The sequence below is a fragment of the Choloepus didactylus genome, chromosome 2 (assembly GCF_015220235.1).
Source record: "Choloepus didactylus isolate mChoDid1 chromosome 2, mChoDid1.pri, whole genome shotgun sequence".
In the NCBI taxonomy this organism is placed as follows: Eukaryota; Metazoa; Chordata; class Mammalia; order Pilosa; family Megalonychidae; genus Choloepus; species Choloepus didactylus.
In genome coordinates, this window is record NC_051308.1 from 130630045 (window position 1) to 130701371 (window position 71327).

General features: G+C 39.3%; 4 protein-coding genes and 1 long non-coding RNA gene across 11 annotated transcripts; 3 read left to right on the plus strand and 2 right to left on the minus strand.

Moving 5' to 3' along the window:
• Positions 1 to 11658: 11658 nt before the first annotated feature.
• LOC119526903 lies at positions 11659 to 16397 on the minus strand. The gene is made up of 3 exons (XR_005215283.1): positions 16020 to 16397; positions 12310 to 12490; positions 11659 to 11813 (listed from the first exon to the last, which is right to left on the minus strand). It is a non-coding gene; the product is annotated as an uncharacterized LOC119526903 (long non-coding RNA).
• On the plus strand, positions 16027 to 22098 carry LAMTOR5 (late endosomal/lysosomal adaptor, MAPK and MTOR activator 5). The gene is made up of 4 exons (XM_037826434.1): positions 16027 to 16297; positions 17180 to 17241; positions 19445 to 19562; positions 21778 to 22098. The coding sequence occupies exons 1-4, from the start codon at positions 16263 to 16265 to the stop codon at positions 21836 to 21838; spliced, it is 276 nt and encodes a 91-aa protein (XP_037682362.1). The 5' UTR covers positions 16027 to 16262; the 3' UTR covers positions 21839 to 22098.
• Positions 22099 to 22279: 181 nt separating this feature from the next.
• On the plus strand, positions 22280 to 49761 carry SLC16A4 (solute carrier family 16 member 4). Of its 6 annotated transcripts, XM_037826426.1 has the most exons (9): positions 22280 to 25635; positions 27029 to 27147; positions 34146 to 34278; positions 34973 to 35116; positions 35272 to 35433; positions 36757 to 37266; positions 40623 to 40834; positions 41932 to 42025; positions 49043 to 49761. In XM_037826426.1, the coding sequence occupies exons 2-9, from the start codon at positions 27061 to 27063 to the stop codon at positions 49207 to 49209; spliced, it is 1509 nt and encodes a 502-aa protein (XP_037682354.1). In that variant the 5' UTR covers positions 22280 to 25635; positions 27029 to 27060; the 3' UTR covers positions 49210 to 49761. The 6 variants fall into 6 exon arrangements, with proteins under 6 accessions (XP_037682354.1, XP_037682359.1, XP_037682355.1 ...); XM_037826431.1 differs by lacking the exon at positions 36757 to 37266; XM_037826427.1 differs by lacking the exon at positions 27029 to 27147.
• Positions 37281 to 40715, plus strand: LOC119526901 (coiled-coil domain-containing protein 126-like). The gene is made up of 2 exons (XM_037826433.1): positions 37281 to 39586; positions 40623 to 40715. Exon 1 carries the CDS (start codon positions 38581 to 38583, stop codon positions 39001 to 39003), a length of 423 nt encoding a protein of 140 aa, XP_037682361.1. The 5' UTR covers positions 37281 to 38580; the 3' UTR covers positions 39004 to 39586; positions 40623 to 40715.
• A 12594-nt stretch (positions 49762 to 62355) lies between the features above and the next one.
• Positions 62356 to 69701, minus strand: RBM15 (RNA binding motif protein 15). Of its 2 annotated transcripts, none has more exons than XM_037826424.1 (2): positions 66836 to 69701; positions 62356 to 62723 (listed from the first exon to the last, which is right to left on the minus strand). In XM_037826424.1, exons 1-2 carry the CDS (start codon positions 69699 to 69701, stop codon positions 62701 to 62703), a joined length of 2889 nt encoding a protein of 962 aa, XP_037682352.1. In that variant the 3' UTR covers positions 62356 to 62700. The 2 variants fall into 2 exon arrangements, with proteins under 2 accessions (XP_037682352.1, XP_037682353.1); XM_037826425.1 differs by having other exon boundaries at positions 66923 to 69658.
• Between the last annotated feature and the right edge of the window lie 1626 nt (positions 69702 to 71327).

Genomic DNA, 71327 nt, shown 5'->3' on the forward strand with positions numbered 1-71327 from the left:
GGGCCCAGAACAGGGGAGTTTTAGCTCCTAGTAGGAGGCCCCAGCTTTGTTTCTGTCTCCGATAACAGAAATGTGTCCTAGTTATGCATTTAGCCTCCTAATTCAGGTCACTCAGTTGGAATCGCAGTTCTTCCTTTGCAAGCTGTGGATTATTGGTTGTTGGAAATGCGTTTATGATGCACCAGTGCTTTTCTCATCCCTAGTGGTTCATGCAACAGGATGCTTTTTTTCTTTTTTACCCTTTGGCAAAAAGGGCAGGGCTAAGCCCTGGAAAGATTCCTCAGTAGCTCTGTCTTCTGCGATGCCAGTCACTTCAGGGAGGTCTCCCCACACAGGCCATCTGGGGCAGAACTCATGTTACACATGCCCTTTCTGGGCCAGGATGATTCCTGTAGGCTCAAAAAATGAAATACTTTTCATTTTCTCAATTAATGTGTTCTCTCTCAAAGGGGTTCCTCTTGGTTCTGAGCCAAATAAGATCTAGCACCTTAGGTGTCAGTCAGTGGTTCCCTCCAACACTCATGGAAGCTCACATTAAGAATTGTTTCCAGAGGCCAACAACTGATTCTCTTCAGGAGACAGGACAGGGGTGGCTGCAAGCGGTGAGCATCTGAATGGGGATGTGTCTCTTTCTCTGCACACCTCTCTGGTCTGGTTCTAAAGCAAAGTGGAGGGGAGGGGGCCACATCGCTTTAGGAAGGTCCTTCTGGGAGCCCTAGTTACATACGGGTGGTCTCTCCCTTCTCCCTCCCCCTCCCTTCTCCCTCCCCCTCCCCTCCCCCTCCCCCTCTCATCCTAGGATGGGAGGCCCATCTGGAATAGCATTTGGCAGATCCATGGAAAAAAGGAGTATTTGTCCCTTTCAAAGGTGGTCCCTCAAGTACAGACCAGGTCAATCTGCTGGAAAGGGCTCCAGTGTCCCCTGGGGCACAGCCCAGAAAAGAGACATGTGACTGGACACAGAAGAAAGCAAAGTTGGGCAGAAGTGCCTTGGATGACAAAGTTAATGAGCATGGGCTGAAGACCATTTCTTCATGTGGGGAAATACATTACATTATGAAGTGAAAAATGCTGGAAACAGAAATGAACATACAGTGTGATTCTGTTTTGCATCTGTGTGTGTGTGAGTGTGCGCAGAGAAAAAAGATTGAAAAGATAGGATCTAAAATGTTAATGTATCTGAGCAAGGTGGGATTGCCAATGACTCTTGGGTTTTTATTTTCTTCAAACGTTTCTACATTTTCTAAGTTTTCTGCTTAAGCATGCGTTCCTTTTATAATAGAAAACAATTAAATGTACTTTAAAATAGCTATAAAAGGGAGGAAGAAAGAAAATTAAAAAGAACATGGAGTCATTTAGAACTGAGTTCAAATCCCCATTCTGTCCCCATTGAGGTGGTGCCCTTAGACAAATTATTTACCTTCCCTGAGCCTATACCTCCTCCTCCTAAATCACCTAAATAATATAGAACACAGAAAGCAGACCCAATGTGGTTTCTACAATGGTTATTATTTTCAGAGCAGGGGTGCTTAATAGCAAGCAAAATAATGGCAAAAATGGGGGCGCTAGGAAGAGATTTGGTTTCTCCTGCTGAGACCAGACATTCTAGAGAGGAAGTGTGGCAGCCTGGGAGAACCCAGGAAGTGGTACAGCTGGGAGGCAACCAGTGTTTGTCATCCAAATGCCCAGTGGTACCTCCAAGCCAGGCACTGGGAGAGTAGAATACTAGAGACCTTTGGGACTCCAGCAGCAAGATGCCAGCCCCATCGATGGCCATAAGTACTGCGGCTGATGACGCTCAAGGGTCTCAGACACGTCTCCAAACCGCAGACAGCAGACACGTTCTTTCTGAAACACCGTGTAAGTGCTTACAAGTGGGGCACCAAGCTGGGGTGGCAGGGAGGGGGATGCAGGTGGATGGATTTGTCTGCATGCCAGTGAAACCCAGGTCAAGTAAAGTGCCTGGGCCTCCATGGCAGTGGCACAAGGGACACAGGGGGACACTAAGTTGGGGCTGGGAATGACCCCAAAGGCTGCTGGGGACATTGCACACCATGGGGAAAACAGTGTCAACATCCACAGCAGCAAAGAAGTGCCTGCCAAAAAGAGCAGCCCTGGCTCCACTCTGCCATGTGTCTTGCTCCAATGCACTCAAGTTCATTTTAGCAAGAGCCTTCCAGAGCTCCCAACTGGGCACATAATTTCTCTTCCTTAATGGATTACTTGGAGTCCCCTTATCCTAAGAAATGTAAGAAGAGAAACAGCCAGAGTTTGTCAAGAAATTAATGAAAAACAGCAATGAGAATATCACAAATACATAAGACAGTAATTTCCTCCTTTCCCAAAGGCAGACTCGGGTGCCAAGCTTCCTCCCCTTGGGGGTCCTGCTGACCAGGGCCCTAGTTTCTGGGAGGAGGCACTTTTTCTTGCCACCAGCAAACAGCAGCTGTTCCCTCTCTAGCAAAGCTACAAAACAACACATCCTCACCCACCTCCCAGCCCAGGAGCCAGGCCCACAGATATCACATGACATCAAGGGTGGCTCTTCCAAGAAGAGCAAGAAAAAAATGCCCCCAGGTGTTGCATATGCCTGAAAAGGTTCTTTCATTTATTCATTATATGTTTCATTTATGTGTTTGCACCAAGTAGCTCCTTTCTTGTGTGGATGATTAGACCAAACTACACTCCAAGCATTCTAGAGCTGGCAGGAAACTCAAAGAATAGGTCACATCCCTAGCACCCATCATAGTGCCCATAGGTTAGGTGCAATCTCCTCAATTGATGGATGAGAATATAGAAGCTCCTGGCTGGGTCAAAGTCACAGATACAATTAAAATGCAGGCCTGTTGCTCTCAGCCCATCACATTGCACTTCCTTCAGTTTTATTCAACAAACTAGAGCACATGGTAAGACAGTGAGGAGGCAAAGATGGATAAGACGTAGCCCTGCCCTCAAGGAACTAGTGGGAAAAACAAGGACATTAAAAAATGTGCTAAAAGATAATACTAATAACCCAAAACTTATAAATAACGCCAAGAGAGTACAACAATACCAAATCGGGCCAGGTTAGGGAAGTCACAGACACCTGTTAAGCGGCCAGCACCCAGACCTCGTCTACCCCCACCTCCTTTTCTGAGGAAGTCATGAACACACACTAAATGGCCGTCCTCTGACCTTTATCAACCATCCTTTTCTACTTCTTTCTGAAGTCTGGGGAGATGTTAAGTCTAATGAAAAAGCCCTGCCAGACCTGAAATCTGGAAACAAGGAACAGGCAGCCCCAGAAGCTAAACAAGCTGGGGACTTTCAGGGGCAGGGCCCCTCCCCCTGAGATGGAAAGAACCACACTTGAACAGTATAGATTTGTCTCTCTTCTCCAGCATAAAGTGGGGTGGGTGGAGCTACTATTCATCAACCCCGACCTGGAGCAGCAGTTTTTGGCAACCCAAGGAGACTGGCTGCGATAGGGCTGCTTCCCCTGCTCTTGTGGACTCTTTGTGCCATGTAAGCAACAAAGAAGTTATTTGCCCTTCTGGACTCTTTATGCTGTGCAAGTAATAAAGGGGCCATTTGCTGAAAGTTTTGGTCGTGTCCATGAGCCAGTGTTCCCTCAATGCAACGATGCACTGATGCACCGAGGCGCTGATGCACCAATGCACCGATGCACCAATGCACCGTTGTAGCAACTCGCTCCACAGGCACTCTTTCACAAGCCTGCCCATTACGTAATTACCCCAGGGCAATGGATCTCTTGTTTGACTTGGCTATTTACTATTAATTAAGGGCCTGACTCTGAAGTTACATGTTAACTTAGAGATCTTGTCTGGTAAAGATGTAAATGATTTCTATTCCTTTGGAAAAGATAATTCCAAAGATTATGGTTTTTTTAATAGTCTTTTAGGACATTAGGCAGTTTTGTTTTTAACACTTTGTTTTAAATGCCTATAAATACCCAGTTTCTCAAAACGCTCTTTGAACCAGCTTTACCATCTTATTGGTTCCCTCTTTAATGAGTTACTAAATCTTTGACATGTGTCCATTCTATATTTTTATGAGAGTCATGTTTTTAAATTTCTGGAAATTATGTAGTTGGTAATGCACAAAAGTGCTATGCGGGTCAGGACAAAGATCACATCTAGTTGAGGGGTTCAAAAATTTTTCACCATTAAGATCATCTGGGGCAGATATTTCAGACCCTGAGAATGACAGGAAGGATGCTTTCTTTCTTGTTTGCTTCCTTTCTTGGGTAGCTTACCTGGGAAAGTCTAAAGACCAACACAGATGTGATGTTTTTACACAGAAAGCCTAGAAAAAAGCTTCTCACCTTCTCTCCCGTGTCGTTTCTCTTCCCAGCCCATTCCTGATGAGAGGTCTGTGCTGGTTTGAATCTATTGGGTACCCCAGAAAAGCCATATTCTTTTAATTCAATCTTGTGAGTGCAGACTTATTGTGTGTGGGATCTTTTGATTAGGTTGTTTCCATGGAGATGTGACCCACCCAATTATGGGTGGGACCTTTTGATTAGATCATTTCCATGGAGGTGTGACCCCACCCATTCAAGGTGGGTCTTAATTACTTCACTGGCATCCTCTATGAGAGGATAAAAGGCAGAGATATTTTGAAGAGAGCAGAGAGATGCTTAGATAGAAAATGCCCAGAGACATTTTGGAGACAGCCATTGAAACCAGACGTTTGGAGATGCTAAGCTAAGAGATGAAGCCCAGAGTTTATTCCAGAGAAGCTAAGAAAGGACCCCCAGGCACTTAGAGAGAAATGCCCTGGGAAGACAAGCAAGGATGGACAGGAACTAAGAGAGACTGAGGCCCAGAGACATTTTGGAGAAAGCCATTTTGAAACCAGAAGCCAGGAGGCAAAGGACCAGCAGACACCAACCATGTACCTTCTCAGCTGACAGAGGTGTTCCAGATGCCATTGGCCTTTCTTCAGTGAAGGTATACTCTTGTTGATGCCTTAGTTTGGAAACTTTAATGGCCTTAGAACTGTAAATTTGTAACCTGATAAGTCCCTTTATAAAAACCAATCCATTTCTGGTATATTGCATAACAGCAGCTTTAGCAAACTGGAACACAGGTCCTTTCTGCATCTCCCAGTCCAACCCCTCCAGTCCCCCACCTCATTCCCTTCCCCCACCCTACAAGAAGCTGGAAAGGTCCTGGGCCTTTCCATCAATACTTCTGATTTATCTCAGACTCTGCCTTAACTAGGCATTCCTGGCTGTCTCCATCCTGCCACATGGGACATCAGTGAAATATCTCCCTGACAAACTCTAAATGTTCCCGTATCAATTACAAGGATAAACAGCAAACAACCCAGAGACAGAGCAGCGATCTCTGTCAGATCCAAAGTAGTATGAATTAGGAAACTTGCTTCTGGCCAAGGAGGAATAGAACTGCAGCCCTTGGCTGACCTTTGCCTGGACAGTATGAGTCCTCATTCAAGACTGCTGGCGAAGCCCCTCTCTTGGGGCTTTTTACTCTGTCTGGAGGGTGCTTCTGTCCCTGGTTGAAGGAAAAGGTCAGAACTGAACCCTAAGACTTATGTTTTCTGAGGATCTCAGTGTGTACATTCCTCCTAGTGTATTTGAAGTCACATTGTTGTAGTCCCCAGGCCTTCCTAATCCACAGCCATGGTATTTTCTAAGGCTCTCAGCAGTCACAGCAGATTGTCTTTGGACAGACACTCTGGACGTCCTGGTTTCTGACAGGCTAAGAGATTGTCACTGATTTCACTCCTCTTCCAAAGGAAATTCCTGCATGGCAGCAACCAAGGGGAGCCGCAGCTCTCAGAGCCCCAGGCCTGGAATACAAGGTCTTCCACTTATCTCCTGGAGCTGCCCAGACCCCCTGCTTAGCTGACTGTGGCCTCCAAGTGTCCCAGCCGCTCAGCCTCCGCTCAGCTTCTACAAGGAGAGGACACGGTCCCCTTGAGATCAGCAGGGTTCTCTAATGGGATGACCAAGGAAGGAGTAACTGAGGTGGACAAAAGGTATAGCGGTCTGGACTACATTTTGGGCTGAGTAAACTGCATGCACTGCGGAGGCTCTGAATCAGCCCGTCTGGATCTGATTTCACCCTTCATGAGCTGGGTAACCCTTGGCAAGTCTCTCAACTTCTCAGTTTCCTCATCTGTAAAATGGTGCTAATGGTAACACTTACCTAATTAAGCTGATGGACAATACTTGTAAACACTTAGTATGGTGCCTGACAGTAACAACCCTCAACAAATGTTAACTATTTCTTTGGGAGAAATGGGGGGAATGTTGTCCTATTTGTGTGGGTGTATGTACATAAAAAACATAAAGTCTCTGCAAAATGACAAGTGAGAAAAATGATCAGAGAACTTAATACTCATTTTCTGAGATGTCGTCTGGACAGATGGATGTTTTTCCAACTTATCAAGGAGGTCAGTCCTAATTTCTGATTTCTTGTCCCAAGAGTGATAAACTGTTTTTCCTTAAAGTAATCCTTGTTGCTTTCAGATAGGGCCTTTCCACCTTGACAGATAGGGTTATCTTCTTCTCACTTCCCCTTTGGCAACTGACAATATCAATGAGACATTAGTCTCCTTACCTCTGACTTTCTCCTGTGGGAAAGGGCTGATGGGTCCAGAATTAATGTGGCCGTTGATTTACTGTGTGGTGTCTGAAGGCATGAGGAGGGGGGATGGGACGCAGGCAGCCCTTAGCCACATTATGGCACTGACTCACAGGTTGTATTGGCTACACTGGTCGAGAACACAGAGCTGCGGAGGAGCTGACTCACCCTGGGGCCTGGAGGGCAGTTGGCACTAGCCTTGGAGTCTTCCAAGTTCTATGACAAATTATTAGTGGTCCTCTCCAGTTACTTCAACTACAAAATGAGGATGATTCTAAGAGACCTCTCACAGGATGACTGTAGGATAAAAATGAGATAATATCTGCAAGTGGATGTGCTTTGTAAATGTTCATTTTTTAATCTTTAAGTAAGAGAGTGAATGCAATGTCTTTGAGTGAGAAATTGACCAAGTTCACAGATGTTAAAACTGAGGCCTAGAGAGGCCACACTAGAAAGGTGAAATCTGCTGCAGTCAAGTAAGATTAGAAAAAAAGATTAGGGTGTATTCTGCCTTCTCTATGTGACCTCCTGGGTTTCACTGCTGCTAACAAATTAGGATTGTCCCGTTTCTACTGGTTCCAAGGGAGTTGAATAATTTACTGACAAGGGGTGGGAGAGGGTCAGTTTCTTACGAGATATACAAAGAGGATTCCATCATTAATAGAATAGATACTTTAACTGCACACCTCTTATGTGCCAGATGCTTTTCTAGGTACTGTGGAGGGTAAAGAGAACACACTCAAGTTTTGAAAAATCCTTGACCCCATAGGTTGGTGTTTCTCTTTTCATTCTTACCACCACCCACCCCTCTGCTTTCTCCCAGAAATAGCTCTGTCCCTGAAAGGCATGGAGAGAGACAGATGGCTTCCAGATCTGAAACCTCTCTTCAGAAATGGTGTCTGGAAATGACCATGCTGGCACCAGGCTCCTGGTAGGTTGTCAGCAGTACTGAAATAAAATTGGTCTGAAAAGTTTTTCTTACCTAAAAATCAACTTGGGGATATTTTTCAGTATTTCTAGCTTATTTCTCTTGTATCCTCCTAAAGTGAACAGAAGCTCCTTGAAAGAGGAAACCCTGCCTGGTTTAGTATTGCTCCCAGCATAGAATGTGGCAAACTGGGGAAGAGAAATCGATAAAGAAATCTATCTGTAGATCTGCAGTGAGGCCACAACATGAAGCTGATGGATGTTCAGACTCTGGGATGCATTTTTATGGCCCTTGTCTCTAAGAGCACAAAGCAAAATGACCAATGCTCTCGAATTCCCTATAAGACAGGACTATGCAGAGGAGAGAACAGAAAGCAATCCCTCCCCCTCTGCCAGGGGTTGTGGTGTTGCCAAAAAAAGTTGCTCTCCCAGTTGTGAAAGGGACTGCATGTGTCCTACTAATTCAAAAATGCTTTTTTGCTGACCAGCCCCACGTTTTTGCTATGTTCTGGGCACTTTCAAGACAGACATAGGAAACAGAACACTTGCACCCCAGCTTCCTTTGCAACCAAAGTCAGGCATTGGATCCATGCTCCCTTGCTTCAAATTACTTACCTACGATTTCAATTCAGAAGCAAGCAAATTGAAGACAGGGGCTTTGGGGAAAATCCACTTTGCCGGCAAGCGTAGCAGCAGAGGTGTATGGCTTCAGGGACAGCAGAAATCGCAGGGTTATGTTCCTGCCGCAGAAGTGGCATTGGTAAAGTGAGCATTTGTGGGTGTGGTCACTTCATCATTTGTGGTTTTGGGCTTTGTCACTGAACATTTAGCCTGAGCCTGGCTCTTCTCAACAATTCTACAATTTACCCAATATCCTTAAAAAAAGATTTTTTTTTCTCTTGTATGCTCCTGGCGGGGAACCCCTAGGAGAATGTAGGGGATTCGTTTTGAATATTGAGTGGTGGCTGAAGGATCAGAGGAGGTGTCGGGTGGAAGGGTGGCTGAGCTGGAGAGTTGCTGGGGCAGGGGGCTTGGGTCTGGGGTCCGCTTCTGTCTGTAGAGCAATAGAGGCGCTGGGCAAGTGCAGTGGTGGTTTGCAGTTGGGAGCAGAGCAGGCTGGATCTAGTTGAAATGCCTTGAGTGTGTGCGAGACCAAGAGGAATGAGCCGGGAGGGGGCGCCAAAAGGGGACAGTGTCTGCATAGGCTAGGAATCAAATTCTACCACTGAACCAGCCAAATGTCCCAATATCCTTTTAAACATCTCCTTTCCTACTCCATCAGCCAGAGTCAACTGGAACCCTGCATGATAGACAGTTGAATTCAAATTCATCTCGGCTATCGCTTCCTGAGATCCTAACAGCTTTCATTTATTCATTGCTTGCAATGGTTCCAGGGACTGTGCTAGAGGCTTCACATGAATTGTCTCGTTGCATTCTCACACCACAGCTATGACATAGGTACCCTTTCTTATCTTCACTTAAAGTTGGAAACAACCTGAGATATCAAAGCATGAGAAGATTTGTTCAAGGTCTTACTAGAGGGTAATTAAATGTTGTGATAGTAGATAAGCCCTTGAAGCTAAACATGGATTCTAACTTATACTGTGGCAGTCAACAAAAAAGCTTTCGTGGGATGGGCAGAACTAGGCAGGTCACCTTGTCTTCACAATATTTTCTTCTCTGAGGCAAAAACCAGTAACACCTTACTAAGTTCATAGATGGGGAAATAAAGATACAAAGATATTTCATTATCTAAGAAGGATTTTTTTCCAGGAAAATGGAAGAGATTGGTAACAATGGTACGTACTCTACCCCACAAGTGTGGTCTCTACTGGATTAAAGGGATCAGTATTGGGTAGACAGTAATTCATAGCAAAAGAAGCTGAAAGCCTGCATTTGACTAAAAAGCATCAGTGTGCAGGCCTGCATTGCAAGCACATTTTAATACAGGTAATTTCTTTTCCACTCATTTTGAAGCACTTATTTCATTTACACAATTCTGAGGCCAATAAATCTTGGCATTAAGGCTGATTTGATGTGTAATGCAGACAGTTTAATTAAGGAGAGGGTATTTTATCAGCTCCTCTAAATTTCCTCTTCTCTGGTCTATGATTTTTTTATACTGAGTTGATCTTTTTTTTTATTCATAAGGGCTTCATTCCCATTTGTCATGGCCACATTAAGTGGATAATGGAGACTGGGATATAAAAGTCTGCATCCCATTTATTCTCAGTAGCAACATTAATAAAGGAGCAGGAAAAAAGCTGCCTGCACTTGAAATTCTTTAGCTCACCCAGAGTTATCCAAAATACATTTTTGCCTATGTCTTCCAGAATTGGGGCTCAGCTCTAAAGGAGACTGTGCCAACTTCCAGACCCATGCATTGAGAGTCCCTCCCCTATAATCTTGCCCAACCCACTGCTTGGACAGGCTTGGATTAGAGTGGCCAGGAGTGCATTTCTCCATTCATTCCCTCAACACACACTTATTGAGCACGTCTATGATAGGCTCAGGGATATAAAAAAGAATGAGAAGTTCACAAACAAGTAGACCACCAATGTTTGGCCAATGTCCAGTGAGAGAAAACTACCTTAGTTAAGTATCATGGTCAGGAACAAGCTAGAAGGATCATCTGCTCTATCCTTTTGCCTTTGGGAGGGTGGCCTCCCAACCAGCCTTCTTTTAATCAAGATGTGCTAAATGTCAAAGATATCTCTGACTTGTAGACTTTATGTATGTGTCTCTGAAGTTGATCTAACTAAAGATCTAAGCCTCCAGCAGTACAATATAGGTGGAGCATGGGATGGAAAGTTAAGAATCCCAGATCCAAGTTCTAAATCAGCCACTTTCCCTCTCTGAGCATCAGATTTCTTTGCTATAGAATTAGGAGGTCTGGACTGGGCCTCTAAAACTCTCACATTCCTAGGACCGTGTTGCTGATGAAGCAACAGAAGTTTGGGCAGTATTGAAGGGAGGTTAATAGTGAAGTTTCACCACTTGGAAGCAGGGTGACCATGCCAGTTTGGATGTATTTTGTCCCCCTAAATGCCATTATCTTTGATGCAATCTTGTGGGGGCAGACATATTAGTGTTGATTAGGTTGGAACCTATTTATTGAGTGTTTCCATGGAGATGTGACTCAATCAACTGTGGGTAAGACTTTGATTGGATAATTTCCATAGAGGTGTTACCCCACCATTCAGGGTAGGTCTGAATTAAATCACTGGAGCCATATAAATGAGCTGACAAACAGAAGGAACTCAGTGCGGCCGTGAGTGACATTTTGGAGAACTGAGAGTGACATTTTGAAGAGGAGCTGCAGCTAAGAGAGGACAAAATGCCCCAAGAGCCACACTTTGGAGAACGCCATTTTGAAACACAACCAGGGAGCAGGCAGACACCAGCCGTGTGCCTTCCCAGCTAACAGAGATTTTCTGGATGCCAATGGCCTTTCTCCAATGAAGGTACCCTTTGCTGATGCCTTACTTTGGACACTCTATGGCCTTAAGACTGTAAATTTGTAACCAAATAAACCCCCTTTATAAAAGCCAATCCATTTCTGGTGTTTTGCAGAAGGGCAACATTAGCAAACCATAACAGTGAGCTTCAGCAAAGTATTGATCTTCTGAGCCTCATTTTTTTAACTGTAAAACAGGGATAATGGCAATAGCTCCTTCCAAAAGTTGTGAGAATTAATAAGGCCTGTGAGTTGCCTGGCAAGCAGTTGTCACTCCACATTTATGAGCTACTAATGGTATTACTACTATTACTATGAGAAGTCAGGCTTTGGCTCTAAGACTCAGCTCTCAGGTGGTAGCCACTATTAGAAGACTTGAAGTGTGGCCTCCCAGTATCCTGTTGCATAGCTCATGTGGAGTGAGATGCTTCAGCTGGCAAGACTCTTGTGATAATTCCAATGTGTGTTTTCCAATGTGCTTTTCCCCATCTCCCCCTTATCCAACTCCTGTCCCATCCTATTTACCTCATCACATTTATGTCACCAAGCTTAGCACTAGGATGGGATTTCAAGTGATTTTTCCTTTCTTCCCGATGTATTTTACGATGTTTATACCATAGAAAAGTGTAATAAAAATTAAAACACAGTTAATTATCTCATTTAACACAGCTTTATAGAGCAACTATACGAGTCCAGCCCTGTGATCTCCTCCCATGAACGCAAGACTGCTCGATGTCTGAAGCCATCATTTGGCTCCTACTTTCATTGCCCTTAGTTATCTCCTTGTATGTGTCCTCACCCAGATTATAAGCAACCTGAGGAAAGAAACAATGTCTTCTTACTCAGACTTAACAAAGCTTACTTATTGACTTACACTGTGTACCAGCCCCTATTAGATAAATTATCTTGTATAATCTTCCCCATAACCTGACGAGATGGGTAAAGGTACCCCCATTTCAAAGATGAGCCTTCTGAGGCTCAGTGTGGCGGAGCCAGAATTCAAATCTGCATCTGTCTGACTCCAAGGCCAGCATTTTCTCCTCTACACCACAACCTAACATACTGCCAGCTCGAAATCCTCACCATGATGTACCAGCTCAAGGGACTGGTGTTGATCCTCACCCTTGCCCCAGAACCCTCCAGTCTGAGCAGGGTTTTCTCTGGCTTGGTGCCCTCTGGTGGCAGCGGAGGACGCATTACCCTACCAGGCTTCGGGTTTACTCTACTTGCAAAAGTAATGCACATATCAAAAAAAAAGGCCCTTGGCATGGAGGGGAGAGCTAGACTCTTTACCAGGGGTGCACTTCTTACAGGAAGGTTCCGCTCCTGGATGGGTCAGGGAAGAGGGATTAGGATCTCTTGGCCCAATGGCAGAATTAGTCTTGAAGGTTTTAGCTCCCACACTCCGTCTCTTATTCCCTGCTTCCCAGTCTGGAGAGGTGGCCACGGGCATTCCCTGCTGGACCCTCCTGGTAGTTTCGGGTTCCAAGAGCTTGTTTATGGAAAAGGAGAGAAAGAAGAGGATAAACAGATTTAAAGGTTCTTACATTATAGTGTTCTTTTCCCCAAAAGACACCATCAAGACCCTGTAATAAATATTTATTGAATTCAAGGCGCTTGGGACGGAGAGATGGATAAGATGCTCTTCTTGTCTTTGAAAAGTAGATACATAAACGATTACAATACAACAAAGGAAGTACTCTTATATGGGTGCAGACTCTCTGTCACACCAGAAATGATTACTAGCACTCAAAAGGAAGAATAAAGAATCATCAAAATAGCCCACAAGCTGGGATGCGAAATGAGGCAAAGTGGGGCTTCAGTGGCTGGGAGATTTCAGGTGGTGTTGAGAGGTCACTCTGGTGGACATTCTTATGCACCATATAGATAACGCTTTTTAGGTTTTAATATATTGGAATGGCTAGGGGTAAATACCTAAAACTACCAAACTCCAACCCAATGGCCTTGACTCTTGAAGACGATTGTATGACAATGTGGAATGCAGGGGATGGCAGTGTGACTGTGAGAACCCTGTGGATCGCACTCCCTTTGTCCAGTGTGTGGATGGATGAGTAGATAAATGGGGACAAAGACTAAATGAAGGGTAGGGTGGGATGGGGGGGGATGATTTGGGTGTTCTTTTACTTTTTATTTTTTGTTCTCGTTCTGGTTCTTTCTGGTATAAGGAAGATGTTCAAAAATAGATTGGGGGTGATGAATGCACAACTATGTGATGGTACTGTGAACAGCTGGTTGTACACCATGGATGATTGTATGATGTGTGAATGTGTCTCAATAAAACTGAATTTAAAAAAAAAATAGCCCACAAGCTAAAGGAAGAAAAAATTAGGGGTAAAACAGATCCTCAAACCATAATCCCAGCCCCCAGCACTTTCCCAGCTTATATGAGCTATTCTACTCCCTCTGCCAACTTGCACAGGGAGGACAAGACAGCAGCAGGACAGAAAGAGGGGATGGTGTGGAGCAGCCTGCCCTCCTGCCTCCAACGTGGCAGGGATATGTGGACCAGCTGTTATCCTCTTCCTACATTCTCATTTTCCCTTCAAAGGCCTTCTCTACAGCTTAAAAAAAAAAGGTGATCATCAAGCTGAGAGTCCTTTAATCATTCATCTGGCTTTGAGATAATCAGGGATATCCTGGGCTGTGTTGGCCAATAAGGAAGCCACTATGGCTGTTAAGAACTTGAAAAGTGGCTAGTCTGAATTGAAATGTGCTATGTCAAAAATACACCAGATTTTGAAGACTTAGTTTGAAAACAAAATGTAAAATATCTCATGAATATTTTATATTAAATATATATTGATAATACTTTGGATATATTGGGTTAAATAAAATATATTACTAAAATTAATCTCACCTGCTTTTTTTAAAATTCAGTTTTACTGAGATATAGTCACATACCATACAATCATCCATGGTGTACAATCAGCTGTTCACAGTACCATCACACAGTTGTGCATTCATCACCCCAATCTATTTTTGAACATTTTCCTTATACCAGAAAGAATCAGAATAATAAAACACAAAAATAAAAAAGAACACCCAAATCATCCACCCCCATCCCACCCTATTTTTCATTTAGTTTTTGTCCCCATTTATCTACTCATCCATCCATAAACTGGATAAAGGGAGTGCAATCCACAAGGTTTTCACAATCACACTGTCACCCCTTGTAATCTACATTGTTATACAATCATCTTCAAGAGTCAAGGCTACTGGGTTGGAGTTTAGTAGTTTCAGGTATTTACTTCTAGCTATTCCAATACATTAAAACCTAAAAAGTGTTATTTATGTAGTGCGTAAAAATGTCCACCAGAGTGACCTCTTGACTCCATCTGAAATCTCTCAGCCACTGAAGCTTTATTTCATTTCATTTCGCATCTCCCGTTTGGTCAAGAAGATGTTCTCTATCCCACAATGCCAGGTCCACATTCATCCCTGGGAGTCATATCCTGCATTGCCAGGGAGATTTACACCCCTGGGAGTCAGGTCCCATGGAGTGAGAAGGGCAGTGATTTCACCTGCCAAGGTGGCTTAGTTAGAGAGAGAGGGCCACATCTGAGCAACAAAGAGGCACTCAGGGAGAGACTCTTAGGCACAATTATAAGCATCACCTGTTTTTTTTTTAAATGTGGCGACCAGAACAATTGAAATGACACATGTGGTGCCCGTTATATTTCTAAGGACTGTGCTACCCTGTAAGTTTAAAAAAAAAATCAAGAGCTGGGGAGCCCAGCCCAGCAAAGCTTTCCCACCAAATAGGACTACAAGGTGTTGCAGTGACAAGCCTCCCATGGTTAAGGTTTCCACAGGAAGCAAGCTGCCTCCTGGAGTTGAAATGGCACAAACCAATTGGTAGAAGCCAATTCAAGTGGTCAGTACTTATATTTTTCAATGCTATCTTGTAATGACATAAACTGCTTTTTTAAAAAATTAAAAAAACATTTCTCCAGAGCAGGAGTCCAAAAACACCCGAATTACAACATTCAAGACTGGAATTTCAAGGAAGTTGTAAGCTTCACTATCACACCTAAGGAAGGAAAGGGGACCCTGAATTCAAGCCTAGAGGATCCTTCAATCTGGCCCCCATATCAGAAGGTAGACAGTGAGTAAAACTGGAGGTAAGAGGGCTGGAGGAAAAGGAAAGCAAGGAGTGATGTGAGGAGGACCTTAAGTATCAGACATGAGTAGAGGCTTATTTATGAGGGATGGGAAAACCTATGCAAACACTCCTATTTTCATCAAAATGCAACCAATCTGATTGTAAATTGGCACCACCATCCGAAGGGCAATCTGTAAATGTTTCTCAAAAGCCTGAAATATATCATCTTTTGACTCAGTAATCCCATTTCTAGTAACTTAATAAGGAAATTTTTAAACCACAAATATTTAGCTACATGGATGCTGACAGAGCATTTGTAATAGCAAAAAAAAACCCACAAAGAAAAGAAGAAAGCTATAAGCAACCTAACTACATTAATAATTAATAAAGGGTTGGTTAAACAAATTAAGGTAAGCTTTATCATAGAATATTTTGCAACTATTAGAAATGAATACTAATTAATATGGAAAGACATCTAAGTTAAAATCTATTTAAAAGGCTAGCTACAGAAGTGTATGTTCAGTATATATGTCAATTTTGCTTTTAAAAAAATTACAAGTATACATTTATAAAGACAATCATTTGAAAGGATATTCTCCAAGAGATTAGCCATCTCTGGAAGTGGGGCTATGGATGATTTCCCTTTCTTATTTTTACAACTGTTTTTACAATTTTTAAAAGTTATTTACCAATGTCTTCGTCTCCGACACTTTACCAATCCAATACCCAGTTGGGGTTTTAACCTTATTCCATCTCGCCCTTTAGTCCCTGGTGTCTATCTTCTCCGTACCTGCCCCACCGCCTAGATCAGACCCTGCCTATGACTGGAATCCAAAGGTTAAAAATCACTGACGCAAAGCGACAGGCCAGAACCAAGACACCAAGGCCCGGCTCCCACCTTTCTCCCGAAAAAACTCGCGCTGCCGGGTTCCGGAGGGGAGCCCGGCGTGGGTCACTAAGGATATCACCCAACAGCTGCACGGCGTCTCCCAGTTAGGAACGCGAACGTTGCGCCTCGATGAATTTTGACCCTTTGGAGCTGCCGTCCCAGTCCGCGTACCGGGGTGTCTTGTGAGGGAGGAGCGCCTAAGGTCAGGGGGGAACTACGCGTCTCGCTGAGGGTTCGCGAACCTCGGGCGGAATGGAAGAGACTTTGGAGCAGCACTTGGAGGACACGTGAGTAGCGCAGGCCTCTTCGGCCTGTCGTGAGGTCGCGGCGTCGGGACTGAAGCGGAACAAAGGGCGTGAGCTGCGAGTGCCAGCCGCGGCGTCTGGGAATGCCGCGCAACTCTGAGGACGCGGAAGAGGCCGTGAGCTCTGCCCTGGGATTGCAGGGCTGGGCCGGTGACCCGGAATTAAAATTGGTCTGGGGTACTTTGCACACTCTCTCCCGGAGCAAGTCTGCGGGGTTCCAATGTGAGGCAAAACCCCACGAGGTCGTTTTTCAGGAGTTTTTAGGAAATGGGTTAAGTTTTGGGAAGGGTGTACCAGGTGTACAAAGTGGAGCCTTGCAGTGTAAACAAACAGACGCACGTATCGCCGCCATCTGTAACCAGTTACTTGGTGCTTAGGGAGATGAGCCATCTCTTAATTTTTTTTTCTAATGGGTGGTATCTTTGTAAGGTTGAAAATTGGAAAAGTATAAGAAGGCACACAGGGAAATACCTCTCCCGTCACTGTACCCCTGCCTCCCACTTCCCCTCCGGGAAAACCCGTGTTACTTATAATTTTTGAACAGTTGTTTTAAATGAGTTAGTATATTAAAGCATATATTTCCAACGAGGGAATAACCCTGGATATTACAATGTCTGTGGTCCTCCAAACCTCAGTTATACCTGACAGTCTTTTGTTGTGAGAATTTAATTATTTAAGTTAATTGATTTTAATTTACTTTTTCTGGAGGTGGGGAGGGATGATAATGGGGAAAAAAAGGTTAAGAAACACTGATTTAAAGCACAAGAGTATCTGGCATATAGAAAGCCTTTATGTTTTATGATTATGATTATGTTTTATGATCTCACATGGTGTGCTTCATCCCACCTGTGTTCCTGGAACTAGAATGAAGAATCCATCCATTGTTGGAGTCCTGTGCACAGATTCACAAGGACTTAATCTGGGCTGTAAGTATTTTACACCAAACCTTTGGTGTATTGCAAATATTTGATAGTGACTTGCAGCCCAGTGTATTAGTGCTATTCTCTAGCTTTTATTTCCTATAATCCTATAATACCAATCCTTAAATTGGTATTTAAGAAAGTAGAAATGTTTTCTGCAGTTCTAGCATTAAACATTTATCTCTACTAAAATAGTATTTGAATCATTTTAAATTGGTTCTACAAGGGTCTTCTGGTAATGACAGTAGTAACCCTTTATTGGATGTTTACCATTTGCTGGGACTGTGCTAGTCTTTATATACATTTTCTTTGGTTTTCACTATAACCTTGACAGATGGGTGGTGCTAATTTTTAGTCCAACTACAGTTAGCAATAAGTGAGTGGGTGGTAAAATGTAGTGCTTATGAAACAGGGGATTCAGAATCAGACACAGCTGGGTTCAACCTCCTGCTCTTCCACTTGCTAATAGTATGAATTTGGACCAAAAGGAACCTTTCTGGGCCTCCGTTTCTTCATTGGGTTGTTTAATAATGATAGTAATAATAGAATTACCTTTATTGAGCTCTGTCTGTGTGCCAGGTAGCATTCTAAGTGCTTTACATGTATTAATTCATATAGTCTTCATAAAACCCCATGAGGACTCCCCTTTGTCCAGTGAGTATATGGATAGATGAGTAGAAAAATGGGGGCAAAAAAAAAAAAGACACACAGTGTTCTTTTTTACTTTAATTGTTCTTTTTCACTTTAATTCTTATTTTTACTATTTGTGTGTGTGTAGTAATGAAAATTTTCAAAAATTAACTTTGGTGATGAACGCAGTTATATAATGGTACTGTGAACAACTGAATGTTCACTTTGTATGACTGCATAGTATGTGAATACGGATCAATAAAATTGAATTAAAAAAAAAAAAAAACCCATGAGGAAGATAACCATTTTCCCAGTTTCACTGAAGCAAAAAAGTAAAGTAACGTGCCCAAGTTCATATAGCTAGTATGTGGTTGAGCTAGGATTTGTATCTGGCTCCAAAGCCTCTTAATCACAACAGTATGAAATTATATATGTAAAAGGCTCAGCACAGAATCTGGACATAATGCTCAAAAAATGGTCGCAATTACAGATGAGGAAATAAATCCAGAAAGGTAAGTAAGCAAAGCATTCAGTTAATTAATGTCAGAACTAGTTAAGTCCAGGACTCCTTACTCCTAATGCAAGAATTTTTGAAGTTCTGAATTTTTGCTGCAAGGGTTACTGAAATGGGAATATGTTTAACAGTTATGGTCTTCATAGATAAGTCAGTTGGGAGACAAAAAAGGCAGATTTTTCTGAAGTGCTTGCCAGGCTTGCTAATGGAAAGGCTGAAATTCAAGTTTGGAAATTAAAGAATAATTGAGTTCCTTCAAGAAACCGTCAAGGCCCTAAAGGCTGCACTGTTGCCAGTTAATAGTAAACAGTAATAATAAATCTGTAAACAGTCCAATAGTGGCATGTCTGTTACCTGACTAAGTTTCAAGTACAGTTAGGCATGTGTTGCCTCTATATATGGAAATATATTTTAAAGTAAACTTAGTAATTACTTTTTGTCCTTGGAATCCAAGGTTAGTTATCTGCAGGCTAAAACAAACATTAATAAAAAGCTAATTCTCTTGACATTTGAAGATAGCCAGCTTATTCTAGCCAAATTAATTGTTCACAGAGTATTTACATGTGCTGTCAAGATGGTCTTATGGCTGAACTCCCAAGTAAAGAATCTGTTACCTTTTGAGGTTGAGCTCAGTGAAAGGAAATCAGATTTCCCAGGAAAAATTAATTAGTTTCAACAAGTCTCTTGTCCTTATTGACTGATTTTTTTGTCAGTCTCACCTCTGAATTTTTTGTTGGTTTCAGTAAGGTTCCTATAAAATGAATTTCTGACTTTTAGATTGATTTGAATTACAGCTTCTTTATGTCATTGGAAGGTGTTTAGATATAGTGATGGGAATGACAGAAAATTGAGTGTTGTCATCACTTTATTGATTTAAGAACTGTTGTTTTTCTTTCTCACAGATGTAACCAGCTGATTATCAGGGCAAAAGCGTTTTATGTCAGTACCTAACCTAGGAGGCAGGGAACTGAATCTTGTTTTTTTGTGACTAATTCAGTGGAGCTCCTACTACAATTCCGTACTTAGTTTTGGACAATCAGGTGACATGATATCTCTATCTTACAGGCCGTGGGACTTTGTCAGATGAGCATGCTGGAGTAATATCTGTTCTAGCCCAGCAAGCAGCTAAGCTAACCTCTGACCCCACTGATATTCCTGTGGTATGTCTAGAATCAGATAATGGGTGAGTAGATATCAGTAGATCCCTTCCTTTCCTTTTTGTTTAGAAAACTTCCTAGGTAACTTGAATTAAGTCTGCTGGAGATTGAATTATGCCCCCCACAGAAGGCACATTCAGGTCCCAACCCCTGGTTCTGTGGGTTCGAACTCATTTGTAAATAGGGCCTTTGAAGTTGTTACTAGTTAAGGTGTACCCAGACTGAATGAGGGTGGGCCTTCATCCCAGTCTAATACGGCTGAAGTTCCAAAGGAAATTGGACACCAAAAGAAAAGCCACGGGTTGCAGCCAGAAGCTGGAAATCAGCAGAACTCAGAAGAGAAAAGAGAAGATGCTGCCATGTGCATTGCCATGTGACAGAAAAGCCAAGGAACCACAAAACCACAAAGATGCTGGTCAGCCAGAAGATACCGACCCTAGGAGGAAGCAAGCCTAGCCTCTGAAACCTTGAGCCATTACATTCCTGTCGTTAAGCCAACCAGTCATTGTACGGTATTTGTTATAGCAGCCACAAAAACTACTACAGGATCTGCCCTGTGTTCACCAGTGATTCCTTATTCAACATGCTGGTAATGACCTGCATAGTGTAGAGATTTATTTACTTTAAGAAATTTAAGGGAAGTTCTTCTCCATGTGGACCACAGTAGCGCACAGATTGATTTCTGAAGCTTATGTGCTCTCAGGCCACAGTGACATTTAAATGAAGCATAAAAATTGTCATGAACTATCAGTCTACCAAGAAAAAGAAATAAACAGAACAGAGGAAACTAAGAACAAAACTTATGTAATCATAAGAGTATACCAAAGAAATTCCAAGTGAGGGTCCTAGAATAATATTAAGTGAAAAAAGCAGAATATAAAAACTATGCACAGAATGAATCACAGTTTTATAAAAAGAAAAAATGTGTATATAATATACATTTTTTTAAAAAGCCAGGAAATATTAATAATGATTGTCTCTGAGTGGTAGGATCATGGAATTCATTTCTTTTTTTTTTCTTTAACATAATTGATATTTAATATAGTACTTCTCACCAAGGGGATGTTTTTTTTTTTTCATTAAATCTTTTCTCTATTTCAATGTTCAATATAAAGTTTTTTTAAAAAATTAAATCTATTTCTCCATTTCGGTATTAGATACATTGAAAACATTTTTCTAGGTTTTTTTTTCCCAAAAGAACTGAAAGTTTCCATTTTTGCCTGACTAGATTTAATATCTAAGTATACTATTAATTTAGGAGATGAGAAAACAAAAACCTAATAAAAATATGGAGAAAAGACTCCTCAACAATTCAGGAAGAGTGATTATAAATGAACAATGGTGACTTCCTAGGATTCTGGGCAAGAGCTTTCTTCCTATTTCTTGAGCTTTGGGACTTCTGAGATTATGGAATATTATTTATGTAAATTTCAGTCATTTATTTCCCTGATCCCCTTTAAAACTAGCATCTACAAATTATAGTCTTTTTTTTCACTGCATGCTTACTTTGAAGAAAACATTTTTCCCTTTTTAACATATATCAATTTGTTCCTATTTTTAGAGAAACCTCTAGGAATGTGAAATTAACTCGTTTACTGTCTGTTTCTTGAAAATATTCAGACACAGAAGCCCAGTTTTAAACCTCAATAGCACAAAGGTTTTCAGGATGAGGTTTGTTTTAGGAGGACCTTCAAGGTCACAGCTGTCCATTTCTCTTCTGTATATATACCCCAAATCAGCTCAAATGCCTGTAATGCTGAGAATCACACCTAAAAAGACAGCGAGTGATTGCATCTCCAACTTCAAGCAGCACTGAAAGCGGTGAAATGAGGACTGTCAGAAGTTGTGTTGAAACTGAGGTCATGCTGCTGGGATCTTCAGGTGGTTGGATCTTGAAGGCTGAAGTTTCAAAGGAACGTGCGTGTGCGTGCACACACACACATAGATATAGATATATATACATACAGTTCCATCTGACTTGAAATATTCTCTTGGAGCTCTGTATGCGAGACTAAGAAGTTCTACTTAAAACCATCTCCCAAGAAGCAACCTTTACAGAAATCCATTTTTGTGTGTTATACTTTTCTGTAGTCCCCAAATGTTTTACTGTGTTCCTGTGTTGCTTTTATAAGTAGAAAAAAATACTATTTTTTGTGTCCTAAACCAAACAGTATATTTAATCTTAACATTGACTCCCACTTGTAACATTTTACTAAGTATCTTCTGCTTTGTATTTTGCAGGAACATTATGATCCAGAAACATGATGGCATCACAGTGGCAGTGCACAAAATGGCCTCTTGACGCCTCGTATCAATTCTCCAACCTTTCATAGGGACTCAATCCTACTATGTTAATTATCTTTTAGAACTATTAAAACTCCAGTAGTTAGGCCATTCATTTAATGTGCATTGGGCATTTTTCTATTTATTTTAGAGTAAGCTGCTTTTTGACACCGTATGGATTGACCTGTCAAAATTTCGGATAAGGATCATGTTTGAAGAAGCAGGTCCAGGTCACTTTGTATATAGAACTTTATGTTCAATAAATCAGGTTGGAGGAAAGCTTGGATCTTTTCTCGATTCTTTAAACTCTATCAAATGTTCATTTTTTTGAACTGTCAAACTAATTTTTTTAAAAATGGTTCTTGTTCCAAATTACTAGCTTTTCTTTCAGAAGCATCCCAAAATACCTCTATTCTTACAGGACTGTCCATGAATATTTAAAACAAGTCAAGCATAGTCATACCCCATAAAAATATAGGCATGATTGGCCAGAAAAAATCTTTCACCATTTGAGAGCATAGATCATTATTACCTCCATAGTTCTTAATAAAATTGTGCACACACAGGCACAAAAGACTTTTTGATGAATTTGAATGCAGCTCCTGTTCTCCAGTATATTCTTATTTATTCAAAAATATTAAGCAGCTACAAAAAATAATATGCTGTGATGTGAGGCTACAAAGATTTTGAATAAGACATGACTCCAGCCCTTGAACTTGTATTTAAGTTAGGGGGGTATGCATGCATGTTGTCTTTACCACACTTAGTACCTGATATGTAGTATATGTTTGTTTATTATTGGCCTTCCCCCACTAGCATAAAAGCTTTCAGGGCAGTTTTGTCTTATTCACAGATGTATTCCCAGCCCATAAAATAATTTCTAGCACCATGGTGGGCATTTAATAAATACTTTCTAGATAGATAGATACAACCAATACAAGGGAATTTTGTATTATGGATTGGGCCTTCAAAGGTAGGTGGGATATTTGCAGAAGATAGGGATGAGGGATTTCCAGGCTGAGGGAATGGTAATGGCAAAGACAGGTGATAAAATTAATGTTTATATAATAGCAAATTGTGAAGTAAGTTAGGTCTGTGAGGTGGTGAAAAAGCTGGAAGACAGGACAACTAAGTCATTGAACTTGAATGTCTGCTTTTTAAGAATCCTAGGCTTTATCCTGTTAGCCAAGTGGCTTTCGAGTAGGAAAGAGTCAAAGAGGAGCTTTAAAATTAATCAGGCAGGCCACGCTCAAGTTTACTTATCTCAAAAAGAAAAGTTTTTCTCTGATCTATGCATGTCCAATTCCTAATAAGAGCCGAGTTTTTACTACCTGTAGATACATACTAACCAATTTACATGCATTTAGCTCATTTAATCCTCTTAATCTTTTGAGATAAACGTATCCCCAGTCTAGAAAAAAGAAATCAGCTCTGGAGTGAGTTACAACAACAGTGCATTGTGGGAAAGAACACAGGTTCAGGGCACAGCAGAAACTTTCAGCAAATGATCCCTTTATTGTACAGGAGAGTCCAGAAGGGGCAAATCTCTTTGTCATTTACATAGCACAAAGAATCCAAAACATCGGGGGAAGAAGTCCCATCATGCCAGTTTCCCAGGGTTGCTGAAAACTACTCCGTGTCATACCCCACTTCCCGCCAGAAAAGACAAATTATGCTGTGTGATTTTTTATCTTCCTTTTCTGATAAGCATCTGGGACTGCTTGTTCCTGGTTTAAGGTTTGGTAGGTCCTTTGCAGTAGTCTCCCTCAGGTTGTGGAATGGTACAGAATAGAAAAAGATGAGAGGGTAGCTGAAGGCAGGAGGATGACCTCTTAATGTGTTCCGGACTTCCCCAGACAAGGAGGTGTGGGGGTAGTTGACATTTGGGCAATGGTTGCTTAACTGATGGCTGTGACTTCCCTAACAGGCTCAGCAAGGTAAAGTAATTAGCTCAGGATCAGATATGAGAAAGAAAATGAATTGACAGAAAGGGAACAAAGGACAATGAAGAATTAAAGATGACTGGTTTGTCTAGATGATAAAAACTGTGGTGCCTAAGAAGTAGTAATCCCAAACAGAAGGCTTATGGAACAAAGATGGCTGGGTTTGATTTTGAGCTTGGATGTGTTGAAATTGAATTTCTGACAGGACACCTGGTGGTGAGGCTGAAGTAGGATTGTGTGGGGATTTCCAAAGACCACCACCAAGTTGGAAGATTCACTTAGGAGGACTCACAGGACTCAGAAGTTAGTTGTACATATGACTATGATCTATTGCAAAAGGATTCAAAGCAGAATTAGCAAAGAGAAAAGGTGCATGAGGCAAAGCCCAAAGGAAACCAGGCACAGACTGCTAAGAGTCCTCTTCCAGTGGAATCACAGTTTGTGCTTAATTTCCTCCAAGAACAATGTATGAAATGTTGCCAACCATGGAAGCTCACTAGAGACTCAGTCCCAAGGTTTTTAACTGGAAGTCAGTCATGTAGGCACCCTCTGCCTAGCATGTACCCAAATTTCAGACTTTCAAAAGAGAGCAGTTCAGCATAAGCCTTATCATTTGCACAAAAGGTTTAGGAATAGTGAGCCACTCCACATTTAGGGAATAGTGGGAACCCTCCCAAAATCTAAGTTTTAAGACACCAGCCTTCAAAGTATGGAAGTCTCAGGCTGGGGGTGTTTAACTCTTGTCTGCACAAGAATTTAATGAAGATTCAGCTAAAAATAAAATCTCTTAATTGTAGATGTTAGTGTTACAGTAAACTATAAGTCCTAAGTGCTAAGAATTATTATTCATGGGCTCTATCTGACAATGAAGTGAGTGTAGTATTGGTGACTTAGGAAATCCTGATGCATTATTCTTAAATAGCTTTAGGGCAAGAGTTACAAGGTTAGGGGTTGAGAGAAATTTCTTTTTAGCTAAATACCCTATAAATTTTATTAAATCCAATGGGTACAAATGCCAAAATGTTAACTAATAGCCCCAAAATGGCTTAAGAAATACAGATTTTCCAGCTGAAACAAGAAAAATACATTTTGGCCTAAACCAAAACCTGGAATGTTGGTGTGGGGGAGATGAAGCAATTTCCTGAGTTTTTTTTTTTGTTGTGGAGGGTAAAACAGATGAAAGAAATGGGAAAATAAAATTATCTCGGTAATTTTCCAGGAGACTCAGCCTTAACCATTTCCAAAATGCAATACGAAAAAAAAATATGTATCATTAAAAATTACTACAGGTATACACTAAAACTTTAAGGGAAGGTGTTTAAAGTTAAGGTAATCGAGTATCAAAAAAGCAATGAAAATGGGGCCTGGAACTCTGGATTTCTAACCATAAGCTTTAGGACCATACAAATAGGCTGAACTGACTGGAGATTGCCATGTGTGGCACAGACGAGACTGGGAGAGTTGTATATTTTCTTCTCTAAAACACGCATGCCTTAGAACTTCAGAGACACACATACTAAGAGTTGGGGGGCCCCATCCCCCTGCTTTAAACGTAATCACCAAGAGAATTTTCTCCTTGGTTTACTTCAATACTTGCTTTTAAGCATGTGTAAAAAATTCTACCTTCTGCGTCAGAGTGGGTGGAGAGAGGGTCTGGGATGAGAGCAAATCACTGACTTCCCTCAGGAAGTAAAGTCCACTGGCAGAAGTGCCTAAATTAGCTCTGCCCTCCTTGGCTCTTTCAATGCTTGCTTGTTTCCACAGTCTGGTGGAATCAACTGCCTTAGAAAAAGAGTAACATTCTAGAAAATAGACTTTTCTTCCTAAATTGCCTCATCTTTGAAGGATTTCTTTGCTGAATACCACATCAAAGGTAAGACGGGAATGGGATTGTGTGCTGGGGTTAGTTTTCTATAAAGTTTTGGACAACTGACATTTCTCCCAGCCCGGCCTGCTCACCAGATGGTCGTGCTTTGTTCTCTGCCAGTTGATTTTTCCTCTAGGAAGAAGCAAACTGCCTTACCAACCTGACAGTGGGAAATAATGAGTGCTGTCCTCCTCCTCAGAAAATACACATTTTCATTTTGCTGTCTCTCTCTAATATGTATATTTATTTTACTGAACTATTTTTAAGAAGGTAGCAGACCATGATTTCACTTTTAATACTGCAGCATGTGTCTCCTAAGAACAAGAACAGTTTCCCACAGAACCACAAGACCATCATCACACCCGAGAGATTTAAACATTGGATCACTGTTGCCTATCCTGCAGTCCACATTCAAATTTCTTTAATTGCCCACCCAAAACTATTTTTCTGACCCATGAGCCACTAAAAAAAACAGGCATTGCATTTTGTTGTCATGTCCCCTAGAATATTTACATTTTAGCAAATGCTTTGTAAAGGGAATTCCTAAACCCAGGCTCCCCATCCCATTTTTTTTTTTTTTTTTAATTTACAGAAGTTGTAGGTTTACAGAAAAATCATGCAGAAAATATGGAGTTCCCACACATCAGCCCCCTATTATTAACATCTTGCATTAGTGTAGTACATTTTTACAACTGATGAAAGAATACTATTATAATTGTACTACTAACTATAGTCCATGGTTTACATTAGAATTCCTTGCATGTTGTACTCCCCCATTCCTTTTTATTTATCTAAAGCCAGGAAGTCGCCCAGAGGGCCTGAAGGGTGGGACACAGTTTTTCCTAGGGTGAGGCTTGCAGACATGGGCGATGGTTACTGAGAACAGTTCTAGGGGCAGCCATCCCACAGTGAGGTCAAGTTTTGCAGTTGACTCCTTTCCAATTCCTGTCTGAAATAAACTGGTCATTTTTCAGATGCCATTCAAGCTCGTGGAAGAGATTTCTGCAGTGAGTTTGATATCCCTCACATCACAGTACAGCCATTATTAACTTTTTTTTTCACTCTCCCACAGTTCTGCCTCAATCATAAATACAGAAAAAACATTACAGCCAGGTAGTCTTTACATGTAATTAAGGACATAGCTCAAAGAGGTATGCAGACTTGCCACATGGAGGCAGGCAGCAGGACCCCAGAAAAATTCTCAAAGATGGGACAAAGCACTGCTTGCATTTCTGAGGCTGAGATCACAGAATCTATAAGGAAATAGTCTACTTTTAAAAAAGTTGGCTAAAAAAAATTGACAGTACAAGTGGTTTTATATCACAGAGAATAACAAAGTTTTACAAGCTGAGATAGTTTCTTGTCAACTGAATCAACCTGTGTCTTGGATTTGTCACAGGGATCTTCAGCATCTAAAACAGACGAGGCATCATGCTGAAGAGACAGGGACAGTCCCAACCTTACACTAAACCCCTGGATGGAGGATGGGGATGGATGGTTGTGTTTCACTTCTTCCTGGTGAGAAAATTCCTTTCCCCTTTACAACGGCCTGAATTTCTCTCCTCTCTGGAACAGCCTAACAAGATCACCTTACGAAATTCTTGGTATTTGAGTGGAAAGGCCCAGACCAAGGCCAGCAATTGCCAATAACTGCTGAAGTCAGTGGCCTACGCTGAACCCAGGAGAATGTTGAAAATGTCCCCCTTTAGTGAAAGCAGAAGAGTTCTCATGCAATGCAGTGCCCTACACAACCCCTTAAACGTGGAGAATGCTGCGGTCATGATCTGTCCTGGCTGCGTGGCAACTAGAATTTGGGGATAATTATACTTTTAACCATCCTAGAGGTGGCACCGGGACGTCAGCATGTGTCTCAAAAGTGCTTTGGGTGTCTGTGTATGTATGTATGTATGTGTATATATGTTTATGTATATATATATTTATATATCACTGCTGACAATAGCCCCTTTACTAACAGGAGATAGGGAATTGTCTCTCTGATATGCTTGACGTCTACTTCCCAACCCATAACTTACGGTTATGAAGAATTAGGCCTAATCCCTATTTCTGATATGTCTGGAAAGGGAGAGAAGGATGTAAATTCTGAAACTGGAGCTTGATGTTTCTCCTTTACCCATTAGCAACTATTAACTTCTTCTTGGGATTGTTAGCTGAGAAGCGGTGATCTAAGTTATCAGCATGCCCATTCTAGAATGTTGGTGATTCCCATGGCAAATGTGGCCTAAACAACCCTGCAGAGTGGCACCAGCTCTACAATCCTTATTGTTCCCAAATAATTTCCATTATCTCTGAAATGTACTCACACAAACATCCTTTCCCTCCGGAATCTCCTCAGCTCTACAATAAGAGTAAGGGGAGTACAGGCCCTGTACTAACCATCCTACAGTCCACAATGTGCATAACTAAGAACTCTGTAAAATGGGTAGGAAATCATGTATCCTCCTTAATGAGAGCAGGGAAAATGGGACAGAGGTTTTCAGCCAGGATTTATGTAATAAACACTGCTAACCAGAAGACAATTGGTTAAACATTAGCCTTATTACCAGAGAATGTGGAATCTTTTTTTTTTTTTTTCCCTCAACAAATGTTACTAATGAGAAACTAAGGCTGTCTTAAGTTTGAAAGCCCTTTCTGTGGCAGGATGACCTCCCCAAATCATGGAGTTTGAAAAACTGGCACTGTTGGTGAGGAGGAGCCTCTAGTTGTCCCACCTTTCCCCCCCCCCCCCCGATAATCCCAATTAATACACAATGTCCCATGTTTTTGGTAAGATGCTGATTATAAAAACACAAAAAATACACCAGCTCCTCAAAATGTTAATAATGAACTCAGGGGTTATTTGCCCACAGTAGTCATGTAGATATTCAGGTGATACACTTTTGTTTCTGGATGAGAAACAAGTGTACTCTTCTATCACATATGAGCTTCTGAAAAGATGAGTGAAAAATCCAATAACTAAATATTCTTCTGGAGCCCCCTACTTTAAAAAGGATTCATTTTAGGGAAGTTACTGGTTACCCAGTAAGTTGGGCATTTTTTGTTTTTAGTACAGAAGTTGTAGAGGTTTTTACAGAAAAAGCATGCAGGCCTGTAAGTTACTTTTCATAAATTCAGACTTTCACATAACAGTGTTGTTTTAAGCAAGGTATACTGGGCCATAGTTTTCCTCTGATTTTGTAATATTGAATGGGAATGAGCAGGGCAATCAGTTCTTCTTGTTTTACACATCCTCCAAAACCTCCTGAGAACCAGTGGATTAAAATTTAAAATCCCTTCTTAAAATATATTTCCATGTAGGAAAGAACACTACATGGACAAAGATGCTGATTCCATCTGTTTTCCCAGCAACTCCTATTGACAGAGGGAAGGATAAAAGGAACTTTTGTTCAGGTAGATCCTAGAAGATGCATGTGGTAGTAACCACCCATAGGTATTCTAAGCTATTCAATTACTGTATTGATCTCCCATTAGAAGGTGTAATTATCCACTTCAGCTAACCTGAGAATTTTTTTTTTTTTTTTTTTTTTACCAGTAAGGCTTTGAACTGAAGATATTACGTAATAACTTTGAAGCTACCAAGTTGGGTAACTGTGCCCTTCATGGAGATGGGAGAAGGCTCTTAGTCTGGAGACCGCCTCCTGAATAGGGATTAGAACCCCTCTTTGTTAGGGACACTGGCTTGGGCCATTTCCCATTTTTCTTGAGACCTAGAAGCACATTAAAGAGCACACTTGGTTAGGTCTTACTAACAGTAGAGAGGCTAGGAGCCTCTACAGACTAATTTTTGGAAAAGCCTTCATGGGAAATTATGATTTTCCTCAAAGATGGGAAGGTTAGCGCTCTGTTTCCCATTAATTACTCAACAGGAATCCCCAGAAGTAGGGAAAGGGTGAATGCAGTCTTTTATGATTGTTATGAGATCACCAATTTGAAATGATACCTTTGTGGGAGTAAGTCCATGCATATTACAAAAGTGTGTGTAGAAAATATGGTAGATTTCCCCAGGAATGGGAAAACATAGTTGCAGCCAGTATTAGCCATCCTACCTTCCCCAATGAGAGAATTGAGACACTAGTATATGGGAGGGGGGTGAGTGAGGGTATTGTGGAGGGTGTGATAGGAAGAAAAACAGGAAAAAAATGGCAGATGGATGTAATTTCAGGAAAAAAGCTAGCACATAGAATTTATGTCAAAAATCAAGAGTGGTTAGTGTTACCTTTTATCCTTCAACTTTCCTTTTGGGAGATACCTAAAAACATTCTCATGAGCAGGAATGGAAGATCTCCACCATTCATTTCTTCCTTCAGTATTTGAGTGCCAATACCTATGTGGCTCTGCACTCAATTTTGAGTATAAAGACAGATATGGCTCAAACTCTGCCATCAAGGAACTCAAAGAATATTGGGAAAGATAGACTGTGAACAGTAATAGGTGCCAGGTGCTCCTCAAGCAGGGGAGGGCAGTAGTCAGAGAAGGTATCTGGGAAGGGGTGAGCTCTAAGACCTTGATGTATAACTAAAGAGAAGCTAACAAACTACATGTGTATGGCCCCAATGGTATGGGTAAAGACAAAATGTTTTCTGCCAATTTTAAGAACTATATAGTATGGCTGCCTTTTAGTTCTTCAAACAGACCAAACTAATTTCTTCAGGGTCTAGGCACATGTTATTCCCTCAATCCAGAAACCTCAAATCCTTCCCTACCTACCTTGTTGTCCTCCTCCCCCCCCCCCACCCCACCCCACACACACTTTGAATGGCTAAATTCTACTCAGATATTAGGTTTTGGCTTAAATGTTTTTTTCCTCCAAAAAATTGTGTCTTTCCACCCCCAAGTCTAAATTAAATCCTTCTGTTGTAATCTTCTGTATGTTTCCTGTCTTGCACTTCATAACTATGTATCTAACTATGATTATTGATTTTCTGTATTCAACCTCACTAGAATGAATATTTCCATTAAAACAAGGACCATGTCTGATTTGCAAACCTCTGTATGTTTACTACTGTAAGGCCAGACCCTAGTACACAACCTGGAACACAGCAGGCTCTCTATATTTATTAAACTTGGTGGATGGATGGATGGATAGATTTATGGATGAACTGACTGACGAATATATTTATGAATAAAGTAAGAAAGCAGTAATAATGAAATTGGGGAGATAGGCGGGGCTTTGTATGGCATGCTAAGAACATCGATTTTTATCTTGAGGCTACAAGGAGCTAATGAAAAAATTTAAGCAGGAGAGTGATGAAATCAGATTTACATTTCAGAAAAGTACCTCTGGCTACAAGGTGGATAATGGTTTGTCAGGCATATGCTTGGAAGCAGGAAAATCTGTTGGAGGGATGTTGTAATAACCCAGGTAAGAAAATGAGAAGACCCTAAATTAAGGCAGTGGCAATGGGGATGGATGGAGAGAAAACGCAGATCTGATCAGTATATTGTTAAGACTTGGAGAGTGATTAAATATCAGGGTGAGAGAAGGAGTCAAGGAGTCCAGAGTTGTTGCCTTGGGAACTTGGAGAATGGTGAACACCGTTCATTGAGCTGGAAGACACAGGGAAGAGGGAGAGAAAATTTGGAAATGGGATGGAAGGTTTAATTTTCGATAACCTGAATTTGAGAGACTTGAAACATAACTAATAAAGTATCCAGCATAGTTTATGTCCATCTGGAGCTCAGAATCTGCACAGTGAAATTTATGAGTCATTAGCATATGAACTATAGGGCAAGGTGGAGAAAATCACCAAAGACAGGAGAAGGTATGAGAAAAATAAAACCCTGGAGAAATCAATGTTTAGAGGATGGGTGAAGGGAGAGGAGCCCATAGGGGACACTGAGAAGCAGAGAAGAGGCAATCCAGAGCATACTGTCACAGAAGTCACGGCAGGAATTTCTAGATCTGATGAGCAGATGCTGCTGAGAGATTAAGTATAATAGAAATGACAAAGGACTACTGGTTAAGCAATAAGGAACTCTGAAAACCTTGATAGCTGTTTCACTGCAGTGGTGGGGGCTGAAGTCAGAATGGTGGTGGGATGAGAGGAAGTGGAGATACCTAAGAGACTATTGTTTAAAGAATCTTGTCTGTGAAGGTCAAGAAGAGCTAGGGTGATATTAAAGGGGACCTAGGGTAGAAGGAAGTTTTTTTGTTATTAAGCAAAAGTAATTTCTGACAAAGTTTGTATTCAAAAGAAGCCTCTGTGGCTGATACAGCTTCCCTTCCCAAGATGAGTGCTCTAATTAGAATGATCTGGTGAGAGTTCCTACTGGGAGTTGGGGGAGGACTTTTTAACCTGTTCTTACAAGGTTCAACCCAATTAACTGTTCTTAAAGATAAAGCTAATGATGGAGTTGAAGAATTTCTAGGGGCTCTTTCAATTTGGGGTGAGCAATTTATTGTCTGATGTAGACTCTGGTGACAGGACTGAAACCCAACAAGCTTGGCCCAAGGCATGGGATGAAGTAGTATAATATAGCCATATCTAGTCTGCTTAGTTAACTAAGGGAAAACCTAGACCTTGGGAGAAAGACTTTTAATACCTTTATGTGAAAACAGAAGCAAAGTTGGAAGTTTGTGAGTTAAAGTGGGGGAGTGGAGATAAACCCAAAGGCACTGCCCTTGACCTTTTATTATTATTATTAGATCAGTTTTGGGTTAACAGAATAATCATGCATAAAATATAAGATTCCTACACACCACCCCAACAACAGCTTGCATTGGTGTGAAACATGTTACAACTGATGATAGCACATTTTTGTAACTGTGCAACTGAAGTCCATGGTTTAACTTCAGACCGTGCCCTTGGCCTTCTTGATAAACACAGTGGAAGACACAAACCCAGTTATCAGAGACAAGTCATATCCATTCACTATTGCTAAGATGAGATATCAGCAACAGACCAAGAGAAAAGGTTTCAAACTGAGCACCAGTAGCTACCCAAATTCAGGCATTCAAGAACGGAGGTCAGCATCCTGCAGGTCCCAGCACAAAACCCAGGTCCCCAGAAAGAGGAAGGCTGTTTTACAGAAGACAGATCATTTTAGTATTCCTTGCTCAGAGATCACTTTTTTTGAGAGTACAACTGAAACAAGTCTAGATCATTTGCGATTTCTGTATATTATCTAGCCAGATTTCCTGATAGAAGCACCTTTGAGGAAATGTAGTTATGAACTGCCTGAAAGGGGGCCTGATAAAATATTTTTTGAATATATAACTGGAGTGTACATAGTGTTATTCGGTCTAAATAAGGAACGTTTTGTACCTTCCATCAAATTAGAATGGGAAAAAACATATTAAGGGACTTCCTCCTCACTCCCATCTTTTGCAACCTCTGAGCACCACTGATTCTTAGTCCCTTGCCTCCAGACAAGATATAGTGAATCTGAAAAATGTCTAGCAATAAAGATGAAAATGAGGAGAAGGTCTTGATGATTCTTTAGTAGATTGTAGCTGAGGTAAGGCGACATCTAAGAGGAATCAGGTACCAATCATAAGAGAAACTGAAAAGAAAAAGTAGGCTTGGCATAAGGGAAGGATGAGTTTAGCTTTGGATGAGTTGAGCCTGAGTTAGAAAGACACGGTAATCAGTTGTGTCTGATACTCTTGAGAAAGCAGAATGTAACAAGATAACAAAATCATAGCTAATGGTCTGAGTATTAACTGCCAAGCATTCAGTATTTTACTGGTATTTTCTGTCTTCACAGCCCTATGGGATAGTTAACATTTTTATTATCCTCTGTGAAGTTAAGAAGCTTGCCCAAGGTCACACAGCTAGTAGAAGGCAGAGCCAGGATTCAGTCCAAGGCAGACAGATTACAGAACCTATACCCCAACTACTATGCTGAGGACATATGTGAGAGTAACCAAAACCCTGAGTGAACCATTGTCAGGGCGCAGGTATAAAGGCAGAGGAATGCAGAACCATGGGGTAAAACAATGACCAGGTGGACAGAGAAAAGGGAATCAGTGAAAGGGAACCAGGGAATCCCGTGGTTCTTAAGCAATGGGCATGGCCAGGCTGAAAGCAAAGTAGTCATGAAAAACAAAGGCCACTGGAAAAAGAAAAGGAAAAGGAGAAACTAGGAAGCCCCTGGTGTGGACAAATGCTCTTCTCTCACAAACGTAACTAGACTTAGCTGTTTTTAACATATGCCATTGTAACAGAATATAGTAGTTTTTGGTCTGGAGTCAGATTGGGTTCAAATCTCAGCTCCAGCATCCACAGCTTAAGCAAATTACTTTATCTTTCTCAACCTCAATTTCCTAACCTATAGTACAGTAAGTACACATTCTTGGTAGTCTTTTAATGAGAATTAAAGGAGATACTCATGTAAAATGCTTAGCCATTCCAAAAGGAATGACTCCCCCATAGAATATAAAACGTATAATGAGGAGCCAGTAAAGCAAACTGGTCAATACTAGTGAGCTGAGGGAATCATAATTTCTGGCAGTTGTAAACCATCTGACTTTAACTCTATGGTCTACTTTGATTTAGGTAAATGTGTTTCTAATGGGGATGACCAAAAATTTTGCCATTTTATTTGTGGTTTTTCAAGAAGAGTTTGAAGGCACCTCAGAGCAAACTGGCTGGATTGGATCCATCATGTCATCACTTCGTTTTTCTGCAGGTACAAAGCCAGCACAATAAGCTTGCTGTCCAGGGAAAAGGACCAAGGGCAATTCCCAGATGATTTCTCTGTCAGTCATGTGAGACTGAAGCACTGCTAAAATTCAGGTTCATTTGTAAATGTGTAAAGCTGAGAAAGAACTTGCAATGTTTAGCCTCTAAACTAAGTTGGGAAAATCAGGGTTCAAAGTAAGTTGAAGAATCAAACTTCTTCATGCCTTCTGAGTTTCTTTCTACTGTCCAGTGATGCCTTGCTAGATTTAGTAAGCCAGGCCCTCAAATGGAAGTCAGTCCATGAAGTTCCAGTTACCCTCAAAGCAAAATATAGAACCAACTGCTCTCCTTTTAGTTTTGAGTTGTAACATGGTGGAGCAGATTAATGGATTCATCCTTGTTCTTGTCAGATGCCACTAGGTGCAGTCTCATTTTGTGGAGATTTTATAATGCATTTTCAATAAGCTCCGCCCTCCAAACCTGCTTATTTACAATCCTCTTTTCCTTAAGTCTTCATCCAAAAAGCAAAATAGTGTGGAACTGGGGATACTGACAAACCCAATAAGATATCTTTTTGAAAGGATAACAAAATTCCAAAGTATGGTCCTCTTGTTTTCCTTCAGTCTATCACTGAAACCCCACATCAGAGGATAAGTGATGGCAGAGCACATTTACCTAGTATTTGCCCTTCTCTTCCTAAGGTCCCTTGGTTACCACGACTTGTGAAATACTTGGAGAGAAAACTACATCCATTCTTGGGGCTTTCCTTGTTACTGGTGGATATGTGATCAGCAGCTGGGCTACAAGCATTCCCTTTCTTTGTGTAACTATGGGACTTTTACCCGGTGAGTTCAATGTAAAAATTAGACTATAAAATGGAGCTAAGAACCTTTCCTTTTAAGGCACACTTATATTATCTTGTGTTCAGGAGAGTATCTTGTATTGGTACACCAATTAATGTGAAAGTGATTTCAAGCTACTACCTTTCTGCTTCTCTTAGGTGTGGGTTCTGCTTTCCTGTACCAAGTAGCTGCTGTGGTAACCACCAAATATTTTAAAAAACGACTGGCTCTTTCTACAGCTATTGCCCGCTCTGGCATGGGACTGACATTTGTGTTGGCACCTTTTACAAAATTCCTGATAGATCTGTATGATTGGCCAGGTAAGTCATTCTGAGTTCCTGAACTATCAACTCTGCAAGATATAATGTTCAGCCCACTCCCATTAGTTACTGGGAAATGATGACTTCTAGATCAACCAATTTCACAAGGTACTGCCCCAGAGGAAACAAGCATAACTTCTAAAGTCAACAAGCTCCACTTCCTTGAAGAATACACAGCAGAAGTCTTAAAACTACTTGCAGGCTTTGCCAGCTAACACGAGCCTCAGAGATCACCACGTGATTCAATGCCTAAGGAGATGGAAGACACTCTGTATAGCTGGAAAAACATCCTGCAGTGAGCGATACCCCTGGGAAAACAAGGATTCTCCTTTCCTTTTTTCCCCCACCAAAGCACTCACTTTTCAATTTTTTTCTTTAAGAAAATAATCTGCATTAAATTAAAAAATTTAAAAAGCTTCCTCCCCCAGACTTATTAAAATAGACGGGGAGAAGTCTGAGTAAAAAGATTATGTTCCTTAATATTTAGATCCTTTATAGACTGCCAACTATAAAATTTCACAAAAGTATAAAAACTGTTTACCCACAATTTTCTCTGTACCTGGGATAAGAAATGTATTTGAACTAAAGTAACTTTAAATTAGTAAGGAAAAGAACACATATGCCTGTTTCTATCTATATAGCAGTTTTGCAGTCTTTCCTTTCTTAAGTAAAAAAATATCACTAGCTTAATAGTGAATGGGGGTAGGTAAGAAATCTGTAAGACAAGAGCAGAACTAACCGATCATTCTATCACTAGAAGCAGCATACACAAGTCACAGCTCTCGTCAGGACATGCTGGAATCAAGCAATTACTCAGCTTCAAAGGCAAGATCAGCATCTGTCTTCTTTCAAGGCATTTAAAAAATAACATGGGATATAAGTCCGTCTCCTCTTCTAAGGCAGTTTCCAAATAACTCACATTATCTACTTCTGTACTTTCTATACTCGGTTTATCTCTTACTTCAGACTTAAAATCTACATTTAAAACATTCACTGTAAAATTTGAAGGATCTCCTCTCCAAACCATTTTTTTTTTTACTTTAGCAAAATACCACTCTTTTCATCCCATCTATTCATGCAGCAACTTTTGATTTTCTATCTCCAAAAGATTCCCTGTATCCAAAGGATACAGCAGTGTATATGGCTAATAATTAAGTAAACAGACTTAAATGTTTTCAGTTAAACCAGGGGACAAGGTAGTGTTTTCAAGAATTATTGTACTGTGACTATGAATTTTTAGTAATGGGGCTTCTTCTGAGCCCATAAATACAGTACTGTGAACTGAGGTTATTTTTAACTTTGCAATTCCTCTCTCCTATATAGGTGCCCTTATATTATTTGGAGCTCTCACAATGAATTTGGTGCCTTCAAGTATGCTCCTGAGACCCATCCATACCAAAAATGAGAGTAATTCTGACATTAAAGATGAAGATAGCAGTTTGTCTGCAAGTAGTCCCAAGGCAGTGTGCAGGACAGAAACATCACACTGCAATAAGACCCAGGAGTCTTTCAACAGGGACAAAACTATGCAGAGGGCTGGACAACTAAGTACAAGTTTAACAGTTTTAGAAAATCAAAGCAAAGAGCACAATGGGCCTTCGAGGAACAGACTGCTCCTAATAAGCAACAAACAAAATTATGAGAAAAAGTCTACTTTGTGGAACTGCAAACTCTCTGATATTTCTCTCTTTAAGAACCCTTTCTTCTATATATATACCTGGTCTTTTCTCCTCAGTCAGTTAGCATATTTCATCCCCACTTTTCACCTGGTAGCTAGAGCCAAGACACTGGGGATTGATGTCATGGATGCCTCCTACCTAGTTTCTGCAGCTGGTAAGAAAGCCTAATTCACCCTTATACCCAAAAGGAAAAATGGACTTAGTTTTTAAAGTTTATTAACGTTTTATTAAAAAGCTGAAATTAAAAAAAAAGAGAAAGAAAAAAAGAAAAAGAACTGTGTGTAGGAGGGCCGGGAAAAGCAATTTTTTTGAAGCTGGAGAAGTACAAACGTAGTTTCCGTGCCTGGGTCTGTCAATGCACCTTGCACTCAGGCTCCCCCTACTGGACAATAGGCCCTAAACCAAGTCTTAATTATCTTCATGTATCAGTTTCTGATGCAGTTGACATCATTTGTTGGAACAATCATTTCAATTGAGTATTTATAAATGTATTTGGAAACAGAATACTCGATCCATAAGAAATATGGGTTCTTTCAACTGATAAAATGGAGACTCAGAGAAATAAAAAGGGACATCAAGGTGGAATTGGTTAGCTCTAGTTATAATTGTCAGTTGCCCAACACCAACTTTTCTCTTGCTACTTTCTTTAAAGTACCAAATTTACCAAGCCCATGTTTGCCCCCTTAGAAAACTGACTACACTCCCTTTTGACTGTTACAATGGCAAAGATATTCCACTTGGTCAATGCTTATGTGCACAAAAGCGAAGAGATACATGACTAAACTGATGTTTTCACTAAATTGTTTGGTAGTATTCATTTAGGTTAAATTAGGGCTATACAAAGGGACTAAAGAACATAAAGCCTAGGAAATAAATGAAAATATAGATTTGGTAGTATGTATTTTTTTAACCTTTTTATTATAGTAACAAATATACAACTCAGAGTTTCCCACTTGAATCACTTTCAAGAGTACAACTCCTTGGTATTGATTACATTCATGGTGGTATACAGTTTTTAGTCCTTTTTTTGAGGCGCAATCTATATGTTTCAACCACAGAAGAAAATAAATCAAGTGCAGCTCAATCTACTCTTGGTGAAAGTATCTCAGTACTTAACTGCTATATTTGCCTATAAAAGGATAATGGGACCCTTATCCCTGACTATCTACCCACGACCTTCCTCCATCCCAGCCTAGAGGCTGCTTTGCGACTGCGGGACGCAGCTGACGCGCGCTAATCGGCTTCCCTGTGTCGCCCTGGCTAGGGAGCCATGCAACGGCGGCGACTGTGAAGAGAAGCCCACAAGCAAGGTAAAGAGTTAACAGAGTTGGAGGCAACCTTGCTGAAGATGAAGAATATAGAATATTAGAGGAGAGTGTTTTTTTCTTTTTCTTTTCAAAAACCTTGATTGTTTGCTGACTTTCCTCTAGTAATCACTCTTTGATTGCGTCTGCTTGCTTCATCAGAAATGTTTTTTACAATCTCAAGAAAAAATATGTCCCAGAAATTGAGTTTGCTGTTGGTTGTATTTGGACTCATTTGGGGATTGATGTTATTGCACTATACTTTTCAACAACCAAGACATCAAAGCAGTGTTAAGTTACGTGAACAAATACTAGATTTAAGCAAAAGATATGTTAAAGCTCTAGCAGAGGAAAATAAGAACACCATGGATGTCGAGAATGGTGCTTCTATGGCTGGATATGCGGACCTGAAAAGAACAATTGCTGTCCTTTTGGATGACACTTTACAACGCTTAGTGAAGCTGGAGAACAAGGTTGACTACATTGTTGTGAATGGCTCAGCAACCAACACTACCAATGGTGCTAGTGGGAATTTGGTGCCAGTAACCACAAATAAAGTAATAAATGCCTCAGGCAGCATTAGATAGCAGTTGAAGATCACCCGGTGCTGCTACATCCACCATGGATTATATCCTATGGCAGAAAAGCTTTTTAATTGCTGGTTAGGACAGAGTGTTATTTATAATAAAAGCTCTAAGCATTTTTAAGGAGTGTACTGGATTCATGGAACTCTAATTTTGTATATAAAATTTTAAAAGTTATTAGTTTGTTTTCAGGCAAGTCTATCCAATGCTGTACTATATCTTAAAGGGAATTCAGTAACATGGTTGATGTAGTAAGCAGGTAGGTTATGTTTGTATAAACCTTTTTTTGTGTTTGAGTTCAAGCTGAAACAGAAACACTGAAAGACATGGGTTCATTTCTATAACATATTTAAGTATAAAATGTTTTTCAGACAAGTGGAGAATATTGTTGTTAAATCATTCTGTCATTTGTTCTCAATAGATGTAGCTATTAGACTAATGCTATTAGAAAATGTGCTTACTTCCTGTACTATATTTTGTTACTCAGATTATGAGCAGAGAAAGGAAGAATAATGCTGAAAATAATGTTTTGAAATCATGACCCAAAGAATGTTGTCATTTGCACTACCTTTCAAAATAACTGAAGGTTAATTATTGTATATTTTTAAAAACTACATTTATAAGAGTATAATCTTAAAATGGGTAGCAGCCACTGTCCATGACCTATTCTAAATCCGGGTAATTTAATTAACAACATTAAAATTATAATCTCTACTCTCATACATAACTTTTTCTTGTACAAGTTCTAAGGAATAAAAGCTATTTTTATGAGATTAAAAATAAGTAAAGACTTTTCACATACATGAATTTTAATTTAAAAGTTTAATCCCGTGACTGTCTGTGCTATAAGGAAAGCACATTATTTCCATGTTTGGGTAATTTTGGCTTTTATTATGTTGGAGGGAGGTGAATTGAGATATTTCAGAGACTGGGACTCTTGAGAACTTTAGCCAGATGTATATAATAAAGATATTTGTGCTGCATTAAAAAAAAAAAAAAAAAGGATAATGGGTAAGAAAGTTCTATTATCAAGAAATTGAGTGGAAAATGTAGTTCTTAGGTCTTATTCAAGTTACACCACAGTTCCAGTGGTCAAAATATGACCTACCATTTCCAGATTTCCCATGTATTTTCAAATTAAATACAATAACCTTTGGAGGGCTTAGTTACTAAAACCACATATGCAATTACAAGAAAGAATCCCAACATCTGTTGTTTTTTTTTCCCAACATATGACTTTATTATGTATACTTCAATCTTCAACCTTACAACTTCCCAGGACACTGACCTGATGGTCTAATAAAGGCCTTCTGAGCCCAGGGTCCTTCGTAACCACAGATTCCATTTGGTGGGATGTTTTCTCTAAACACAATCAGAAAAAAACATCTAATAATTTGATGGGTCTTCTCCCTAACTCTGGAGGAGCCTTTTCAGTGTTCCATTAGATATGTGTGGAATAGGTTAAGTAAATGACAGATGCTACTGACAGATGAATGAAAACAAGTTTTTTTCTCATGTCCTAGACTAAGGATGTGGTCATATTACTTATGTAGTCACATTTTTCAAAGGGGTCAGGAAAATGGAATTAGGATTTCATAAGACCTTCTTCAATATTGTTCCAGGTATCACTGAGGCAGTAAGTCAGATAATCTCTGGATGGGTTGCTGATCAAGACTGGATCAAGAAATATCATTACCACAAGTCTTACCTCATCCTCTGCGGCATCACTAACCTGCTTGCTCCTTTAGCCACCACATTTCCACTACTTATGACCTACTCCATCTTCTTTGCCATTTTCTCTGGTGGTTACCTTGCATTGATACTTCCTGTACTGGTGAGTAGACACACTCATTAACATTGTTAAAACATTTAGCAAAAGCAAGTAACAGTAATAATCTCCCCAAAAGAGAATACACATTTTCTAGCAATATGGATTTTTGTTTGTTTTTTAATCATACCCAAGGCCTCAGAAACCTTGTAGCTATATCCTATACAGTTATTCATCTTATCTTGGGAAGAAGGCTACTAGGAATAGTGAGATAACTATCCCTATTGGTAAGGAAAGAAATGAAAACAAAAAGGGATCAGCAGTATTCCCCATGTTGCTTATCAGCCTCCCAGAAAGTAAAGCTTGTGTTTACTCCTCCCCTTCAGTTCCAGAAATTTCTCTGGCTCCTTCTAAGACACAATTTTGAAGAGTTCCCTGAGAGAAAGAGTTGTTTCCTGACCAGCATGGCTACTCTTTTGCAGAGGTTATTTACTTGGTCCTGTCTATTTTGATATTTGTTATTAAAAAACAAACAAACAAAAAACCTCTTCTCCCATTTTTACCTCAAATTGACTTACATTCCCAGAGCCAAATGGGACCAAAATACTATTACAAATACTCCCAATTAGATCCCATGGGTTCTTGGAACCAGGTCCCCAAGGCTTTCTGGAGCAAAATCTCTGGAAAACTTCTGTTAACCTAAGTGCTGCAGGATACTATAGGAGGCTTAAGCAAAACTCAAGCTTTATACAGCTGAAATCAATTCCATGTGATATTTGATACCTTACAAAACAATTGTTGGGACTCAGCTTTAGATCCAAGAATACCACTGTCAGCTCTATGGGAATACCATTTCCTAACAGAGAACAGAAGCATGGTTTGGGGGCAAGGGGGAGAGTATCCCTGCACCACCTAAAAGATTAAATAAACAACCAAAAACCAATTGTTTCATTACTAATAAATAGTAACACTGCCTGCCTAGCAAAGTTACTGTTCCCTATTTGGCCTCGACTCTCTATCATTGGGACAAGAGGTCATTCAAATCACCTCAGAAGTCAATTATTCACAGTATAGGAGAACCCAAGCAGTATTTGTCCCTTTGTAGGCACAGGTCTCTACAGAACTTCAACCTTAAAACTAACACTGAATTCTAATCTCTACAGGTTGATATGTCTGGGAATTCTGAAGTACACAGGTTTTTGGGACTTGCTGGTTTCTTTGCTGGGATGGCTGTCCTTTCCGGACCACCTATAGCAGGTAACAGTCATATTTCTAAGCAAACTTGTATAACAACGAAAGAAAACACCGATCCATAATTAATGGTAACATATAATGACAATACCAGGTTGAAGAAACTAATGCTATTTCTGCCTGTTCTATACCTACTCTAACTCCATCGCTAACACAGGAGAATATGTTTGGGGGTTAACTTAATGGACGTGTTCTAAGCAGATTCTTATATTCTCTTGGGAGTCTTAGAGGCGAGATTGTATATACGTTTATTTGTTTGGAGAGAGAATTCAGAATTTTATCAGATTCTCAAAGAAGAGCCATGATGCTTTAAAAAAAAGATCCACTAGCATCTTTTATCTAAACAGGAGTCACTTCTATAGTGCCTGAGAGCCTGATCCCTCTTCTGATGTGCCTTAAAGCTGTCTAGGGCTTCCCAAAACACTTCTTATTTTCAAAGTCTTATCCGGTCCTTCATATTGTCTGTACCAAGGGCATAATGTTACTTAGCCTAAAGATCAAATGGAGAGGGTATCTGGAGCCCTTGGTAAAATACATTAAATGCAAATAGAGAAGAACTTTTATCTAGAGTTCTGATTACTTAAGTATGTTTAAAGATTGAAGTGTACTTTTACATTTACTTTTCACCTTACTGGACATTTTGTACTTGATGAACATTTAATCCAAGACTATTAAAGAGACTGACTACTCACACAGAAATATACCCAAGAAAGAGACTTAAACATTAGTTTCTTACACACGATAGGGTTCTCATATATTTGAATGTATGAATTATTACAGTACTTCCAATCATCCACAAAAAGAAATTCAGCCTAAAACTCATTTGTGCTTCCTTCAGTCCTAAAGTGAGAAAGGAGAATCTCGATTTGCTCTCCTACCGTTTTTTAGAAACTAAGTTTAATAATGATGGTAGGTTTGCACCTCTCTAAACTCAAGACTTAGAAAAGGCAAATAACAAGAGTATATAACCTAGGATAACAAAAATTATTGCTGGGAGGAAAAAAAGCACAACACTGTCTAAGGTTCAGTTCAGATATACTTATTCAAAAAGAAAAATTTATACAAATATACAACCAGCTCCCTTATTTGCATTTATGAACACACCCCTTATCAGACTGTCTAACTCTTAGTGTACATCTTCATACCTAGAAAGCAGGCTAGAATTTTAAAGTCAAGCCCAGAATTGTTATACAAGGAAGTGGCAAAAGGAGGCCAAATACCATAGGTACCTAACAGAGCTATTCTATGGTTTAGTGTCCCGGCTAGGAAGGTGCAGAAACAGAGCTCACAAACAGTACGCTGAAGCATTTCTACAATCTTGATCCTTCTTCACTGACTGCTCCAATTACATCTTGGAACTTTTCAAGCTTATTAGGTCAAAAGAATAAGGAAGTAACAAATACCAGGTAACAGAGTATCTTATTCGAACGATAAAGGCAAGTAACAAAACTACAACATGTTTTAGAGTTTTATGTACTATATACATTTTTATACATCTTAAAATAAAATGATTAGAGTTCAACAAATGAGTAGACAATGTAAATTTTGTGAAGACCATTACCTGAAGGAAAAAAGCAATCGGTGTGTACATGGGTCTTGAAATCAATTTGATGGGTTGTGATCAACACTTTATTTTTTAAAATGAAAAAGATTACAAAAAAGCAGTTTAGAAAATTGAGTACATCATTTTATTGTGAAATTTTTATCTCTCTCACACACACACCTATGCAATGTAAAATACATATGATGTAAAATATATTTCTTACTGTAAATCAGTAAAAAAAAAAGTTTAAAAGCCTTTTATGTCCCAAAGTCCAGAATATCCTACCATTATATGTGAGGATAAAGAGAGCTAACTCACTGTAAATATTTTTACTCACTAATTCTGAGATTACTTAGGCAATCATAAATTCTCTAAGTTCTATTAAAAATCAAAGGAAATGCTAAGGCTGTTGCTGAAAGTTTAGGTATAGATTTTTAGTCTGGGAGTTGTTCACAGTATCTTAAACAAAACTATGATAATACATCATTTGGTTTTTTTTCTCTGTATCATGACCTCTTGCTGATTACAACATGAGCTGTTTAGAAGCACCTTGTTTAAGGGAGAAATTTCAGGAAGGCCCTTGGCTCCTATTAGTCATTCCTCTGAATTGACAATGAGGACTTCATCAGATCTGTGTTCCTAAATTCTGATTCCAGCACAAATACCAAAAAGCATCAGAAATGTTGATTTACAGATTAACTGAATTCTTTCAACAGGTATGGGCAGTAAAATTATTGTCTTTAGTTTTAACTAAAACAAAAGGCTCACTAGTGATAAAATATTAAATTCCCAACCAAATTTAAGTCTTCAGAACTGTATGTGATTCTCATTTTTTACTTACCTAGATCTCTTATTACCAAATCACAAAAGTTAAAATTCCTATAAAAGATTAAAGGTATTTTTAATTAGGAATCTGGCAAACAGTAACTTTTCACAATAAGCCGCAGTCAAAAAACAATAAGATTGTTATGTGAACAATATTTTCCTCTCTACAGTATAGAAATGAAAAAGTTAACTATCTCTTAAAGGAGAAACACCTTTCTCTTGCTATTACTTGTCAACCTCATACCCATCAAAAATACCATGGTGAAACTGTTAATTTTGCATTAACTTTTTTTTTTAATTATTTATCAAAAAATTAAAAAACAAAAAACAACAAAACATTTTTTGTATTAACTCTTATCTATGATTTTAGAAAAAACAATGACTAAAACAGAAATTCATCCATCTAATCTTGTCTCTCTCCTCGTTAACACAGATAAGTCGTCATCTCAAGAAATGATAGTTCATTCCCTCTGTTCCATTCTCATTTCAGATACAATATTAAGCAAAAATTCTATGTGGCACTTGCTCCACCTTTGACCAACCATATCCTCTACAGTTTTATTGGTCATCTTGGCCTATCTGTTGAGAATTTTTCTATGGCCTGAAATTTTATTTGGAAAACAAACAATTCAACCTTTTTGCCTGCTTATAAACCCATTTTAGAGACTGAAGATGGGTGGAGGACAAATGAAGTGGCAGAACAAAGTTCTCTGTCCTCTGTTAATCCAGAGGAATATATTACACCCTGAAGAGGCAAAAGAAAATAATGCAAATCATTCATTTTTCCACTGATTACTTGCCCTACAAATGACAAAGCCCCACAGAATTTTACTTTGACTCAGTACTCCTAAAATTGATAAACATCTACAAAAATAAATTCCAAATAGTCTTCAATTATGGTTTAAAAAGGAGAGGTGGAATGGCCCTTCCCTCACAAATTTAACACATTTTGCAAAGCCAAGGCATCGAGCGTCAAAATCCTAATCAAGGTGCAACCTTTTAATAAAACTTACAAAACAGAGCTAATACTAAAAGCGTTCCCAGTAAATCCTCCTGTCTTAAAAGGCCCTGGGGTTTAAATCTGCTAAACCACTGTTTCCCAAGACTTTTCGTATCATGACTTATATAGAAAATATTTGCACAGCACACCCAAAATAAAAGGACAAGACTGCTAATGGCCTGCCAGGTACTCCAATGGCCCCAGGGATGAGAAAAGATCAATGTCTTTGAACACCTTGAAAACGTGCCTCTATGCTGCAGCCCAATAGCTGAAAGTCCTTCAACACCAACTATCAGTCACTCACTGAATTCTCAACCATTTATTGAACGAACATCAATGAACTTTGGAATTAAGGGCCTTCTGAGGTGTATTTCAAGTTTTAACAAGATGACCCAAAGTAAATCCTAGTAAAAAGGATTCATAACTCAGCTCAACAATCAAGTTAGAGTATCAGAGGTATGAGTACTTTTCAGGACACGATGTTAAATCCATTTTTAAAGGTTTAACCCATAAAATGATGTTGAATGGTTTAAAAAATTGACATTTTTAAAAAATGAATTTAGAATCCCATATTAAATATCAAACTTGCAAAATTATTATTCTAATCCCTTTTTTTGTTGGCTCTAAGAAAACTGGTTTGCAAATCTATTAAAGGAAGCTGAGCCCATTCTTCTTGTTTTAAATTATCCCAGTAAATATTATTATACATTCCTGCTCAAAACAAGGGTTACAGCCATAGATAAAAGGAAACAATCTGGACAATCAGTTTTAGTGTTGCTAAGAATCAACTGGGTGCCACCCAGGTTAAAGTAGGATCGAAAGGAAGCCCATGAATCTGCATTAATATGTATCTAAGGTGACTTGGATGCAGGTTGTCTGGAGACACTGAGGAAATTGCAGGGGTAATTAGCTTTGTAAGAAGCCTGTATCAGCTGCCGGTGTACTTCTCAGAGTGTTGGCTACATACAGTAATACTCAGCATGGAGTGGACACACCCGACTATGGCTGGTACATAAATCTCATCTCTGATATTCACAATGCTTCGCTATGACTACAAGGAATTGAGTCTTTTGAATGTCAACTCATATGTGTGCTTTCATTTAAAATAGTTAGAATTCAGTGGCTTCTGATCTACCAAAAATAATCGCTAAAAAAAAAAAATACAAACTACAAAACACAAAATATAAATATACTATACACCCAAATACTTTTAGAAGCAATAAACTGTTTAGGGCCAGAAATGCATTTGTATATAGCTTTTTCATACTCTTTCCAAAAAAAAGTAACAGAGGGCTAACAGACCAAAAGATACAGTCTTTTACTTTCAGTGATGGAGAAAAGCTAGTTATTCTAACCAAAAGATGCAGATGTTTCAATGCCAACAAAACTCTCAATTTCTAAGCTTACCTAGCCACTTAGCTTGACTATGACATTTAATACCTTAGGAAGATCATTAATCAATAATCCAATATAGTTCTGTATCCTACATTTTACCTCATATGGCTATTGTAAATAGCATCCCAAAATGAAATATTCAACTGCACACAATTATCCTACTGAATAGCCACTGGATCTTAATTAGGTATAGAATTTAAAAAGAGACTAAAATCACAATTATTAAGTACGAATAGGAGAAACTGACATTTAAAACAAATTATTTCCACTAATTTCTCATGGAAATACATTGAAGCTTCTAAAATATGCTAAATGACTCCCTGCCCTGATAAGAAAGTATATTAAATATATTTTAGTCTTTAATGTTTTAGAAACTACAGTCTGCCGTTAAGTGTGCATGTGTGGGAGGGTAAGAATCTAAAGGCTTAAGAGGAGTTAAAACTACTTTATTTATTTCCTGCGGGATTAAAAAAACAACAGCCCATTTTCCTAGCTTTTGCCTTGTTCTCTTAACATTTGAGTACTACCTCCTTGTCTAAGATGTCCTCCTTTCCCAGAATGTTACTTCTGATACCCCTAAAGCCTTATGATTCACGAGTTATGTATATACTAGCTAAAGGTAAATCTGCTGTACTGGTAGAACTAAGGCTTGAGCAACAAAGAAGAGGAGGTAGTAAATGCCCGGCTTTCCACACTCCCATCCCTTCTAAAAAATTCTACAATAGTTGAGCAATTGGTCACTTATTTCTTAGACATCTACAGGTCAATCACAATCAATATAATACAAAGACTTGTCCAAGTCAGTTTCAGTCCAGTCTCTTGTTTAGTTCCAAGGTCACTGATCAAACAAGGAACTGATAAGAAATAGCAACTTAAAGTTAGCTGAATTTAAGAGGCTATAAAACAATCCATTCATTCACTTATTACATTATGAACAGGAGACAAAGTTATTGAAACAAGACAAAACAAAACAATTAAAATTTTATAGCAGAGCAAGAGAACGAAGAAGACAGGAGAGACAGATATATGCAAGCAGACCAAAAAGAAAGGGCTTACTCTACACATTCAGTGAGACATCATGTTCAAAGATAGAAAGGGAAATGAAAAGACAATAAATGTCAACTCCTTGTGGGCAGATATTTTCATCTATTTTGATTATGGGTATATCCCCAGCACCCAGAACTGTGTTAACATAGAGCACCAATATTTTAAAATAAATAATCAGAAAAAGTCTTAACTTCTGAAGGCTTTTTAGGATAAAAAGTATAAAAATGTGTAAAAGTCATCATGGAAGTTGTAATTGCAAACATGACATGCACACAATACCCTAGAACAGCGGTTCTCAAAATGCTGTCAGTGGACCTTGGATGTTCCTGAGACCTTTTTAGGAAGTCCATGAGATTAAAATTAAGTTTCGCAATAAGACTAAGATGCTATTGCCTTTTTCATAGTATTGACCTTTGCACAAGGATGGGTAAAAAATTGCTGGTGTCTTAGCACAAATCAAGGCCTTGCAGCAAACTGTCCCAACAGTCATATTCTTCACTGCCACATACTTACAGTTAAAAAACAAACATTTCTCTTAAGAAGTTCTAGAATGTGCCACTAGCCAAAAGATTTTGAGGACTCCCAACTCCAGCTTTAAAAAAGTATTTAGATTTCAGTAATTTAATCCACTTGACCAAGTAATCTCTTATGCCCTCAGAGACCTTAAACCTTCATAGCACTAGTCATATGTAGTCATTTATGTAGTTAGTAGCTATTTCCCCACTAAACTATAAGCTCTGTGAGGGCAGGGACCATGACTGCTTTGGCTCACCATTGTCTTCTCAATACCTAGCAAACTGCTCAAATTTGTTCAGTGGGAAAAAAAAAAAAATCAGTTCTCTCATTTTTTTCTTTAGAAAATAGATAGTAGTAATTTGTAATTTTTTCTTTGTAAGAATAGTGGCCTTTTAGTAAAATCCATCCAAGAGTGAAATGGTATGCATCCTCAATTTTCTTCAACTTCCATTATAAGACTGGAGATGAGTTTGGGGTCAACAATGACTTTTCTGCAGGTTTAAATCCCTAACTCAAGCAGAACCGATTCATCTTAATCAATGAAAAACAAAACAGCTAAGAAGCTAGACTAAATTTCTACATGGGTCACAATACAGACTGGTAAACACAGGAGGCCCCTCCCTCTGAGAAGCAGTTCATGGCTGAGGATTACTAATGGAAAGATTTGCTTCACCAACAGAAAATTCTTTCCTCCTAGGCTGGTTATATGATTATACCCAGACGTATACCTGCTCCTTCTACTTCTCTGGTACATGCTATCTACTTTCTTCAGTTTCCTTTTTCTTTGTACCACTGGCTGAGACATGGAAAAACAAAAAGAATCTGACCAGAAAGAAAGAAGACTCCAATCAAGTGAGAGCTTAACAGAAAAAAAATCTAAACTAAGAAGTCTTAGAAACAAAAGTTTGGAAGAAAATATTTTTCTCATTTGTAAAATGAGATGGTAAAGCAGAGAAGTATTTTTTAAAAAAATTTTTAATCACACAGTCTTCCAAGTTCCTTTATGCTTTAACATTCTGAGGAATGTAATCGGTAACAAAAAAAGAGTACTAGCAACTTAAACTAGGCTGTTTGTTGGTATTTAATCAAATTGCTTACATTTTTTATCAGTTGAAGCAGCTACCTAAATATTAAATGAAAATCAGAGTGTACTCTAATAAATTAATCCAAACTCTGAATGTGCCATGGTAACTGACAGTCACTAAAATATATAAAGGTGGAGAAATATTTTTCTGCACTTAAAAGGAATATAAAATATAACCATTGGTTGACTAAAACAAATTCTGGAATCTGAATGAATATTAAAATCTTGTTTAAAGGGTGACAGTGTGATTGTGAAAGCCTTATAGATCACACTCCCTTTATCCAGTGGGATAAAGGGATGGATGAGTAGAAAAATGGGGACAAAAACAAAATGAAAAATAGGGTGCGGGGGGGATGATTTGGGTGTTTTTTTAACTCTTATTTTTTATACTTATATTTACTTTTTCTGATATAAGGAAAATGTTCAAAAAATAGATTGGGGTGATGAATGTACAATGTACGATGGTGCTGTGAACAGTTGATTATGCATCACGGATGATTGTATGATATGTGAATACAGCTCAATAAAACTGAATTTAAAAAAAAAACAGGATGATACAATAAAAAAAAAAAACACCAAAAATCCTTGTTTAAAGGAGTGACAGTGTGATTGTGAAAGCCTTGTGGATCACACTCCCTTTATCCAGTGTATGGATGGATAAGTAGAAAAATGGGGACAAAAACTAAATGAAAAATGGGGGGGGGAGGCAATTTTGGTGTTCTTTTTTACTTTTTCTGGTATAAGGAAAATGTTCAAAAATAGATTGGGATGATGAATGCACAAATATATGATGGTACTATGAACAGATGACTGTACACCACAGATGACTTTATGATATGTGAATATATCTCAATAAAACTGAATTAAAAATAAAACCACCTTGTTTAGTGAATGGAATAGTACACAGCAAAAAAAAAGCTTTTCTTTGTTTACTGATTAGAGGTAATCCTTATTTTCCTTTTATTACTTTCTTAAATATTCTATGATAAAAATGTATTGCTTATGAAATAAAAAATAAAAAATTTTGAGGAAAAAAAAAAACATTTCAAGATCATTTCAATGGCACTCCTGCCCATCCAAACAATATTATGCTATACCTAATTATCTAAAATATTCAGGCTAAATATGTGGTTGTCTCTTTAGAACTAGACATTTTTATATGAAAGTTGAGTAGGCGATTTATTAATGGGAAATATCTTTACATTGAAAGTGTTTTCTTATATATGGAATAATAATGTTAATTAACTAATTAATGATGTTGCTTATAAGCCATTACATGTGAAAAGAAAGGCTTTCATTATTTGGGTGGTCTATAAGAGAAAAAAAAGTAGCTAGAGTTCTCTGCAGCACCAGCCTCTCCTTCAGAATGCCCTGTAAACTATTATTTTTATCCCACCCTTCCAAGCCTGTGGATCCCCTGTAGAGAAAATCCTAATCTTAAAGGCCTGGTTTTAGCAACAAGATGCCACACTATCTCACCCCTTAAGCATGCTTTTGTGCAAGCTTTGTCATCTTCTATAATCACAGTGGCTTACTTTATTCCACCAGGCTCACTCCCACTAATCCTTCTCAATTTGACTCAAAGGCTACCTTTTCTGGAAAACCTTTCCCAGCATTAAGTCATTCTCTCATTGGGACCCCATCTAACTTTTCAGAGAAACATGTGAGCTCACATGTCTATCTTTCCCACTAGCCTGTAAGAACAAGAGGATAGATGAATTTTTATTCACCTTTATACTCCCCAAGGCCAAGCATGAGTTTTGGAACCAAATTAACCTGGGTTCAAATCTCAGTTCTGTCTTGAAAAATGAAAAAAGAAAAAACATCTTTTCTCATACACAAACAGAAAAATAAGTAAATAATAGTTCTGTGACCTCATGCAAAATACTCAAATTTTCTGGGACCCAATCTCCTTCTCTGTAAAATGGGGATAAATCACCAGCCTATCTCACAGATGTGTTGAGGAATAAATGAAAATGTACTTATACTCCTCATACACAGTAGTTGCTAATTTCCTTTCTCCTGCTTTCTACATCAAAATAGTAGAAGATTAAATAAATCAATCATTAACTAGGAACTACTCCCACCCTCCACTCCCCTTTCTGCAGTAACTGTTCTCAAAAGGGAGAGATACAGGCCAATTACTCAGACTTTAACTGTGAGGGCAACCAGATTCCTCCTAAGTGAACCATACTTAATTTTAAGTAGGACCAACTAAAGAACTCCAAGTTGAATTCTGATTTAGACAGTCTTTTTTGTGAGTCTATGCAACAGAGAAGTTCATCCTACTCAATGGTAATAACCCCCCTACACCTGGGTAGCGTGGATTAAGAAAGCCCAAATCCATAAGACATTAAAGACTTCTATAACTAATGTATTGTTTTCATGTATTAACAATTAACTTGTGATGTTACCATTAATTTACCACTTTTTATAGACATTTTATAAGATGTCATATAACCATTTTCAGGAATGCATGATCCAGAAATACTATCCCAAATATATATAGGGTTTCAATAATTTTTTTTCTCCCTTTACTCTCAAGACATTTCTGTAAGACAAAGAGGAAACAAACATCCAACTAAGGTTTTATGAGTATATGAATTTGGGATGTTGGAGTGGTTAATAACTTGGGGCATCTAATATATACCAGTCACTGAGGAAGGTACCTTTTATATATTATATAATTCTATCTGTACAATAACCTTCACAGTCAGGTATTATGATGCCCATTTTACAAATGAATAAATTCAAGGTCAAAGAAATTAAATACCTGGTTAAGTAGTGGAGTCATAATTAAAACAGACTGACACAAGACCCTATGTTTTCCCCTTTATATAACCCTGCCTTCTTGGAAGTACCAAGAAATAATGAAACTAATCAATTGGAAGCAGTTATAACACATTTGTTGTAACTCAAATTGACATGCCTTTATATACAGAGAGTGAACTATATAATTTGAACTCAAAAATTCACTTTCTACTTAGCTACTCATTGGGTTATATTTATAATGTTAAGATATCATTTCTTGCTGCCCTTACTCTTAAGAAAACACCAGACCATCATTGTAAAAGAGGAAATTTTCTATATATGCTGATCATTATATACTATTTCTGATACTGAAACTACTTTATAGTACTTTTAAAACTTTTCATGGTTCTTTCCCACCTCGTACCTCATTATCATCATGCCAATCTTTTGAGGAAGTCTGAATAGGTATTACTGTTTCTATTTTGTACATAAGGAACAAAAGGCAAGTTAAGAACAAGTGATGTGCCTAAGGTTACAAAGCTAGTCTTAGAACGAATTCTGAAACCTAACTACCAGTGATGGTTAGATCATGGGCCCTGGCTTTACTTCTTTAATGATTTTTTAGGAGCTTAACATTTAATAAAAGTAACAATTACACTTAAACAGCCTGAACTAATTTTGTGATATTTTTTCAAATGATTTAGGCATATTAACATATGTGATGCTCTGCTTGTTTGCAAAAAGCTAATTCCTTAGTAAATAAACTTTCCTAACTAAAAAATCAATTTTTTCCCATATGAGAAACAACCCAACATATATTAATATTTGATTTTGATTGTTTTTAAGAGACATAATGCACAACTTGGATAGCCATTCTCTGAAAACCTCAATATAAAACTAAAGCTTAATAATTTTTAAAACCTTGAATGTTTATTTTAATCAAGCCAGCCAGAACCATTTTGCAGGAGGCTTTTTGTCTACATTATTTGCTTCCTATGTTCCCTCATCTTCTTCAAATGTCTATCCAATTGTTCCCCATTTATTACCTATTGTCTCAACATATACATTTACATGAAAAATAACTGAAGTGCCTGGAATAAATTTTTAAATAATCATGTTTTATTTTTATGAGAAGGAAGCTGGAATGACCTAGAATCCCTGGGACCAATAAAAGACAGTCATTTCTTAAGATAATAATAATAATAATAACTTAATCTCTGATGCATTCTGACAGAAGCTGGTATATTATGAAATCTCCCATTCAAAATGATGATCAATAGCAACCTTGAGAGGCCTTTTTAGGGATACAAAGAATGAATTAAGATACAGTAACAAACTGCCTGGGGTTTGGCTGGAAATGAGGGAGTTCCTGCAACTTGGGACTTGAGAGTTTTAAAACCAGGACGAGTTCATCACCCTTACTAGGGAGTAGAGAACATCTCTTGTATTGATAGCATGTAGCTATCAATAAAAAATTAAAGATTTTTCTAGGCATCTTCCAAAAAACTCAAAAATTCAATTCTATTTTTACTTCATTTGAGCCCCAGTGAGCAAAACAGAACTTTACACATGAATAGTTAAGCAAGGGAGCATGCAACACTTTTAATGAGAATTCACTTTCAGGCATTAAATGATCAGGGACCTGTGAAGTGCAATTTTAAAAAATGAGTTTACTTTCCCCATTGGAAAATAACTTTCAACTTCCACTTCTTATACTATTTTTACAACTGATGATTTGAGTGGAAATAAAACCAAGATTTCCCACCCTTTGGTTTCTATCAACCAATTATCAGTATTCTTTTATCAGAGAAAAGAGAAGTCCATTCCTCAAGAGTATTGGCCAAGAGTCGGGACCAAGGAAATAAGAGAGAATTTTTAAAAAGCCATCCTTTCTATATCTCAAAGCTGGTCAGCATTTAGTACGATTTATTTGCATACTGCAACCTGCAGATGAGAGGAGTTTGTTTTTCACACTTGATTAAACAATCTCAAGCCTAAATGCCCCAGCTGTGCAGCATAGCCCTCTGAAGCCACAGCAATAAGATGACTCACCAACTGGCAGGTGTCTTAGGTTCTACGAGTAAGTGTCTGGCCTGGATGAGATCAAAGGTATGTGCCCCAACAGACGACCTCATCCCGCTTGGCTAAGAGAGGAGAGAGGCTAAAAAAACTGGTCAGTAGTACAGTAATTGCATTTAAGAATATGTATAATTCATGCAGATTTTTAAAATGCCTTCTGTGCATATTTTATATTCCAATCTCCACTTACCAGAAAAGTTTGGAAGAATAAGATCCAAGAGGATACCCCCAAATTAGGAATAACTGAAAATGAGAAACTGTCATATTGAATTCTTCCAACCCCACTGCTTCCAGAAATGTGAAGTCAGAGTCACAAGAAAAATAAATCCATATTTAAACCCTCCTATTATATTTAATGACTTGATGTCAGTTTCCACTCAGGTGAAAATTAGTAGTTCATACGTAAGTTCTAGTTTCCTGAAGTATATCCATGTGAAAACTGACACCATGCCACAGTTAATAAGATATGGGTTTATAAATATGGAATTTAAAAGAAACTTACCCTTTCCCTTTGTGCAGCTCTGACTTCCAACCCAGTTTCTATAGAAACAGGACAAGTGCCAGTGCCAGAAGTCTGCCAATTAGAACTCATCTTTTAGTTGCTGAATAATAAAGCCAGTTCCCAAAGTCGGCTATAGGTTTTTGATTGTCAGTAGTTCCTAAAAGAAACCCAGGAGGAAAAAGATGTTTAACCAATTACTGTACTTTGAAATGCTGCCTTTAAACTTGGCTATTAAAAAAAAACTAGTGGAGGGGAATCCAATACCATATATGTTTAAACAAATTTATTGGGACTTCAGACTCCTTTATACTTAAGGAACACCAAATAAAAGAAAAAGTGTTTTTGAAGGTTCAAAATACCTTTAAACCACTACACTGAAGGAAAAAACCCTAATATATCACAGAAATAAAGTAGTTCCAATCACCAAATCTTAAAGTTCAAATGGATTCTTTCCTTTTGTAGAATGTCTAGTAAGATTACAACACTGCACAGGGTAAACTTCACAAATGAAGTCTGTCAGGAGAAATACACTTTGATATAGCTAAGTCTCCAATAAAAACAAACCTCTCATTTCCCAGGAGAAATCTATAAATCGCAAATGAACCCCAGAGAAGTTTTCTAGAGAAGCTGACACTGCCAAGCTTGATGACAAGTCCCTCCAACTCACATACGCCAATTTCAAAATTAAAAAAACTGTGGGATTTGAGAACAATATGCTAGCAGTTTTCATTTGATATCAACATGGTAGCTTGGTGAATGTGTTTTAGAATCTTTCATCTTAAAAACTGACCTTACACATTAAAAATGTCATTCCTGTATCTAAATCGATATATCTCAATTTAGATTATTCTCGGAACATTCACACTGTACCATTCCCTTTAATATGTATGAATTTTAGTATTTATTAGTATTTATTATATTATTTAGTACTGTAAACTTTAAAAATGAAACATGAATGTGAGGAAAATCAGTTTATGAAATTCCTATCATATTACAATTATTTTAAAAAAGCCAGTGTCTCCACAGAAATCTCTAATTTTATAAATCTCTAATCTCTCCATAGAAAGCTCTAATTTTATAAATCACAGGGCATCTATCAGCAAACACAATGTCTCAAATACGTGCACCTCTAAAAAACAATGCGTTCTTATCTCACAATGAAGAGAGTGGACCAGAGGAGAATGGGAAAAAGAGGAAAAAAAAAATACAAGCCTAACAAAATAAAAAAGAACCAACCAACCAGGATGGGCAAGAAAGTCACTCCTGAAACCTCTGGTTAATTTTCTGGTCACCAGAAGCGAAGGTCACTACCTAAGAACTCATTTGTTTCTACTTTTCTCGTTGAAAATATTTTTCAAATGATTTAAAGAAAATGCTCTTCACTAATGCACAAACTGGAGAATCTTATGCATAAGGGGTAAGATTCTAATCATCCATTTTTACCATATAGAATATTTATATATCTACAACTAAAGCAGGGATATATGCAGATTATATTCAATGGGGAAAGGTCTGAAATTCTACTTTTCTAACATTATTAGATGTTGCTAATAATGCTGAGCGTCACACTTTGAATACAAAGGATTTTAGAAGACTTCAGCAGTATTTACTGCACTGAATCCAAGCTATACTCTGGAACTTTATTTTTTTTGATTTTCAAATCATCCTTAAGAGGTTGTACGTGTGTGTGTTTATGAGTATGTATGCGATTTGCCTCCAGAGTAGTGGTTCTCAACCCTGGCAGCACATTGCAATTGCCTGGGGCACTTAAAACAACAAAACAATACTTGGGCTTTAGCAGAGTCCGGTGGGACCCAGATCAATTTAAATGATTCTCTGAGAGAGGGTCCCAGATATTGGTATTAAAAAATTCCTCAGGTGATTCTAACGTACAACCAGGATTGAGACCGCTATAAAATCAGATTAGAGTCTAGTTTACTCGTTACAGTATATAAAGAATATACACAAGCTATAGAGAATATTTGTTTATCTTGAGAGCTACTTAAAACTATGCAAGTCAATTTTTCTATATGCTAAAATGCTAATCATTTTTTATGGGTCATTGAATTTTCCCCAATATGTCTTAAAAAATGTAATAAAAAAATATGTATATAGAGCCTCAAAGTGTTAATTTTGCCTGTAATGATATTTCTACTCTGGATAAAGATGTAATAACATGCTTGTGTATAAAAATTTTCGTTAAAGTTTTTTCCTGGGTAAAAACGAAATCTATTTGGTCACCTGAGAAAAGTCAGAAAACAATTCAGCACTGAAAAAATGTACACATGTGTCTAGTTTGCATAGGATAACAACCATTCCAAAAAAAGAGCCTTGAAATAATTTTTTCTAGCACGGAAGTTTGTTCTGATACCACTAGAAAAAACTGAGGTTACGAATTACAGAAAGCATGGTCAGTGTGTTATATTAGAAACTATATATGACTACAGTGGAAATTGTTACAAAAGTCTCTTAAAAGCAGAACAAATCTGAAGCAACAGGTTGAAGGAGAAATGAGATGTACTAGAAGGAAGAACACTTTGAAACCTCAGGATAGCCAACAATTATGAGCCCTAAGGCTAAATCTTTATCATTGTATTTAAATCAAATACTGCTGAATTTCTGAACAAGAACCTAGTCACATATCACAGAGATTCTGAAAAGTTAATTTATTTTTCTTACCATTTGAAGGAAACTATAGTATTCCACTATCATTTGTGGTAGTGAAATTTGTTACTTTCCTGAGACAGGCAGTCAAATATTGATCAAATTATATCACTTGCCCTGCTTAAAACCTTCAATGGCTTCCCAATGCATTTCGAATACACTCCAAACACTCTGTCCATGGCCATACCGCCCTAACTTACTGTTCATTGTCTTCCCATACAAAAATGTAAGCTCCATGAGGAAAGAAACTTGTTTGTCTTCTTCACCAATATACTCCCAAGATCTAGAATAACACCTGGTATTTAATAGGCACCCAAATATCTGAAGAATTCATTAATTAGCTACACTAATTGAAGACAACTGCAGTACAGATAATTCAAAACAGCAAAGCTTTCAACCATTTACAAATCAAAGATAGACTCAACTTTACCTGTAATTCCTTTCTGCCTCAATCCTATTAGTATCCTAGCTAGGAGGCAGTAGAAACAGGAGATGGTCTGTTAATGGAAAACAATTTACATGTGTACACACACACTTAATTTCAGAATGACTTTCAATTTTAATTTAGGATCAACTACCATCACATCGTTTTTAGATTAACATCCGAAAATTCAAGAACACTTGGATCAGTTCCTGGCTGTATACTGTATATCCCTTAGCCAAATCACAAAACTTTTCTGGTATCCTTTTAACATTTCATAACCAGTGGCCCTTCATAGACTGTTATGAGGCAAAATTAAATGATAGATTGAGTTCCTTGGAGAAATAATTACATAACTGTAAGACTGTCACTTAAGTGACAATTTCCCGTGATAAATTCCTTGGCATTTGTCATCTTTATTCTCCTTGTCTGCTCTAGCAGTTTTGAATTTTTCTACTAGAAAAGACTACTCTCAGTCTGAGAGAGAACACTATACTGGCTCTCCTTCCTGAGCTTCTTTTCCAGCACCTCTTCTTCCTGTGCCTTAAATAGGACATTATCCTAGGTTTATACCTCAGTAACGTTCTCTCTATAGGTCAGTATTGCTTAACATGTGGTTCGCTGACCACAGAATAAATAAGAATTACCTGGAGAGCTTGTAAAGGAACAAAGAATTTGGGCCTTGCTGGTCCTAACAAATCCCAAAATGTCTAGGGATGGGGATCCAAGGGCCTGTAAGTTTTCCAAGTACTACAAATAATGTTACACTCTATAGTCTGAAAACCATTGCCCAGACACTCTCTCAAGTTTGCAGCTTTAATCACATCCTCAGCCTACAGAAAACAGTAGTGAAGTAGGATAGTATAGTGACCAGGAGCCCTCGCTGAGACTCAGGCCTGGTTAGAATACTGGCTCAGTCACTTACTAGCTGTAAGTTTATGGTCTGTGGTGAGTTATTCATGCTTGTCTGTCTGACATGTCAATTCCAACCTCCCTCTACCATTTCTTCTCCAACTAACAAATTCTTTTGTAAAGCCTTTCTCACCTGTTCATATATTCATTCATATACCATTGTCATCTGTAAAAATTCATTAGCAATCAAATATTGGCCTGTGATCTCTCCTGTAGTTGTCTTAAGCTATTAATTCTTTCCCATATTTAACTATGTGCCCATTTATACCTACTTTCCCCAATCAGAGTACAAGTTGCTGAAGGGGTAGAGACTATTTGACTACTTGATACTTTGACACTCAGTACCAGTTTCTAATACATAGCCAGCACTCAAATGATTGCAGAGAAACTGAGAGCTTAATATTACAGCCATTTGAGCTGAGGCACAAGTAGTTTTACTTCATGGTGAAACATCTCTTCTTGGGTCAATAAAGACTAATGTGTCTGAGGCTTGACACATTTTGTTATTCAATAAATTTCTCTGCTAAGAATTTAAAACGACATTATAATTCACTTAGTTATAAGTTATTAAATAAAAAATCTTTTAACCAGGGAAGCTCAAGGAGAGTAAAAGACTTGGAAAGGGACATGAAGGTGGTAGTCAGAGAAGCCATAATCAGATATACTATCGCAAAAAAGAAGATACTGTATAAACCACAAGCACTAAATTTACTGCCTCAGGTAAACAGCCTATAAACAATTGTGTGACTTCAGCTATGAAAGTGGCAATTTATAAAATCTGGGTTGTTTTACATAAGTCAGGGTTATCCGTATTTTCAATTTTAATATTTATAGCCAAGATTTTCAAAGCGAGCATGAGTTAATTGAGAAGTTGTTAAGTCCTTGGAACTATATTCTTTATAATAGAACCCTAAATTTAGGTCATATGAAACACACTGGGAAGCCATACAAATAAATACTCCAAAAAGTCAGTTCCCAAATTAAAAAATAAAAATTCTGGATCTAACAATTCAGTTAATAATTTTTCCATTACAGTGCAGATGGAAATAAAATTATTGCACGAGTAATTTCAAAAACTTGCCATGTTGCATGACATGGTTTTGTAAACAAATAAACAAATGCCGTTTGCAACTTTTTTTCTTGTTCTTACTTGAGAGATGAAGCATGAGACCTCTGAAAGATACCAAACATGTAGAAAGAAGTAGAAAGTGTAACATGACCTTCCTCAAATCTGCAGTGATTTAAAATATCTGTTTACTAACTGGAAGAAGTATTTAATGAGTTTTTAATGTGGAGTAGCAAGAGAAAGAAAATTAACACACTAGATTGACATTTCCAACAGTTATGTTTATAGAAATGTAGGCGAGAGATCATTTAGCAAGGCCCTGGGTGGCAGCCACCTCTCATAAGCAGGTCTGTTTTAAAACTCTTATAAGATACTGAGAACTTGAGAAAAACCACTGTACTTTGTTTTTCCCCTTTTACTATATTAAAGTATGGGTGCATAAGTTCTCCTACTAAGCAATCCAAAGGGCTCAAACAAACCTGTGGGAAAAGTAGTTATTAGCAACTACTGTAGTTACAAGATACCATAAATCTTTTGGCAAAGATGAAAAAGAAAACTCCCTATCTATTGAAAAATTTTGATCCTGCTTAAAATACAAGGAAACCTAAGTTGTATTATGCATTAAAAGAGTTGTATTTGTGGTAAGTTGCCAAAGCTTCACACTTGATTAATGGGGGATGGGATGGGGAGGGTAGCTCAAAAGACAAGACAGGTAGGATGAAATGGACAATGAAAATGTAAGAGTTGATGACAAAAGTCAGTCTTTTCTCTCAGCACTTACTATTCAGTTCCCTAAAGCTGCAGCTGCCTAACTTTTTGATTGTGGAACAAGAAAGAAAAACTAACCGTTTTGGCTAAAATACCTATCAGTCCCAATCTGATGATGAACCAAAGTCTTTTTGCTACATACAATACTCTTAACTGGGAGTTTTAGAAATCAGTGCTTGTAAGAAGCAATGTTTTTATATAAATAAGCCTTCCAGCATCCTTAAATCACAACTAAGGGTGAAAGCCAAGGATAAATTTTTTTCTTAAAAGCTGAAAATTTTAAAAGACATCAAGGTTCTAGGCCCCAAATTCATAATCGAGATGTTAATGCTTTGGCTCATACATTAAAAGAATTTTTTAAATGTTAAATAAATAAATAAAGCAGGACAAAAGTTTTGGCCTGGAATTTTGTTAAATATGACCCTTTGGTGAGGGAAGGAAGCTAATAATGGCATCAGTGCCTAAAGACTTCCATCCAGAGAGACATACCCGAAACATTAAAAGCCCTCACCCTATTAATTATAATGCATTTTTGACCTCTAAAAACCCTCTTACCTGTTTACAAGGGTTTATACAGCTGTTTGCCACTGGAACACCACCTTGCAGAGTATAACCGTGGCATCCTTTGTTGATAATCACCTGTTGCCTAGCAAGCATCATCCCGCATGGAGACAGACAGCACTAGGGCTCTTCCATCCGAGGTTAAAATTCAAAACAAGCCCAACAAGCCTGCATTTCAAGGTGGTCTTCATCTGCAACTAGTTAAGTTTAAACTGGCAAACAACAACAATGGTGTCTGAAGCCAATGGTGCAGCATTGCTGGCTTCCTCTTGAACTCCAGCGTTGTCACTGTGCACCGAAGTCTCCTGCTGCAAACAGGGGAGTTGTTCTGTACTGGGAACAGGCTTCCAAAGCTCAGGAGCCCCCGTACAGGATAACGCAGGAACTAAAGGCAAATACTTTTTCCTCCTTAAGGATGCCTCCTTTTTTTTTTCCTCACAATCTGTACTACCAACCGAAGTGACTGGGCCTGAGTGTGCGTTCGTACCTATGAAACCGTCACGGTGCATGCACATCCAAGGCATGTGGAACCACAGGTCAAATAAGGCACAGATACCAAGTAACGGTTCTAATTACAAACGCTAGCTCTCAGGAACTCTTCATCCATTCAGAGCTAAACCCATCACCGCATAATTCTGGTAAGAAGCCCCTGGAGACGGAAGAGCTCCTCAAATGTGTCAGGAAAGGCTTTATTAACATCATCATTAACATTTAAAAAGCAAACTTGGAGCATTTCTCTTTCTTTTGGCAATTTGGTGCAAATGTTAAGTGCAAGATAAAGCAATTTCAAACTTTTCTTCAAATTAAAATTGAAACTAAGGCCAAACGTGATAGGTGAACAAAATAAATGAAAACTTAAATTTCAGCAACTCCGGCTCTTCAAACCAGCAAAGCCCCAGACTTGTGCACTGTGGTGAGGCTTAGGGTGCCTGCCCCCGCTTCTTGCATGCCAGCAAACAGCACCATTTCCTCATCAAGTTGAGGACCGAGAAGCAAATGATCCCCTTCACTGCAAACAAAGGGGGGTCACAGTAACACTAGTGATCCTTCAGAATTGACACACCGTGATAGTCAAAATGAAATTGATGGTCTCCCTGCTTCTTGCTCAAGACATACAAAATCTGAGCAGCAGCAAGTACCCCCTCAGCTGCAAACAAAGGGGTCAAAGGTTTGCCGTCAATTCACTTCCAGGCAGAAAAACATTTTCCTCAAAAGAAACAATTTATTTAGAATAAAACAAAAGCAGCTCAACTGTGAGCGCACGTTTGAATGACAGCTACTTTTAAGCTGTGTGAGCCATAAAAAGGGTTTTTCTTTACTTTTCCAGAAATCTTGTGTACACAGCACAAAGCAAAGAGGTCATTTTTTCCACTTAAAACACCGGCATTGGCATCACAATAGCAGATACACAACTTTAAGCTGCCATTTTAGTAAAATGCACAAATACTAAACAGATTAGCTTTCTTCCATCAAGAGGCCCATGTAAACTCCACATAAGCCACAACTTCTCTTCAAAAAGGTCCATTAGAACTTTGAATTTCTTATCTTCATCCGCTGTTCACCAGTTTTGCTTGCGGGAGGGGAAAAAAAGGTTATTCAGTACAAATGTTTACAATATTAAAAATATATATATCTATTTTCCCTATTCCATTATAGATGAACATAACATTTAACAAGACCTTCCTGGATAGTCCACCTTGACTTCAAAAAGCACCAATAATACCCACTGGCACAAACCTTGAAATGAATTTACTATATGAAGAGACACATAACAAATAGAACAATAGGGTGGGTTTTTTTGAAGACTTCAATTAAGTGACATCTATAGGACAGAAAAATACCCTTTGTAAAACTCATATAACTGAGTAAAACATGACCACACACAAAAAAAAAAATCCAGAAAAAAAGTTTATGATCAATTGATTCTATCAATATATTCCAAATATAACTTAAAAAGTAAAACTATAAAAAGGTGGATTCTAGTCAAACTTGTATCCCCTCAATTTTCATTTTATAATTTACATGGAGCAAAACAGATTACTCCATTACTAAACAAAGGGGTCAAGATAAAACCATTTAAAAATCCACCTTCATGTGTGTTACCAAAGAAAGCAGCTGTTATTTTCTTTTAAGTAAGAACTCAAACAAACTCAAATGGCTAAATAAACAAGGAACACTTCAGGACTCTTACTTTTCAACTCTGTTTAAATCATACATGTAAAACTCATCATTAAACTTAACAGTTTTCCATGGTTACCTTCAATTATTTTCTCTTAAGGACATCACTATAAACAGATTGTTAAAGGGTCAGCTCCATTTATCTTCTTGTTCTCATACCTATATCCTATCTCAAAACCAAACACTTTGGCAGAGACAGGAAAAAAAAAAATGCCCAGAAAATTCTCTACAAAAAATAATTTTTCACATAAAGATCATTAAGGCCCTCTCGCAAGAGGATTTCCTAATTCAGTTACCACAGTTTTTGATGAATGGTTCCTGTATGGACCCAAACTATATTCAAGAAATAATGAGCAATTTCACTGTTTCAAGTGGATTTAAAATTTTCAGCTTGCAAAAAGAAAAAGAAAAAGCATTGTCAGTGAAAATCTGCTCATAAAGAAGTCTCCAAATAAAACTAAATGATGTCTGACTCTGAAAGCAACAACCCATCTTACTTTTACTACTATACCTCAAATGATGTGAATAAGTCAAGAAGGGCCAGAGTGTAAATTACCTTCAAAATATGACAAAAGCCTATCCTAGCCAAAGGACAGATATTTTAAGATGCAACCCTTAAAAGGAAACACTATCTACTCTCAGTTGAATCAAAATGGGCATCTTAAAACAGGAATTAAAAACTCTCAGTGGAAAATTCTTTACAGGAATCCCAGTTACAATCAACAAAATAATATTTAAATAACTAAGTAGAACCACTGGCTAGGAGATGAATGATTGCTTAATTTTCCTTAAACTTTGAAGTTGTGATGTAAAAGACTTATCTGGATGTTTTTCCTAGTTATATTTAATAAGCCATTAAATGATATACTGAAGAAATTTTCTCCCCATTCACTTGAATTGAGTTCCCAAAAGATCAAGTAATTAAAAAAAGCATTTAAAAAAAAAAAAGAAAACTTGGTTGTCCCAAAAAAAACAGCCAATGCTGGGATTATAAAATTCTGGCTAAGGAGAATTACAACCAGTTTTAGACTTTTGCTTTCAGTCTAACTCTGAAGTATAAGTATATGGTTTATGAATATTATGAACCTGTGCAACATAATGGGCAACACAAATAAGAGATTCATCTGAATGATGGCACTCTGTAGGTAAACACCAACCTAAACATTATTAGTTACTTATAATATATACATTTAGAAATGGTATCAAACCATTGATTCAAAAACATTGAAACACAAATTGCCCAGATCTAACAAAAGCGGCAATGTCAAATAAGGATTCAAACATGGAACAAAAACCATAGTACTCTTCCAAAAGCCTTCCTGCCAACTTAAAAAAAAAAAAAAAAGAAGAAGAAAAAGAAAAAGGGAAAAAATACACACACTTTGGATTATAGTAACATTAGGTGTCACAAACTTCACTTTCCAAAATAGCAAAATCATTTGTCCAGTCATATTATCAAAAGTTAATGATTAGTGAGAGGATTTAAACTAGAAAAATGTATCCAGCAACAAACTGTACTTTGATCCCATGTATGCACAGAATCCACACTTGTATTAGTTTCTGAACAGGTGTCTACTCCATATTAGAATGCCAAGCACTGCTTTTTGAAAGCAAAAAGCACCAAAATAGTCTTAACTGTACAGTTTGACTTTTTTCCTAGAGGCATACCAAGGAATTTCGTGCTCATAGCCTAATACCTTCTTTCTTTCAAAATGGCTAATTCTTCCAGTTTAAAAATAAAAAGAAAACAAAAAAACCCCACAAAAACCTCCATATTTAAAAAAATTATAAATGCATAATGAAAACCAAAAGGATGACAGAGCAGTGATAAGGCTTCCATGCTGACATGCATTAGACACCTGTCATAATGAAAAACAAAAAGCTACATGGCATATCCCTGGGTTATTATTGGTGCTATTTCAAAACTGCCAGCTTTGATAACAGAAAGAAAACAGTTGGACTCTGCTGGGCTTTCAGTAAGTAACTTTCACAGAATAAAAACACAACCATGATCCAGAAGGTCCTAAAGTTTCTAATCATAATTAACTATCAAGGGCCTTAGCTGAAGTCTTCAGCCTTTAAATCAAGGGGGAGGTGGGGAATGGGGGAGGGAAATACACTCACTAATGACATGAGAAACTAGAGGAAGAGGAAGGGGTATAGGTGTAGGTGAAAAAACAAAGAAAAAAATCATCCATTACTATTAAGCAGCAAAAGTCCTTGTTAAGAACCAGAAGTTGATATAATCCTCGGCTTAAAAAAAAAGTGAGGATGGATTAAATTAGTTTGTACTATTATAATACTTTCTTGGTATCCGGGAAAATAAAACAATAAAAAAGGTTTTTCCTACATTGACATTTCAATTTTCTCTGGCTGGACAAAAAATTTCAAAGGTATTTAAAACATTTCCAATAATGTAATGTGACCACTACTGTTTAAATATGAAAATAAGGGCTTGAGAAAAGTCAAAAAAGAGCATGTCAAAGGCATTTTACAATAACTTTTCATAAATTCTGCAATCCAGATATGGCTGATTATGCCCACTGAAACAAAAGAAGCCTTATGAATGAGCTTGCAAACAACTCTTCTTTCTATTACTGAACCCAGACAGTTAAATGGATACCAAAACCAAAACTCATCTTTGCTGAAGAACACTTATTTTTGAAAAACGCAATTAAATTAGAACTGAATCTGCTACACCTCTCTGAAAAAGGTCAGTTAAAACACCACCACACACCAATCACTGACTAAAGAATTCTGATTTTAAAAGCACCTACTCACTTCTTGCATACTAGTGTAATCATAAGTCACATATGGTTTGTAACATAGTCCTCAAATGTTTACTGAACAGATACAGCTACAAACCAAAAGTGCATATATGGGATACAGTAGAACTCAAGAACTGATGATAAAAATGCACATATTAAAACAAACTCTCTGGGAATAAATTGTGTATTTTAAGAAAAATACTCATTTACCTGATTAAAATAATTAATTTCTATACAATTTATCAGCTTATACTTTTGAGATCCCTGATCAAATTTTAGTTACACAAATAATTCTGATACAGGAATTATTTACCTACAGACCAATCAAGCCACTTTTAGATATATATCACCATCTTATACAATCACCAGACTCTTTTCTCCAAATTCTGACTTACCTAAAAAAATTTTGGTTTTGTAACTTCAAGGATTTTTTTTAAGGTCAAGATTAAAAAATTTAAGAAAGAAGAGGGAAAAAATTACTTACAACAAGGTGGGAACTCCTAGTTAAAGCAAGTCCATCTGCCTGCTACCTTTAGGGCAACCCTTTCACTTAAAACAATACCTAACCTGTCCTGACTTCTATTTTAAAGAGATTCATAAAAATATAAAAAAAGAAAAAGCTACAACAACTAATTAAAAAGAAAACTGCCTCTGATGCTGTATCCCATTACACATCACAAAACATCAACAACATAAAAGTAGTAAATACAAGTTACACATGAACTTTAAGACGCACCACGGACAATGATCATGACCAGGTAATCTTCTTCAGATTTGGCCAGTGCCTTGGCAGGGGAATCCAGGAACTGCTGGGAGAACTCACAGGGTGGGAAGGCATGAAGGACCCCGGTGTTCTCCTTGTCTTTGTTGCCACCCACAGGGAGGCTGATCACCCCAGCGGCCTGCTTTTGCTTTAAATAGGACACGAGGTTCCTAAGTGGCCTCTGTGTAGAGGTGGCAGTGTCTGATGTGGCCGAAGAGGAGGAGGTCCGGCTGTCAGAACTTCCAGGCACAGCCAGAAGAATGGCATAACCATTGGGCCCTGCCACTTTGATGCGTCGAGTTACTTCATCCAACTTGGGCTGGTCCAAACGGAGACGTTGGGTGATCTTCAGCTGGGCTACTTTGCCTCCAGTTGAACCCTCCACAAGAAGACTACTAGCCACTTGAAGGTCACCCTGCAACAGATGCATGTTGGATGGGAAGTTGCTGTTCTTCAGTAGAAGCATGCCCTGCCAGGCTAAACAGAGTTTGGGAGAGGATGCTGCAGAAGGTACTACCCCACCATCCTGTTTCTGGGAAGGGGACTTCAGCTTTGATGAAGCAGTGCTGGTGCTGGGTGCACTCCCATCTGATCGGTCTTCTTTTTTCAGAGGGCTTTTTCCCTCGGTGGGAGCAGTTGTTCGGTGCTTCCTATCCCGTTCAGCTGATGCAGAGTTTTTACGGTCTCGTTTGTCACCTTGGCTCTTCTCCAAACTACCTCGTCTGTCTCTGATTGGAGAGGGCCTTTCCAAAAGAAGACGGGAAGATCGATCATTGTCACTGTTGTAGCGATCCCGGCTAGTGCTCAATTCTGGACTGCGGTCAGGAGAAGGAGCACAGTGACGTTTTCGTGGCCGGTCGCTCTCAGGGGACCTATCCAGATGCCGTCCCCCACTCTCCTCAGGCAGCCTTCGCTTCCTAGGTTGGTCTCTGCTACTGGGCAGATCTCTCTCGCCTCTGTCCCGGTCCAAGGACCAGCCATCCCGCCTGCGATCTAGGTTATCCAATGGCTCATAAGCAGGCACGGCAGTAGCTGCAGTTCGAGTGCTGCGTTCACGGACTGGGGGAGGAGGTGGCACCCAGTCGGAGTCAGGATAAAGGTCCCTGTCACGATCTCTGTATAGTAAGGGTGGTGTCCTATCCCGAGCACCCCTCAAAGGATCAGGTGCTCGATGCCCAAAAGCTTCTGTTACCAGTTCATAATGAGTCAGGGGCAGGGGCTGCAGATATTGCTGTTGGTAACGGTGTTCGGTGTCAGCAAAGTCTACTCTAAGGCGACGGTCTGGGCCACCAAGTGGGAAGCCCCGCATATGGGTCCAAGCAGCATGAGCTGCATCCAGGCTTTCATATTGGATATACGCCCAACTATCACCTTTGCGGTAGTCTATGGTGCGTATGGTGCCAAATCTGTCAAACTCTCGTGCCAGGGCAGCAAGAGGCACCCAAGGTCCCAAGCCACCTACCCAGAGGCGGGTAGTGGGTGTAGCTTTACCGTAACCAATTTTGATAGGATTCCGAATTATAATTTTGCCAGACATTGCTAGTTTGGCACGGTGAGACATGTCCAGGTTCTCGAATTTGAGAAACCCATAGGTACTGGTCTGGCCTCGAGAAGGCCGCTTAATGTCTACTTCTGTGATGACTCCAAAGCGATCAAAAGCCCTTCTTAAATCACTTTCTGTCACAGTGATGTCTAGATTGCCCAAGAAAAGCGTTCGGTTTGCTCGCTGATCATCCTCGGGTGAAATCTCATCCACTTCTCTGAAAGGAGCAGCACCGGCTCCACCTCCCACCCTTGGCTCAAGACTGTAGGCTGGGCGTACTCTCTCATAAAACGGATAGTCTCGCTCTCTCTCCAGCTCTCGGGGCAACGGTGGCGGGGGTGGAGGAGGCAGGCGGCCAAGAGCCAACTGCTGCAACCGGTAGTCTCTGTATCCCAAGGCAGCACCACCAGGGGAAAGTGATCTCTGGCCTCCACCACCTCCCCCAGGAGGGTGCCGGTGTCCACCTACAGAGGCCCCGACCACGCCGCCTGACGGAGGATAAGTATCTTTGTCTAAAGGAGAACGGCTGCGGCGCCTGCTCACATACACAGCCTCTATCTTCAGGGGCCGGTCATAGAGCACCAGGCGGCCTCGGGCATGCTTGGCCGCCCGCGCGTCCTCTGGCCGCCGGAAGTTCACAAAGGCTACCCGTTCATCCCCGCTGCCAGAACCCGAGAGATGACTGATTTTGACGCTTACATCACCGAAGCGTTTGAACTCGTGAAACAGACCGTCCTCCACCGCTTCGTCACTCAACTGGGACCCCAACTCGCTTATCTTCAGTGTCTTGTACTCCCCGCTGTCCCCACCACCAGGAGCTGAGGAGGCGGCCCCAGAAGAACGTGACTCCCCGCCTCCACCCCGGGAGCTGCTGCGCGGCTCGCCCCCGCCCGAGGAATTTTTGGTGCTTGGGGAGCTGTAACTATGTAAGCGGCTACTGGAGCTGCCCCCAGCAGTGTCATACTCGCGGCTGCCACCTCGGCTGCTGGACTTGTCCAGATGAAGGCTCCGCCGCGACCCGCCGCCGCCGTCGGTCTTTCCGCTGCTGCTCCCATTGCTGCCTCCAGAGCCTCCTAACTTCTTGCTCCGCTCCCCACGGGAAGTCGAGTCCTCACCACCACGGGAACGTTTAGCTTTGACTGGAGACCGCTCTTTTCCTTTCATTGTTGCGGGTCGCCGCAGGTCGTCTCCGCGGAACTGATTAACCCGCCGCCCCGCGCTCGTTTCACACAGCGGAACCGCACGCCGCCATCTTGGACTCCGCCGCGGCAAGGGATCCCGCCCCAGAGTCCTCATTGGTCAATTATCTCCTCCCTTCCACAGTCTCATTGGAAAAACTATTTGTCTGTCTTTACATCTCCCCGCGCTCCGCAAAGACGCCCGCCCAACAACTGTTATTGGGCTCCCAACGCCCTAGTCAGAGTACTTCATTGGTTTTACTCGTTGCCTATCTTAACGGTTCCTCGCGCCAGACTGTAGCTCCGCCCCTGCACTTTATAGTCACCTGACCCCAAAGTCAGGAGGCGTTGATTGGACAAAAAGTCTGCCTTGTAACGGTACTTCTTGTGCGGTTAAAGCAGCATTCCCACCTCCTCATCCCTTTCATTGGTTTGGTACCCTGTCCTTCAACCACTATTTGGAAAGTTGGGCTATCCGTTCTGGCATTTTTTCCTCTGAGAGGCAGTCTCACAGCGAATCTCGCGCAGGAGACCGCTCTCTTTCAATTCCCTTCTTCCAATTCCTCTGGCGGCCTAAAGAAATTTAAATTTAATTGGATGTTGACGAGGAAATTGATAGGCTGGAATAACTGTCTATCACTCGCTTAAAGGGATAGGCCCACATACTGACGAGGCTGATTGAAGGTGGAAGATTAGAACACGCGCTTGCTGTGCGACGTCATTTAGATGTCGCGAGATGGTGACCATGAGGCAGCTCCGCCTCCCCGCGCTTTCAGGGTTCTCCCCTCAAACATTTGTTCGGTCTCGCGGCGTACTTGGTGGTGCTGCAGCCCTCGGAGTTAGAAACTTCGGGGGTCCTCACTGTCCTGCCTGTGCCGAACGAGGGAATGGGTAGGCCCTCCAGCTGTCAGGGCCCAAGAAGCCCTCAAGAAGCTGTCACAGTGCGTCAGGCACCTTAGTCCCTCTGGCCGCTTCGTGAACAGCCTGAAAGAGCCTCACCCCCAGGGCGCGAGAAAGCGTCCCCCGCAGTCACCGGGGCCGGCGGGGTTCGGGAGTTCACCGTTCACAAAGCGCCAGGTCACACTAAAGCCCAGGGGTGACGCTGAGATCCTGCGCGGACTTTCAGGGTCCCGCAGTAAAGAAGTAGCGCAGCGAGGACGCAGCCCCAGCGCGTCGCTCGGAGCCGGGATTTCCTGACGCTCCTCAATCCCCTAAAACTACCTAGGGTAATGGAGGGGAGTAACTCGCCATCCTAGCCCCGCTATTCGCGGGCTTGGCTGGCACTATCCGGCCACAGCGGGCGTATTCCTAGGTTTCTTATTTTATGTTGCGAATCCACGTGGTTTGTATGTTCTATAGTACTGTAATGTAGCTGTGTTTGTTTTCATATGTAAGGCTTCTCCTCGTAAAATAATCGGTTGAGATTTACGCTTTCTGCAGATAATGCCGCACTTTTATTTTCCCCTCTGTGGCTTCTTGTCCCTACCGGCACAGACACTTTGCTGTCTCTAAATCTGCCTCTTTGCCTCCGTCAGTCATCAGCTTCTCATTCTTTCCATAGCTCTTGTGTCAGACGCTGTACGAGGTGCTGGTGAGACCGTGAATTTGCTGGTGAGACCCAAATTAGAACAGGTACAGCCTCTGTCCTGCCGCTCACCGTCTGGTGAAAGGAGGTAGTGCCCAGAAAAAATAACGTCCCCCAAACTGAAACCTAAACTTGAAAACTGTCTAAGATCAGGCATGG

What these genes read in the sequence shown, in the direction of transcription:
- LAMTOR5 (XM_037826434.1), top strand. Translation starts at nt 16,263, where the DNA reads ATGGAAGAGACTTTGGAGCAGCACTTGGAGGACAC. An exon ending in GAGCAGCACTTGGAGGACAC is followed by an intron (nt 16,298 to 17,179) that starts GTGAGTAGCGCA and finishes TCCTGGAACTAG; the next exon opens with AATGAAGAATCCATCCATTG. An exon ending in ACAAGGACTTAATCTGGGCT is followed by an intron (nt 17,242 to 19,444) that starts GTAAGTATTTTA and finishes TCTATCTTACAG; the next exon opens with GCCGTGGGACTTTGTCAGAT.
- SLC16A4 (XM_037826426.1), top strand. Translation starts at nt 27,061, where the DNA reads ATGCTGAAGAGACAGGGACAGTCCCAACCTTACACTAAACCCCTGGAT. An exon ending in ATCACTTCGTTTTTCTGCAG is followed by an intron (nt 34,279 to 34,972) that starts GTACAAAGCCAG and finishes TCTCTTCCTAAG; the next exon opens with GTCCCTTGGTTACCACGACT. An exon ending in CATTGATACTTCCTGTACTG is followed by an intron (nt 40,835 to 41,931) that starts GTGAGTAGACAC and finishes TAATCTCTACAG; the next exon opens with GTTGATATGTCTGGGAATTC.
- LOC119526901 (XM_037826433.1), top strand. Translation starts at nt 38,581, where the DNA reads ATGTTTTTTACAATCTCAAGAAAAAATATGTCCCAGAAATTGAGTTTG.
- RBM15 (XM_037826424.1), bottom strand. Translation starts at nt 69,701, where the DNA reads ATGAGGACTCTGGGGCGGGATCCCTTGCCGCGGCGGAGTCCAAGATGG. An exon ending in GGTCATGATCATTGTCCGTG is followed by an intron (nt 62,724 to 66,835) that starts GTGCGTCTTAAA and finishes CCCTCCCGCAAG; the next exon opens with CAAAACTGGTGAACAGCGGA.